This window comes from Equus quagga, chromosome 4 (genome assembly GCF_021613505.1).
Source record: "Equus quagga isolate Etosha38 chromosome 4, UCLA_HA_Equagga_1.0, whole genome shotgun sequence".
In the NCBI taxonomy this organism is placed as follows: domain Eukaryota; kingdom Metazoa; phylum Chordata; class Mammalia; order Perissodactyla; family Equidae; genus Equus; species Equus quagga.
In genome coordinates this window covers 16,129,298-16,201,386 of record NC_060270.1, presented here as the reverse complement: position 1 = coordinate 16,201,386, position 72,089 = coordinate 16,129,298, and the positions used below count along the sequence as shown (strand labels likewise).

General features: G+C 42.2%; 1 protein-coding gene across 1 annotated transcript; it reads left to right on the top strand.

Annotated features, from left to right (window-relative positions):
• The first annotated feature begins 31,725 nt into the window (after window positions 1-31,725).
• Window positions 31,726-65,578, top strand: DRD3 (dopamine receptor D3). The gene is given in 8 exon segments (XM_046659800.1): window positions 31,726-31,995; window positions 41,811-41,923; window positions 52,440-52,582; window positions 59,667-59,863; window positions 60,992-61,069; window positions 63,903-63,926; window positions 63,928-64,249; window positions 65,382-65,578. Coding segments are annotated over 8 exon segments (1,344 nt in total).
• Window positions 65,579-72,089: the final 6,511 nt, after the last annotated feature.

Below are 72,089 nucleotides of genomic sequence, written 5' to 3'. Positions count from 1 at the left end.
TAGGGAGAGAACAAAGATCAATGGGAGGAAGTCACAGAAAACAGAGAAGCTAAAAGTAAGAAAGATATTTCCAACAAAGCTTGTCTAACAATGGAATAGTCTCTTTCCAAGGGGTATAGAGATTCCTCAACACTGGAGAGTTTCAGAAAGACTGTATTAAGATAATACAGATGTTGGAATAGAGGTCTTCTTCATTCAATACCGATTGTGTATTATTCTGACACTAAAGAAGAGATTAGAATTTGCCAAAGAGTCTCTCCTTGGAATTCCCAGGTATCTTTCAGAGTAACTTGCCCTGAGAGAGAGAAGCAACAACACAGAAGAGTCTCACAATGGGCCAGTAGAGAGAGGGATTTAGACTCTACTGACTGGACCACAGGCCCCATTAGGAGGATATCCAGCCATTCCAGGTACAGCATCCTGAGAAGCTGTGGCTTCCTTCGTTCCCAAGGTGACCTGCTATCAGTATCCAAAAGGTCCAGTCTGATGATCTGAAAAATAACAACAGGAGGCTCTAGACAGCATTAAAGGTCCATTCCTGATCTGAGATTCAAGACAGGGACAGAATTACCAGGAGCCAGGAGTAGGCATGCTAATAAGAAAACCAAGCAATGATTCTTAACTGTTTCAGGATCCCATACCCCTTTGAAAATCTATAAAAGTTATGGTCCCTCTCTGCAGAAAAATATACATTTGCACAAACACACATATTACGCTTATAATTTCAAAGGTTTCTTTGAACCCCCTATAGTTTATTCAAGAACTACAGGCACTATCAGTAGTTGTTAATGATGTTGATGATGATGATGATGGATTGGCTTTCTTGTATGAATCAGTCCTCCCAAAGCCTGAACTCTGGTAAGTAAACATTGTGGTTGCAATCCAACAAGTTCTAAAGTAGGAAGAAATCCATAACGCAATTCTGCCTCTCCCTGGAACTTGTCTACCCAGTGGTAGAACAGAGAAAAGCCAGGCAAGCAAGTAAAGATAACTCAGAAGATAGCTCCCTCTCTTCTCCTAGGGGAGACTAGAGTGTAGGCTGAACCTGGACCATCCAAAGGTCAATAAACAAATATATTTTCAGAATGCTATTGACAACCACAGAAAGGCTGACTATTCCCACTCCCCAATTTAACTCTTCCTTTAGACTGACCCAGGCTGCTGTGCCTGAGCAGTTCCAGAGAGACTATTTGCTTCATTATCTTCTTTTAAAATATCTTTGCCAGGCATCCAAACCAATTTGAGGTTCTTACCAAAAGAGCAGGAAACACAGTGTGTTAGTTATAGGTTACTGTACTACAAATTATGCCAAAACTTAGCAGCTTAAAACATTAAACATTTATTATCTCACGATTTTTGTAGATCAAGAATCTGGGCACAGCTTAGCCAGAAGCCTATATCTCACGGTCTCTGATATGTCTACAGTCAAGGTGCTGGCTAGGCCTGCAGTCTCATCTGAGGGCTTCACTGAGGGAGGATCAAATTATAAGCTCCTCACATACTTTTGGCTGAATTCAGTTCCTCAGTCTTCCAGACTGAAGGCCTCACCTCCTCATTGGCTGTTGGCCAGAGGTCTCCTTCAGTTCCTTACCACATGAGTCCCTCCATAAGATAGGTCACAACATGGCAGCTAGCTTCTCTCAGAGCAAACAAAGAAGAGAATGAAACAGAGAAAGCAAGATGGAAGTCACATTTTTGCAACCTAATCTCAGAAGTGGCATCTCATCCTTTTGCTGCATTCTATTCATTATGGATGAGTTATTACCATCAGCTCACATTCAAGGGGAGAAGGCATTATACAAAGGCATGGATACCAGGAGCGGGGCATCATGGGGAGCCATCTTAGAGACTGCCTACCACTCATGGACTCAAATTATGGCTTTGCCATTTATTGTAGGACCTCAGGCAAGTCACTCAACCTCTTTCAGCCTTGGTTTTCTCTTCTATGAAGTTAGGGTAATGATGCCTAATTTTCAGGGTTGTGATGAAGATTAAAGATAATGAATGTAACTTCTACAGTTCTACAACAAAAAGACAACAACTCAATTTAAAAATGAGCAAAGCACTTAAATAGGCATTTCTCCAAAGAAGATATACAAATGGCCAATAAGCATATAAAGAGATGCTCAACATCATTAGTCACTAGGTAAACGCAAATCAAAACCAAAATGAGATACCATGTCATACCTACCAAAATGGTTATCATTAAAGAAAAAATGAAGGCCAGCCCCAGTGGCCTAGTGCTTAAGTTCAGCACACTCCACTTTGGCAGCCCAGGTTCAGTACCCAGGCATGGACTTATACCATTCATCTACCAGTGGCCATGCTGTGACAGTGGCTAACATACAAAATAGAGGAAGATTGGTAACAGATGCTTGCTCAGGGCAAATCAGCGAAAATCTTCCACAGAAAAGAGGAAGATTGACAGTGGATGTTAGTTAGCTCAGAGTGAATCTTCCTCAGCAAAAAAAAGGGAAATAAGTATTGGTAAGGAGGTAGAGAAATTGGAAACTTTGTACATTGCTGGTGGGGATGTAAATGGTACAGCAGCTGTGGAAGAGTTTGACTGCTCCTCAAAAAGTTAAACACAGAATTACCACATGATCCAGCAATTCTACTCCTAGGTATACTCCCAAAAGAATTCAAAACAGGGACTCAAACAAATACTTGTATGCCAATGTTCATAACAGCATTATTCACAACAGCCAAAGGTAGAAATAACCCAAGTATCTATCAGCAGATGAATAGATAAACACATTGTGGTATATCCATACAATGGAATAGTATTCAACCATAGAAAGGAATGAAGTTCTGGCGCACACTCCACGTTGGCAGCCAAGGGTTTTGCCAGTTCGGATCCTAGGCGTGGACATGGCACTGCCCATCAGGCCATGCTGAGGCAGCGTCCCACATAGAAGAACTAGAAGAATCTACAACTAGAATATACTACTATGTACTGGGGGGCTTCGAGAAGAATAAGAAGAAAGAAAAAAAGGAAGAAAAAGAAGATTTGTAACACATGCTAGCTCAGGTGCCAATCTTTAAAAGAAAAAAAAAATGAAGTTCTGAAATATGCTACAACATGGATGAACCTTGACAACATTATTGTAAGGGAAGTGATCCAGACACAAAGGGACAAATATTATATGATTCCATATGTATGAAATATCTAGAACAGAAAAATTCACAGAGACAGAAAATACATTAGAGTTTACCAGGGACTGCGGGAAGGGAGGAATGGTGAGTTATTGCTCAAGGGGTAAAGAGTTTCCATTTGGCATGATAAAAAGAGTTTAGAAACAGGTAGTAGTGATGGTTGCACAACATTATGAATGCAATTAACACCATTGAATTGTACACTTTAAAATGATTAAAATGGTGAACTTTATGTTACATATATTTTACCATAATTTTTTAAAACATAGTGAATATAGTATAGTATAGTACAGTAGCTTCTCAATAAATTGGAGAATTAAATACTTAACCATCAGCAGAGACCATGCAGGCAATAGTTTGAATGCCTTGGACTATGGTCCTGCCAGATCTGGGATGTGAAAGGGGTTGTGGGAGGTAGGGAAGAGTTCAGATTTGCTTCCACCAACAGCTACTTCCTTGCTTGCAATTTTTGAGACAACTGCATTTTCCACAAATTCTTAGCTCTAACAATCTGAGAAGGAATTAGGGGAGAGATTACTTTATTCCCCGTGATTGTTTGGGAGACAGACATATGCTCATGGTTTCAGGTAAAGCTTATACAAAGCAAAATTTGCCCTTGTTAGATCATCCTCTTTTCGCCTCAGTTCCCCTCAGAATTTGAAGTGGTTTCACAAAGTGTTCTAAAATTGCTTAACTGTCTTTCTATGATGGCTACTTTCTTATGGCAATCTATACCAGCAGTTAAGGCTCAGGCTTGAAGCCAGGTACTCTGAGGTTTGAGTGAGTGATCATGAGCTGGTTACCCAATCTAGCACTTCAGGTTCTTGCTCTGCGAAATGAGGATCCCAATGCCTAGCTCACAAGGTATTGTAAAGTATAAAAGAAATACCGCGTATAAATGATTTAGGAAGGGGCTGCCGCATATCGAAGTGCTCAATAAATGGCAACTAATATTAGTTTTAGAGCACTATTACTTTCCTACCAAAGCCTATAAACATCTCTCTGTGCAATTTTAAATGAGGCAAGAATTATTTAAGTTTAGTTTCCAGGTATCTGTTGAATAAAATAGACCATTCCTTTCTCCATTCAAATATTTAATGGACACTTACTATGTGAATGGTATTCTGTTGTACAATTATGCCATCTTGTTTCATTCAACTGATGAAATGGGGGAAGGGAAGGGAAGAGAGGTGTGAATTGGAAAATAGCCATGACTGGAGTCACTGTAAGAATCAGATAAATTTCTAGAGCAATTAAAATCTTCCATGTAGCTTCTAGTGTCCAGATCAACCTATGTTACAAATGTTTTTGAAAAGTCAATATGACTATACCAACATCTTTAAATAGAGCACACTGCTTCCTGGGTATGACTAATTGTGATGACCAAGTCTGTTCTAACCCTCCTTAGTAAGAAATAAAACTCATTTTGGTACTGTTAATGATGATTACTCAATAGCTGGACCAGAAGACAAAGGAACACCTGTTTCAGTGTTCAAGTTGTGTAACACTACAATGGACTGCTTTTCCTTTAAGGACATACAGAAATAGCAAGAGAAAGATGCAGAATTGAACATACAAAGCCTTCTAGGTTCTGAGGGCATGCCATGAGTCCTCCTATACTTGTTTAAATTTCTCCTACAAGGATTATTTCAAATTATCTTAAAACAGGTATTGTAGTAGCCAGTTTCATATGCTGATTGTTTCATATAACTGATTGTAATCAAATAATTGCTTTCCTTTAAAAATATTCCAATACCGTTCCGTGCTTCCTTACATCAAAATATTCTAAATCAAAGGCGTTAGACAATATTTACCCTAATTCTTCAATTCCTGCTCATAATAATGCAAAATGTACTTTCTCACACCACAGGGAAAACTCTCTTTTAATTTATCCATGTAATGAATTCAATAAATATTTGTGCAACCTTTAGTTATTGAGTGCCTACTCTGTGCCAGGGAGAAAACAGTAACATATTCTCCCACTGCCCCTCATAATAAGAGTAGAGGTAATAATATTACACTGTGAGTGATCATCAAGCTTCCACTTGAATGATTCCAGGGAGAGATAACTCACTATTTTTGAAGGATCAAACTCAGTATTAGCAAGCTTTAATTGTTAGAATGTTATTTCATATACTGAGCTGCGTATAGGTGAAGCTTAGTTCCAACATAACATCTGGCGTAGGTTTCCCTGCCAGGCAAAAATCAAGGACACTGCCAAGGCTATCCTGTACCTAATACAGAAGAGACATCTTTTGGCACAGTACAAAATTCCCTACAGAGTTTGCTTCCGGCTCCAGCTACTTCTCCACTCCCTTAAGCCTTCAGCATTTCTATGCTAGTAACACAGATTTATAAAATAAGTAAACTTTCATTTTATACTTTTTCCTTCATTTTGGACTTAGGTGTTGAGAAACTGACCACCTCAATCTCTTACAGAACCCATTCCAACTCTTATTTTACAGTAAGCTAATAATTGCCAAGCATAAGTTGACTTCCTAAAGAGAAGTAACAGGAAGAAAATTATGAGATCTTTATAAATGTTCTGTGATTCAAAAGAAAGGAATTTGGTCCCAATGCTGGTATGGCTAATTAAGGTCCAACCAGACTGATTCTCCTGCAGATAACAGCTATAAACTTTGGACAATATACAAAAAATAAACTATCTGAAAGTAGTGGAGAGCAAATAGAAGCAGGTAGATTCGGGAGGAGTGTTGAAACTTATAAAAAGGAATGAGCATATGGTGAGTTTCCCTTTTTTAATGGTGTTGAGCTTGTAGGTAGGCTGCAGTCAGTAGCTGCTCAAAGCAGCTAAAACTCCAATAGAAAATTATAACCTATCTGTTCTGAAGAACCAGAGGACGTGTTGGAGAACCAAAGCCACTGGAAATTGAGGGCTGAATCCCAGAAAAGTAGGCACCAGAGTGAGGGAACCCTAAATTCCGTGTATAAGTTCTGCCTAAATCCCTGACTGACTCCCGAACCACACATCTATGGAGCAAACTCCAACTAAAGACAAAAGAAATGAATTGAGATTTCAGCTGCCACCTAAAAGACAAAGTTTGCATTTTTATTACAATCAGGTCAATTGCTTAATAAAACAACACCAGCAAAATAAACCTTTAGAACAATAAGACAGAATCTACACTTACCATTCACAATGTCAAGGATAAAATGCCAAATTACTCAACATAGAGGGAACCAGGAAAATGTGACTTATTCTCAAGAGAAAATAAATTAATAAAGAATAACTCCAAGATGACCCAAATGTTGGATCAGCAGTTGTTATGACTATGCTTGATGAGTTAAAGAAAATTATGCTTGCAATGAATAAAATGATAGGAAATCTCAACAAAGAAGCAGAAACTATATTTTAAAAACCAAACGTAAATTAGAGAACTGAAAAATTAAACACTTTAAAAAATCACTGCATGAACTTAACAATGGAATGGAGATGACAAACAAAAGAATCAGTTAACTTGAAATGTCAATAGAAATTATCCAGTCTGAAGAAGTAAGAGAAAAAGAATTGGGATAAAAAAGAACAGAGCTTTCAGATATCCACGGCACAGTAGCAAGAGCTCAAACATACATATAATTAGAGTCTCTGAAGGAGAAAAGTGTCAAAAGGGGGTCATAAAAAATATTTGAAAAAATAATGGCCAAAATTTTCCCAATTTTGGTAAAAAAAAAATTTACAGACTCAACTTAAGGCAGATTGAACTCTAGGCAGAATGCATACAAAGAAAATTGTGTGCAATAGCATCACAGTCAAACTAGTGAACATCAAAGATGAAGAGAGAATCACTTTAAAGTCCTGAAAGAAAAATAGCTAATCCAGGATTCTATATTCAATAAAAATATTCCTTAAGAATGAAGGCAAAATAAAGAAACTTAAAGGAATTAATTGGCAGTAGACACACACTGTCAAAACGTAGACAGGAAGTTCTTCAGGTTAGAGGAAAATGGAACCAATGAAAATAAAATCTTCAGCAAAGAATGAAGAGCATCAGACATGGTTAATATCTGGTAAATATATAAGACTATTTATTCCTCTAATATCCTTAAAATACATAGAATTGTTTAAAGCGAAAACAGTAACATTAACTTGTTGGAGTTTATAGTGTATGTACCTGAAATACTTACAACTATAGCATAAAGGATATGAGTGGGAGTAAATGGACCTTTATGGTTGAAAGATTTCTATTGCATGTGAAGTGGGACAATATTAATTATAAGTAGACAATGAAAAGTTACAGATGTATATTATAAACCCTGTAGCAACCAATAAAACGTAATACAAATAGGTAGAGGTAAAAAGCAAATAAGCAAATTAAAATGTACTTCTAAAAAGTATATAAATAATCCCAAAGAAAAAGATGATAGAGAAAAAATGTCTCCTTTGAAGGAGAAATTTCCCCAAAATGTTCTTGTTTCTTTCAGAATTCTCAAGGAAGAATGTTTTATCCATGAAACCAAAACCAACAGTAAAGAGAAAGCAATATAAAAGAAGAAAAGATTTCATGGAGAATTAAAACAAGCAAACCATTATTATGAGAATTAGAAACCGTCGCCAAACAAATAAATAGATTGAATACTGCAGAAAATTGAAGGACAAAATTGGAAACATTGCAATTAGAGGAAACAGGAGTGATGGTGGCATTTTCGGGGGGAAGTATAAGAGGGCAGATCTAGGAGGTCCTATATAGGAATAATAATGATAATAATAATCCAGATCCTGTCTGAGAATCCTGGAAAGCAGGAGGGAGCAGAGGGACAACTTGAGCTACGATGCATCTCTGTGTCTGCTACTCAGAGAAAACTACCTGCAACACCTTATAACTAAAAGGATTGCTGTTCACTGTTTTAAAAAGTAATAATGCCAAATGTAATTCTTAAGTCAGAAAGATGATAAATAATCTAAAAGATAATGAGAAAAAATAATATGGATATAAAATCTCTGATTTTATTAATAAAATCTAGGATTTTGGAGAAGAGACAGGAAAGAATTAAATGGTTTTATCCAACACAGAGACTATCAATATATATTTTGTTTCTTTTTAAATAAAACCTGTGAGATACAATTTTATTTGAATATGACAGGAAGAACAAACTGAAAGGAAACATTAGCATCACTGAATTTTAGAAAATTATTTCTTTGAAACAGGAACTATTTCATCCAGAAATTTTTCTTTGAGGTAAAAAAAAAAGATTAAGAAAAAATATTACGAAAGTTAAGTGGTTGTGTGAGAGCTTTTGTTTCTTAAGGATCATAAGTTTAAGTTTCCAAGAAGTAATATTTCATTAGCTGTCTCTTACACATCTGAAGATCCCACTAAGGCTAAGCAGCAAGAACAAAAACGGGGTTTTTTGTCTTAAAAAAAGAACGAAGTTTGAAACTTTGGAGGAAATTAATAGGAATAGGCTGCACTGAAAAGAAAAATAGCCTATAAAAAAGACAAATTAGTTTCAGGAGACGAAAACTAAAGACACCACAGGAATATGATTAAATCTGGTAATTATGACTAGCCCAAAGAATCTACACATGAGTACAAAGCATCGGTTGGTCCTCTTCATCCTCCTGAAATATCTGAAATTTTGCTTCATTATTTCAGAAAGGGCTGCTCTTCCGTTTCCATTAATTGCTCAAATCATACAGTGCAATTTACTCCATTTTTATAACATGACATTCTCATATGCACTTAGTTTTCTCTGAATTTCTAATTGTCTCTGTTGTTGTGCTGCGGTTACTCTTCATTCATAGAGATACTTTACTGTCCCCCACCAATAGCATACTTCGTACTTCCAGGTCCTTCACGATCAATTCATAATATATATGCCTCTCTTTGAAGACATTTTCAGTGGATCTTCTGATTTTATATTATTATTTGGACTGTTTCATTTTAGGCCTGCTAATTAGGTGTTAAACCAGGAAATTTTTAAATCTCATTCAGGGATTAATTCCAATAGTTATTAACTCCCCATAATGGGGGGGGGGGGAGGAATCAGTCAAAAATGACCCAGAATTGATACAGATATTAAATTTGGCAGATAAGGACATTAAAATCATTATCACAACTGCATTCGTGACATTCAAAAAGTTAGGTAGAGGCATGCAAAAGCAAAAGGCATCCAAATTGAATTTCTAGACGTGAAACTACAATATGGGAGATGAAAACTGTTGGATGGGATTAATGGTAGGTTAGACATCACAGAAGAAAAAATTAGTGAGCTTGGCATAAAAACAAACTATCAAAAATGAAACAGAATAAGAATTTTTAAATGCATATACATATAGAGAGAAACAGAGACAGAGAGAGAAAGAGAGAAAGAAATAAAAATCAACCAGATTGGAAAGAAATAAAACTGTCATTATTTTCAAACAATGTGATCATCTATGTATAAAATCCAAAATCTACAAAAAAAAAGCTGTTAGAACTAGTAAGTGCAAATAAATATTAGAACTAGTAAGTGTAAGATTACAAGATACAGATCAATATATAAAAAGCAATTGCATTTGTCTATACTAGCAACAATCAGAAATTGAAATTGTAAAATAATATTACTTATAATAGCCTTAAGAATATGAAATACTTAGAGATACGTTTGACGAAAGAAGTCAAAGACCTATACACTAAACACTGCAAAATATTGCTGAGAAAAACTAAGGAAAACCAAAATAAATGAAGAGTTATACCTTTGTTCATCCATTGAAAGATTCACTATTGGTTTGTAGGGAAGACAGGAAGACCCTAAATTTATCTATAGAATAAAGGCAATCCCAATCAAAATCCCTGCAGACTTTTTGGTAGAAAGTAAAAGCTGATTTTAAAGTTTGTGTGGAAATACAAAGTACCTAGAATAGCCAAACAACTTTGAAAAAGAAGAGCAAATTTAGAGAGTTATGACCCTACCTGATTTCAAGATTATACAGCTCCAGTACTCAAGACTGTGGTGTTGGTGTCAAGATAAACAAATAGATCAATGGAATGAAAGCGAGAGTCCAGAAATACAGATATGTGTATGGACACTCATTTCTCACCAGGGTGCAAAGGCAATCAGTGGAGAAAGAACAGCCTTTTCAACAAATGGTGGGAGAAAAAAATGTATAACCTTATGCAAGAAAATGAACTTCAATCCATGTCTTGCACCACAAACAAAAATTAACTCAAAATATATCATAGAACTAAATGTAAAACCGAATACTACGAAATTTCTAGAAGAAAATCTTTGTTTCTCATATAAGTTTCTTATGTAAGATAGCAAAACAATTTGATAAATGGACTTCAATGAAATTTAAAACTTTTGCTCTTCAAAAGACACTCAAGAGAATGAAAAAACAGACACATACTGGAAAGAATATGTTTGCAAAGCATATATCAAATAGTGGACTTGTATCCAGAATGTATAATGAACTCTCTAAACTCAACAAGAAAACAAATGCCCAATATAAAATGGGGGATAGGATTTGAATAGACACTCCACCAACACAAAGATATGTAGATGAAGCATGTGAAAACATGCTCAACACCATTATTCATTATAGACACACAAGTTAAAACCACAATAAGATATTGCTTCATATCTATCAGTATGATTAAAATTAAAAAGTCTGGTCGTATGAGCATCATAAGGATGTGGGGGAGGTGGGACATTATGCACTGTTGGTGGGTATGTGTATGTACATAACTGCCTTATTTGTAACAACCAAAAACTGGAAATGGATAAACAATGGAATACTACTCAGCATTAAAAAGAAATGTGCTATGGATACACAAAACAACATGAATGAATACACGATAACCACACCAAGGGAAAGGCAAAAAGGAATCCATGCAGTATGACTCTGTTTAAATAAAATTCTTAACAATGCAAACTAATTCATAGTGACAGAAAGTAGAGCAGTGGCTGCCTGGCGACGGGGTTGGAGATAGAGAGGGATGGTTGGGAGGGGTTAGGAATGGGCACCAGGAAACTTTTGGGGGTGATGAATATGTTCACTATCTTCATCATAGTGATGTTTTCAAGGATGTCAAATTTATGTTAAAACTTAAATTGCATACTTTAAATATGTGCAGTTAGTCAATTATACTCCAATAAAAACAAAAAAATCCTAGGGGTGATTACGAAACATAGTTAGCGTGAGCACACTGCATTCGTCCTGCCTCATGGATACCAATCTCTCCACCACGAGGCCATCCTGCTCAAAATGTGCTCTTGCTCCACAGCAACATTCTGAAGGTTACCTGGACAGTCTGAAGCACAAAGGGAATATTCCCTCCCTGGTTTTGCAAGACTTTTGTTCAAACAGCCTAAGGTTGCACAGTTTTGAAGTTTTGTGGGCATCTCCTTTATTTTAATCAGGCTGCTAAATCTTCTCAAACTTATGATCCAACCAACCATTCCCCCTAAGCTTTAGTCCCATAAGTATATGGTCAAGTCAGTTCACCCCACACTCTGCTTAGATCAATGAGTATTTTATATATGACTAAGATATTTTATAATTTTTAACTGTTTTATAGTGTTATAAATATACATGCTATTTACCCCTTGTGAATTCTAATTCCACCATCCAACAAGCAATATACTAGTTATCCCTCCCCACTTTGAATTAACTTCAAACCTGAAAGCAAAACTATCTAGATTTTCAACCACAAGGGCAATAACTTTTCAAGGTCGCTTTATGTATTATTGTCTCTACTTGCCAGTCTCTGTTATCACATGAGTAATAAAGACTACTATAGAATTTAGTTACTTTGCTTAGCAGACCTGTGAACAATTGAAATATGTTCATGACATTATACATTTTATCGACTATGTGATTGCAGATGTTTCACATTGCCTCATTGTATTGGTCACACTTTGCGAGGGTGTCTCATCATCCTTGGACGTGCCTGGTGGGCCAGCACAATGTCAGCTTAGCATCATGTAACTAGACTAGGTCTGCACATTACTTGGCTTTCATTTTACAGAGATTTCTGAAAGCATCTTCCAGTTACTGCAAATAAGACAAAAATAAAATAAAAGTAACTTAAATGAAAGAATATTTTCCCCCTTAGAATTCAAGGAGTCTTCCTCTAGAAAAGATTTTCCTGGTATTTAGTAGCAGATTCATAAGCTCCTCCAACACCCCCCTTCCCTTCTCCCTGTTCCCCACAAGGCCTAAAGCACTTGACAGGCCTCCAGCTCAGCCTCAAGTGGTTCCTTTTGAAAGAAAAATCACTGATGAGTAGATTAGAGTGGATTGGAGATAGCTGCCTGGGGGAATTCCTCAGAACTGAGCACAGACAATCTTCCCCCAAGTCTTAGGAAAGTTGTTCCTCCCTCACTGGGGATGATTACCGAGAAGCAGATTTTGCTCTGAACGTTGATGATGAATGACTTGAAAGCAAGAAGAGACTTTGTTTTACTTGAATAATTTCAAAAGAAAAAAAAAATCTTTGCAATGTGCTCCAAGACTATGTCAGTCTTTCCTACGGAAGAAGGCAAGGTAGGAAATGACTTTCGTGAGGCAAGACAGCATGTCTGCCTTCAAAGGAACAGAGAAAAGCAGGTAGTAAGTCCAAGTTCATCACATGGAAACTCGATGACGGAGGGTACTATGGTTTTGTAAGATCAGAAATGCTGGCATTCCCGACATGTCTTTAGAGATGTGGAGGACAGAAAGTACATTGGATTCAGGATTCAGAGGGGACCTCCCAGGGCGTGCCTTCTGAAACACAACTAGACAGGGAAACCACCAGTTGGATGGAAACAGAAAGAGGAAACTGAGTCTAAAATACTGACTTGGATGAGGACAGTAATTACATTGGCTGTATCATTTGGGGATACCATTTAGGGCATGCTATCTTGGTCACCGAGGTGAACAGGGACAGAAACTGACTGACACCTTGACCATATTTTATTAATCAAAAATCAGAACACACGATCTGACAGATATGAATTTACTTATAGGACAGAATGTTTTAAATTAGAACTGACTAGGAGGCTCCAGAATGTACTGTGGCAAAGGAATAGGGTAAGAAGATAATGTCTTATCTACTCAGTGATCTCAACAAAAAAGCTAACTGAAACTGGTTCGCACATTCAAACTACGTGTGTATGTTCATTTATACACAGAAAAATTGAATATATGAAATTTAAGATGCTTAAGATTTCCTTTTCCAGTCTTTGATATTATGTCTCTCTATATTTTTAATGTATGAAGGACTCCAAGGTTTAGATCTGCATAAACCCCCAGAAGGGGAGGTGAGAGTGTTAGGGAAAAATTCCAGGAGCCAGCCCGTGGCCGAGTGGTTAAGTTCACGCCATCTGCTTCAGCGGCCCAGGGTTTCTCTGGTTCGGATCCTGGGTGCGGACATGGCACCACTCATCAGGCCATGTTGAGACAGCATCCCACGTGGCACAACCGGAGGGACTTACAACTAGAATATGCAACCATGTACTGGGGGGTTTTGGGGAGAAGGAAAGAAAAATAAGAAGATTGGCAACAGATGTTAGCTCAGGTGCCAATCTTAAAAAACGAAAAAAAAGAGAGAGAGAAAGAGAAAAATTCCAATAGGAAACAAGGAAGGTATGTTTCTCCTCTCCCCCTCCCCACCCCACTTCTGTCCACCAAGCCATAAGAGGCTGTCATATGCAGAAGCGATGCTCTGTGTAGGCAGAGCTTGAGAAAGAGAAGTCCAGTATAGGCCTAGTTGACTCAGAGACCAAGTAGGATTGACTAGAAGAGGTAGGGAGAGGGAGCCACTCAAGCTGGGGAGACAGCCCTTCTCCAGTCAGGTCAGTCACTGTCTCGGACCCCATAAGCGAGCATTAACTGTTTGCTTCCTCTTCATTCCTCTTCTCACTTCAGTTATTCTAGCCCCGGCCACCGTAAGGAATCTAGCACAGTACTTCTCGAACTATATGTTATGAAAGTCTGGGTATTTTTTTAAAATTTCCAATCCATACATTGGATTGATGAAATGAAAAAGAAAAGGCATATAAGCCTGAAATTTAAATATCAAGTTCAGCAGATATAAAATTACTTTGTCAAATTGCTATAAATGTTTCTGAATGCTTATCCTCAACTGCTGTATTTATCTTGTCCCAGAACAGTAACAAAGTTCACCTACCGGCACCTCTTGGTAAACCACACTTTGAACCCTAGAGAATGATCTTTTGACAAGTGGAATAGGTGGGCATAAAATGTCATTAGGCAACCCTGGGTCTTAGGATTGGAAGCTCAACTAACATCTGTTGTAAAATAGTCACCCAGGAGAAGTGAGAGCTATGTGAGCCACTGAAGGAAAGTCTGATCTCCAATGGAAAACTGCAGATGGAGCAGAGATAGAAACAGGGAACAATAAAGAGAAAGAGATGTATTGGAGTTTGTAGAAAGAAATATACAGAAATTTATGACCTGCTTTGAAAATAAAAACAAGTATTATCAAGACATTGAGAGACTGAATACACAACTGGACAATGGCCAGACGGTACATAAAGATAAAACTTTGTCCTAAACCTACAGCCACCTGCTCAGAAAACCAACCCTTCATTTACAATAAATGACCCAGGAAGCCAGCCTGCTGTAGGTCAGACTCGTGGAAGCCAGGCTGCCATCTCTAGTGACAACCCAGGAAGCTAAACGATAACTTATGCAACAATAGGCCAAAAATGGCTAGCACTTGATTAATAACTGACGGCTTCCCTAACTTATTCCCCACTTCCAATTTGGAACCAACCACAGAAAGCCAAATGTGCACCTTAGCCAATCACACAGGATGCCCTGCTTCTACTTATCCCACTTACGGCTTCCCACGACAACCACCTCCAATCGGGGCATCCCTGAAGCCTTGCCTCTTTTCACTATAAAGCTGCCTGCCTCTGAGTCCCTGCCAAAACATGAGGGATGGTGGCTGACTCCCGTGCTGTAGCAAGCTCTGAATAAATAGCCTTTGGTTTTCTCATTTGGTTGGTCTTTGTTTATTTCCACAATATGCTTACTTTTGTCTGGAGAACTCAATGCTGTGATCAGGCTTCTGTAGGCATTTTAGAGAGCCCAGCACATTCTTAATAACCGAGCCCAACTCTGTCACTATTTTGGCAACTCCATTTCCCTCATGCCCACATCCAAACTGTCGGTAAGTCATGTCAACTTTATATCCAAAATGTAACCCAAATGTATTCGCTTCCCCCGCATCCCCAGTACCTCCACAGGAGTCCAAGGACCGCCAATGCACTTCTGGAATGCCACACCGGCCTCTTCACTGACCATGGCTTCTTCTCTTGCTACTACGGTGATCCATTTTCATATAGCAGCCAGAGGGATCTGCATATCAAATATATTATTTCTCTACTTAAGCCTTCAAATGGCTTCCATCCCACTTAGAATAAAATCCTAACTCCTGTACCATCTGGGATATTCCCTCTCCAGCCTCACCTCGTTCCACCCCTCCCGTCATTCACTACACTCCAGTGACACTGGCCTTCTCAAATGTGCCAAACATGTTCCCATCTCAGGGCCTCGGCACCAGCTGTTCCCTCAGCCAGGAATGCACTTCCCCATGACCTTTGCATGGCTGGCTGCTTTTTGTCATTCATATCTGAGCTTAGCCATCACTTCTTCAGAGAAGCAAAGAGAGCACCTCCTCTATCATAGTCACCCATCACTATTACATCCCCTCGTTCGACCTCTCTGCATAATGCTCATTGCTACCTGAGGCTTTCCTTTGTTAGCTGGCTTTATTCCGTCTCCCTTATCAGAGCAGGGAACAGTCTGACATGATTATCCACTGTATCCTCACTCCTAAAACAGGCCTGGCAAAGAATTGATGCTCAGTAAGTACTTGTTGAACAAATGAATGAATGCATGCATGCATGAATGAATGAATGATTGAACTACCTGAGACTTTGGACTCTGGTAGGTGAAGCTATTCTCCCCTACCATTCCCTAGCTCAAACCTCATGCCTATGTACTTAACATCCAAGTCAAATCCCAGCTTCTCTGGAAAGTTTTCCTTTTCCACTCAGGTGATGTGATTGTCCTTCTTCCTCATGCACAGCTCAGTCTGAAGGGCTCATTTGGACTTGACCATATCCTGCCTTGAGGACTCTCCCTTGTAGCCTGCTGCCGAGTCCTGTTAAACTCTGCCCTTGCTTCTTAGCTTAGCACATGTTGCATGTTTACCCACCCAAACATACTTCTCTGAACCTCCCACAAAACAGTGCCGTGAACGTAGTGGAAACTCCGTAACTAATCCGTTGAATAAATTTTGAAAAATGCATATCAGGTAAAATTAGGATAACATGATGCTAAGTTGTGCAGGACCAAGCCAACAATGAACAAGATTAAAACAGAGGCCTCAAAGCACTTCCTCGGGGCCACATGAACTCCCTGTTGGTGTAAATGGCCCACGTTCTCAATGCCCATTCATTGGTTTGCTCTGTGCAAAGTCTATTTCATCTCTTTTTTCCTCTCTAGGATGCATTCTGTGCTCCAAAGGCGATGCTATGCATGGATTGGGATAACATTCACTGAGGACAGGCTTATAAGCCCAGTGGGCAACCAGCCAGGAATTGCAGCTTGAATGACATTTTTTTGCTTGGCAAAGAATGAGTTGCTTCACCACCCCAGAGCTCAAACATCAGTTCACCAGGTTGGTGAAGGCTTCTTGCTATTTTATTGAAATTATGCTCCTGAAAACTCATATAGTAGTTGCTCCCCTAGAGTCTAGTTTGTGATACTGGCTCTTTCTAAAGTATGTAAAAGAGCTAAAATAATGTTTTTAGGAGTGAATTTTCAAAAAGGATCAGCAATTCCACAGGTTACTCCGGCTTTTTTCCCCATCTGCTGTGACAGCAGGTGTGATTTCACAAGCCCACTCCCATCAATCATCCTCTCCAACCTGTCTCTGGTGCCTGACAAGGTGTTTATGTGCATAACGTGGAAACCATCACTAGATCTTGTGAACAAATAAGCCTGCCTTTCGACAATACTCCGAAGGAAGACTTCCATGGAAACCTAGGCGCTGGGTTCAGGGGAGCGATTCATGTAATTGCCACAGTCTCACCTTTTTCCAGGGGTTGCAAACTCAAAGTCCTTCCCGGGCTGCTCCAATGAAAGTATGAAGTATCCCAGCGTGAAACAACAGAGCGGAGAAAGGCGCAGCCTAAATGGACAGTGCACGCTCCATCTAAACAGCGTCTGCATTCACTTTACATAAAAATGTGCTGGCTAAATCCAGGCTTCCACAGGCATACTGTGGCCACCAGTTTGCAATCTCTGTGCCTCTATTAAATTGGTATTCTAGCCTCAGACCCAAACACTTATGCTTTTCAAAGGACCTTAGAATTCATAAAATTATGGACAACTGGAACCAGAAATAATCTTAGAAATTATTTATTCTAACTTCAACTTTTCTAAGTAAGGAAACTGAAGGCTGAAAGATTGATAAACCAGTCAAAAGGCACAGAGAAAGCATGTAGCAGAGAAGAGAAAACTCTAGCCTCCAACTCCAAGCCTGATGATCTTCCAGCTACTGGCCTTTGCTTTTCCTAATGTGTTGCTAACAACCTTACACTTCACGTTTGCTTAATATAAGTATTCCCTTTAAAGATTTATTGCACTAGTATTAATAAGAGTGAAGACTGAATAACAATAATTAACTAATTAATTAAATAAAAATGAATAATAGGGGCTGAATTAAAATGTTATATCAACTCAGTAAAAGAGAATTTAGTCATTAAAGATGATAAAAGTAATGTAAACTGTGTATTATTGGCAATTATTTTACATGGTAAACAGACTACAAAAATAAGATTTCAACTATGTAAAAGTATGTGCACATGTGGACAAAGACTAGAATGAAATTTGCAAAATAAAATTAATTAGAGTGGCATGATTGTTGTTACTCTTTTTGAAATCACTTTAATGCTGTTATAATATTCTTTAGAGCGTTTTAATGGTTCTCTTTAACATGGGGGTTCATTTTAATCTCAAGGGCAGCCGTTTGCCATTTTGTTGATAGCAAAACCCCATATTTTGTTCAGATATCCAGTCTCTTCCCTTGTGACTCAGGGGAATGTCCTGATAAATCTGTCAATAGCAGTGTTCCCATTCCTTTTGCTAGTGACTGGTTCAAGTATGGACACATGATGTAAATCTGGCAAATAAAACAGAAAGAGAATTTGCTGAAGGACTCCTGGGAAAGGGTTTCCTCAATCTTGAAAACAGGTCCCTTTCTCCACCTCTGGATGTTGTTGTGATAGTATGAAGACCTGGAGCTGCAGCAGCCCTCTTGTGACCAAGAGGCAAGGCAACCTGAGCAAGACCTATATGCTGAGATTAGCAGGGCAGAAAGATAGAAATCATCCCTAATGAATTGGTGCAAAGTCACCTATCCCTGGACTTCTCATGTGAGATAATCAACCTTATCATTTAATTCAGTTGAGAAGCAGATTTTCTGTTGTTTGCCAAAGCCACAGCCAAAATAGTAAACTTGATTCTCCCCCTTGTATTTTGGAAAGCACACTTGGATAACTTTATGGAGAAGGAAGTACACTCACATATTCTCTTCTCCTTTTCTCTTCCTAAGGCATAGGCAGCACGACTACATTGAAATTCTCTAGTGTCTTATTTCAGGGGTGTGGTCAGGATGGATATAAGCAGAATCCATTTCCACGAGCTACCAATTACGGTTCTACTAAGTACCCTAATATGACCAGAACCTGATGACCATCAGCACTTTTATCTGGCATCCTTAAAACATAAGAGAGTTGGAACCAGCTTGAGAGATAAATCCCCTCTTAAGAGAAAAGAAGACAGGAAAGAGGAGGAAATGGGCATTTCTAGGAACAGGGACGCCATCCCAATCAATCTGAATTTTTTAACTGCCCCAAGAGTTCTAGTGACACAAAAGGCCTTTTTTTGGATGGTTGTATTTGTCCTTTTCAAACCAGCTACTTTGTAATAATTTGTCATTTTTCTTTACTCTGGAAGTGACCATATTTCAATCACAGCAATACAGTAGGATATCTGGACATCAATGACAAGTTTGCCAAGGGGCTGTGGAGGGAACAAAATCTACCACTGAATGCAAGATTATTGTCATTAACATACATAGTCCTGCAAGCCCTGTCTGCTGGGGAGAAGCGACCTTTTGAGGATTAGAAAATATAACCTGTAGAGAACTGGCTGCAGATAGACTTTACACATGCTGAGGATCTTGAAAAACCAGGTATGAAGATAAAGGCACTCCTGTGTGCTCTAGGGCAGGGATCAAACCATTATAAAGGCACTTACCCAAGAGAAGCATGGTATGTGAGCACTCAAACCCCAACTTATGGCAACAATAATAATAGTCCACTTCTAATCATAGAGAACATTTCCTCCTGGGAAATCCTAAAAGGCTTTAAAACTTTGTGGGTTTTTTTGCAAAATGAATATATATATGTATATTTAGGCAATGCACAATCACAGCCTATTCTGTGATAGAATGTTGTCAACTATAAAAAAGTTGAAGTATCTCTCCTACCCTTCCATTTTATTCCCCCAGAATGTCCCTAGGCCCCTAGAGTAAAATAGTTGTAACATGCCCCCTACACTGGGTCTCTAGGCCTCCTCTGGGCTCCCAGATTCTTGCTCTCCCAGCCATTTCTACTTCTGTTGTAACACTTCTCCATCTCTCTCATCTTCCACCCCACACGTACAGCCTCCCGATTTCTAGGGGGGCAATAAAAGCAAATGGAAAATAAATAATAAGTTCTTTGTCTAGTGTCTATAACTGCATCTGTTTTACAGGCTTGTTCTTTACACCAGTGCTTCTCAAATTTTGATGAATAACCTGGGCATCTTTTAAGATGTAGATTTTCGATACAGTAAGTCTGGGGGAGTGGGGGCAAGATTCTTTTCTAACAAATTCCAAAATGAAGCTGATCCTGCTGGTCCTGGTTCATGATCCGTACTTTGATTAACTAGGTTTTATAAAATTTGCAAGATAGACAGGATCTGAGACTCAAACAAAACACACTATATAATTAAATGGCAGTTGCTTCAAAAGGTGATGGGATTTGATAGAATTTGAGATGTGCTCTTTCTGAACACTAAATATGATAAGTTCTGGAAAGATTAAGTCTCAATGTAATTATGTAGCAATAGCTACATAATAAAATTATTGGTTTAAGATAATATCAAACATTTATTTTGATCATGAATCTGAAATTTGAGCAGAACATTGTAGGATAGCTCACATGGCACCAACCAGTACAGCTCAGTTGGAGATTTGAGGAGTCACTTTCAAAAGGACTCACTCCTAAGGCTGGCAAGTTGATGCTGGTTTTCAGACAGAAGAGACAACTGTCTTAGTTCCTCTCCATGTGGGCCCCTCCAGGGACTGCTTGGGCTTTCTCATGGTGTGGTGACTGAGTTGCAAAAGCAAGTGTCTCAAGAGAACAAAATAGAAGTACATAACATCTTTATGGCCTGGTCTTAGGAATCACATAGAATCATTTCCCCCATACTCCATTGGTTGAGACAGTTACAAAGACCTACAAGTTTCATGAAGAGGGATATAAGACTCTACCTCCTGATGGTGGAGTGTCAGGGTTCTAGAGGAGCATGAGAAATAAGAGATATAATTGTGGTCATCTTTGGAAAATACAGTCTTCCATATTCATCAATCCAAAATCCTTTTTGAACAAATAATAAATTAATTAAGATACAAATTTCTATAATTCTAGCCCATCCCTATTTCCATTTATATGTATTTTGGGGAAGAAGAAATACAGAATAAATTGGAAGAAATTAAGGAAAAGGTACTAGAATAAGAGATTATTTGATGGAGGGTGGGAAAAATATATGTAGAAAAGTGAAGGGAGAAGAAAAGGGAAGTAAGATGCAAGCACACGGAAAAGTAGAGGTAAATGTGAAGATAAAACTCACTTATTTACTCCTTCCCTACTCTTCCTCTGCTACCTGTGAAAGAGTGGAGTGGGTACCAATCTGATTTGTTGAGAAGCCTCCTCTGTTATTTGCTGCCATTCTCTGATAGAAAAAAAGCAAGATTGGAGCCTACTATTGGACAATAACAAATGAACTGAGCTATTTTTCTCTTTCAATAAATTTATTACAGCAGCGAAGTGAATTCAAACATAAAACTTAGAGCTTTCTCAGACAGTTCTCATCTCTGGCAAGACAACAGTGTCATCGGAGAGGAATGAGGGCTGGGGTTGGGAAGAAGCAATCACACTGCCTGCTCCACTTACTGCATTTGCTAACTTACATTTGCACCTTATAACTGGAGATCTGATTCCAGTGACAAGCACACCAAGGGGCTATTCTTTGGACTAGATATGTATCCATGCAGTTTGAGATTATCATGATGATCAAATCTATTGATTCCCGGTGAGAAAGGCTGGTTATGGTGAGACGTAGAAACAAAATATCGCTCTGTTCATACAGAGCCCTGCAAATTGGCTCCCCACACTACCTCATTTGGTCTCCACATTGTCCTGCTGGGTGTGAGCTCTGTGGACGTTTAAAGTGGTGTGAGAAAGTCATGTTTCACTCAATGTTTGGTGCTGAAGGCAAGATTCCTGCGATGAAACCAAAGAATTGCTACCCTGGAGAAGCATTTCAAAGACTAGAAGGGAATATTTCCACCACAAACCTCTCATTAATTCCCTTTTTTTAAAAATTTGGTGAGGAAGATTGGCCCTGAGCTAACATCTCTGCCAATCTTCCTCTATTTTGTATGTGGGATGCCACCACAGCATAGCTTGATGAGTGGTGTGTAGGTCCACACCTGGGATGCAAACCTGTGAACCCTGGGCCGCTGAAGTGGAGCATGTGAACTTAAACATTGCACCAATGGGCTGGCCCCACATTACTTCCCTTTCAAACAAAACCACTGAGCATGCCTATGTATCAGAAACCAACCACCACCTAACTCTCGCTCTCACCCTCCCACCTTAGGTTCAAAGGATAAAGACTTCCCTGATGAAGCACCGTCAGCTTGTACACGAGAATGTTCAAGTCATGCTATTGAGACAGGTTCATGGAAGGAAGATAAGAAAAATGATCTGTATTCTTCTTGATTTCTGCCCAAGGATGTCTGTTCTGTAGGCGTCCTGGAGTTCTTCCCAGAAGGCAGATCTCAAAATCTTCGACGCCAATCATGAATAAGAGTTTCACTTACTCAAAAGAACAAAACTTGTTCAGTGTTGTAAGTATGAATGAAAAGTGCCAGATTAAAAGGAACAACTGCTGAGCTTCACCCCACTGATGTCCTGAGAGAAAGGACCACCTCATTTCCCACTCCACTTCCATTCTCTACACCAATCCCTCCCCATTTACCAAGGCAGTCAAGGAGTCTACGAGAGAGACAGCTGGGTCAAGACAGAGTTGACTGCCTAGATGTGTGACTTTGGGCATGTCAGTTAATTTCTCTATCTGTTGTTCCTATATAGAATGAAATAAGAGTGCTTGTCCCTCTTTGTCTTCATTGGAATTTTGCCAAAATAAAGGCATTACAAAAATGCTGAGAAAAATTCTACAAGCAACATTTATAGCTGCCCTGTGAGGATACATCATGTGATCTCAAGGCAAAAAGTCTAGAAATATGGCCTTTCCTGATACATTTATGCATTATCAGGGCACAATTATCATTAGACATGATATCTTCAAATGTCAAAAAAAATAAACATAGGATACTCAAAGTTGGAATCATGATGATGAAAATGAGCAATTAAGACCTTGAACTCCTTAATATGCCTCTACTTCATTCTACTCGCACACTCTCTGCTTTTACATGTCAGACATACCAACCCCTAACAGTGCATATTCTCTTGGTCCCCTAACCCAAGGGGTGAAGAGCCTGGGAGTTCACACTCAAGCTGAGAGTTCCAGTCTTAAGGCATGTTTGATGTAGTTATGTCACATAACCATACATTTACACCCTATAAGTTGTGAGCAAACTTGGATATGCCACCTAACCTCTCCAGGCTTCTGTATTAGTTTTCTAGGACATAACAAAATACCACAGATTGGTTGGCTTAAACAACATAAATTAATTTTATCACAGCTGGAGGATAGAAGTTCAAGGTCAACGTGTCGGCAGGTCTTGGCTTGCAGATGTCTGCCTTCTTGCTGTGTCCTCACATGGCCTTTTCTCTGTGTGTGTCTCCTTGATGTCTCTTTCTCTTCTTATAAGGACACCAGCCAGGCTGGGTTAGGGCCCACCATAATGGCCTCAGTTTAACTTAATCACTTGTTTAAAAACCTTATCTCCAAATATAGCCACATTCTGAGGTTAAGTCTTCAGTATATGAATTTGGGGGAATAATTCAATCCATAACAACCTCTGTAAACATGAGCATCATAAATATTTATGTAAGATGTAGACAAGAACATGAATTATAAAATGTTTTAGAAATTATAAGTCACCATACAAATGTATCTTTGATATCATCATTTTTGTCATTACAATTATTATTCTCTATGACATATTATCAGTCTCCAGGGAAATCTAAATTTTCCACCTTTGGAAGAATTACAGCATAGTGGTTAAGAGAACTTGCTCCAGAACTGATATGTCTAGATCCAAACCCTGGCTCCACTTGTAGCTGCGTGACCTTCAGAAATTATCTTAACTGCTCTAAGCTCAATTTCTCTATCAATAAATTAGGGATGTAAATATAGCATCTACCTTTTAGGGTTGTTGAAAGGATTGAAAGAGAGAATGCATTAAAATGACTGGCTAATAGTACATGCTCAATAAATGATGGTTGTTCTTATTAATAGCAGTATTTAGACCTTGTTGCTGCTGCTGCCTCTTTCTCAGCCAGCAGAGGTCTCCATCATAGTCAAACTAGGACTAGCTTCCCTATGACAGTCTGCACTGCAGCTGCCAAGCACATCCACTGTTGGCAGAGAAAGTAGTGAAAGAATTACCACCCTGTCTGAAGGAAGGAGAAGAAATAGAAAACAAGAGAACATGGAATAGTTAGATTTTATAGTAAAATGTTAAAGTAACAGGTGAGCATGAATTAAGATTGTCTAAGTTCTAGTGTTGCTTCAGAAACTGACTTTCACTGACAGTGCACTTAGTTGCATCTCACTTTAGCCAGTTCTCAAGTTGAGTTAAGAAAAATTATTCACATCTACCTCAGAGGAGCAGTAAGAATGAATCAGAAAATGTTTTTTTAAGTCCTCTGAAAACAAAGAGTTCTGTTAAATAAACATTTAACATTTCTCACATTATTAAGCTTATTTCATCTTTATCACCAGTTATACTCCATGCCTCAGTTTTGCTTCAACTGTAAAATATTTCCTTGAAGCTTCTTTTCCCAGACAGGCTTACACCTCCAACTTCAATTATTCTGTCAATTGTGCTTTAAATTGTACTGACTTATATTAACCACTTGTGGTATCAATTTGTTGATCTGTTCCTTCTTTTGAACCAATCATCTCTACACCCACCAAAAGCTGGAAAGACAATTAAACTGAGGAATGTGAGGGTTATTCAAGAGAAATTAAAGCATAAAAGTACATACAGTGGAAAAACTGGGATTAAAAAGAGTACTGAGGGAAAAATACACATGTACTAAAAAGCAAAGCACAGAGCAGATAGAGGCACAGAGGGAAAACAGGAGAGCAAGGTAGAAAACAGATCCTGCTTCTGCATGTTCGTTCTCTCTTTCAGCACCAAGGACAGAGCCTCTGAAGGGCTGACCCAAGCAACGTTCAGTATAGGGTTCCTCCCAAACCCTCTAGAGAAAAAGGATGCATTCAAAAGCAGCTATGAAACATGCAGTAAGGTCTAATAGGGAAGCTGGAAGAGCAGCACACAAGTGATTTCACCTTCGAGGCAAAAATGGGTGGTTTTCTTTCTGTTCATTTCCATAGTTTCTGCATCCTGGGAAAGGCAAAGTTTGCTTTGCTTGGGTATGTCTTCTGTCAGTAAATGGCCGCAGGAGCTGAGGTGCTAAACTCCACGGTCTCCAGAAATAAGAAGACATTTTCAGGGTAAGTAATTTTTCTTTTTATTTCTAATTTTATACGGTGTGTTTTCCTGGAAGGTATTTAATCAGTTTGGGGTTCTGTGGTTCTCTAAAAACATGCTTTAAAACTCCGTACCCACTCTTATTTAAAAACCTGAAACCCTGAGGAAACTGTTTTCACTTTTCCTCATTTTTTACACGGTAAAAACCTGTTCTCTGTCTCTTTTTTCCCCCAAAATTAGATCCTCATGGGCTCTAGAAGCTGTATCAAGGCAGAATTGAAAGATGGAAAATAAAAAGCTGTTACTATTCCTGGATTTGTATGGAAGTTGATTGTATTCCTCTTAAAGGTTTTGCTTAATTGTAAGGGTCTGTTATTTTAAACTCCCCAATTCAGCACCCTGGTAATCCAGGGCTGAGGGTTTGAAGAAGCACTGTTTTCAATGGTCTATTTAAAGTCAGGCTGTTTCCAAGTCAGAATCTAATTATTCCCAACAGATATGCCGTACTTGAGATGATGATTGTGTATGTTTTCTTTAATAATGGCATATGATTTTGAGGGTATTGTTGTTTTTTAATTGCAGGACTTTCCTTACTTACTGTAGGTTATTGGGTCAATGGAAGTTGCTGCAATTAGACATTTGTTCCAGTTCATGCATTTAGTTTAATCGAATACTATCAAAATGCACACACAAATGATAATGCAGCAATAACAAAGTGGAACTTGGGTTCTAAACTCATTCTGCATGCCTGTTTGCACTTTATAGGTGAAGCCCTTTGCTTACTGATACTAAAAGGTCAGTAAGATGTCGCTTCTTGTGTAAGAGGGAAAAATCACCATTTGACACAGCATCGGGATCTCTTGTAGCCAAACAGAAGCAGACACAATGTGAGAAGACTCTTACTCAGACATTTGTTTATTTATAGTTAAACATTCTCAAGAATCTGCATTGCTAGCAGTGAGCAGGGGTGTTGAGCAAAGAAAACACTGACAGTATCCAAACGAATGCATGGTATTAAAGCATCTATATGGAAGACTGCTTTTTATGGAACATGAATTAAAGCAAATAACAAATAGATTTCACTCAATATTAAATTCAATTTCTAATGCATTAAAGTTTGTCGTCGATTTACATTTGCTTATTGATTGACTGACTGATCCATTGAGTTTCTCATTTTATCTCTGACTAGAATGGTAGGATGCTTAGAGATTGTGATGGAAAGTGAGGGCGCTCTGCTTTACTGGGCAGGTTTAATTAGGGAAAAAGGTGCATTACCTTAGCTAGTGGATCTCAGTAACCAGCTACAGTTTTTCTCTGTACATTTGCCAACAATGTAAATGTGCCCAAATATATAAATATGGTATGTATTTCAATGCACTTGTGAGTCTTCACTAGGAAAATAAACCAGACAGCAATTTTCAAGAATAAAGTGCCATAGAAATGCTAAAGACTACCTCTAATAATAATGATAATGTAACACCCACTGTTTCTATGTGCAGTGTGCACCTGCATTGACTTCACTGAGCTTGGTCAGGTGATGTGCACAAGATACTTGGAAAAAGTGAGGTTTTAAAATTAGTCCCCACTTCAGGTTTGTCTTCCTCACCCCAATAGTGGAGTAGTTAAGAACATGAGCTCTGGAAACAGACAGATCTTGGGGTGAATCAGCTCCATCATTTAGTGATGTATGACCCCAGCAAGATACTTAACCTTTCTGTTACTTTCTTCATCTGAAAAAATGGGGATAATAGCAGCACCTACTTCCTTTATCAAGTTCTTGTGAGATTTAAATATGGTGATGCTTATAAATGTTAGCTATAATTATTCATTTTGGGGGGCAATATAGCAAGTCTGCATTGAAGCCCAAAATCAGAGGAGGTCTGGAAACTAGAGGTCAGGAACTGAGTGTTTAGAGACAGCACAAGACAGGGATCCATGATACAAGTGATTTGATCATGGAACGCTGCTACTAAGGTATTTTGTTCTGGGTTTAGGAAAAACCATTTCTACCTGAAATGACTGCTCACATCAACTTCTACCCCCAGCACAGACACATTAAATAAGCACAAGTTTTGGATTTAGGGAGACTGAGAATAAGCTGGGCTCAACACAGTCCCTTACACATTGTGTAATCTTCAGAAAGTTATTGAACCTCTGTCTCAGTTTTTCTAATCTATCAAAGGAGGATATCCATATCCCCCTTTGGGGATGCTATAAATATTAAAATGAGATAATATGTGTAAAGTACCAGTGCCTGGCATGCAGGAGTAGCTAGGAGTGGTCATGACTATTGTCTTCAGAAGGAGATTGAAAACTCAAGTTGCTTTTGTTTTTCTTGTATTTGTTTTGTTTTTTTTTTTTTTTTTTTTAATCAAAATCCTTATCCTTAAAGAAGAAGAAATTAAAATCCTGTAAATCTTAATGAGTGTCTTCCTAACAAACTCGACAGTAGCTTGGTATGGAACCAGGAGCCAAAGAGGCGGCCCACAAATGTTCCAGGCAGACTGTAGTTCAGCACCGAGGGACTGAATATCAGCAAAGTGGGACTCGTGTCTTAGCTGATGGGGTCTGCTTTTCAAAATAGATTTGTGCACTCACTCCAAGAGATGCTAGAATAAACTATAAAGACCAAGATCAGTCAATACTTTGCAGGAAATTCAAAGGCTCATTAAAATTTGTAAGCGGTGTTATACATACTGAATCTGAAAAGAGTAAGACCAGCATAATCTTCCAGTCCTTGCCTTCTCCACTTTCTCTTTTCCCATGCACTCTTAACTATGAACACTGTTTGCCGAGGTCACCAGTAATCTCCTAACTTCCGAGTCCGTTAGACACTTTGCAATTATAGCTTATTTGACCCCTTCACTGTTCCTACTTTCCCTTTAACAATAAAAGCCACAATATTTCAAGTTCTATGTGCCAGACATTACATGAGTTCCATGATTCTCAATAAGGAGAGCAATTTTGCCCCCCAAGGGACATTTGACAATGTCTGGAGGCGTTTTTGGTTGTCACAACTTGGGGGAAGAGGAGAGCTACTGGCACTGGTGTGTAGATGTCAGGGAAGCTGCTGAACATCCTAAAATGTACAGGACAACCTGTGACAACAAAGAATTATCAAGTCCAAATTGTCAATAGTGCCCAGCCTTTACATTTATACTTTTACTTGATCTTCACAATAACCCTATGGAGTGGGTACAATTATTTTCATTTTTCTGATGAAGAAACCAGGCTGTCATTATGAATTATTAGAGAGTGATTATTAAGTTAACGAATTCTCCACCAGGCTCTTTGCTTCTTCCTACCTGAGACCAGTTTACTGTCTGTTATCATGTCTATCAGAGGGAGAAAGAAAAGAGAAAGCCCAGCCCAGCTCTGTGTTATATAAGCAAAGCTGGTTAAAAAAAAAATCTAAGGAGGGAGGAAGTTGAAACAATTATCTGAGAGTAGGAGAGTAATCTAGCATCTCACTCATTTTCTGCTTTCACCTCCCACACCCACAGCTCACCAGGAACTCCCTGGACAAGCCAGGCCTACCCCCACCTGCTGCTATAAAGAATCTAAGACCAGAGACAGTTAGAATGCAAAAAAATAAAATAAAATAAATCAGAAATCCATGCAATTGTGAATCTAACATCAGGCTCAGAATTGATTTTCAGAGCTGAGAGTTTCCCTTCATATAATTAGTCATTGACACTGAGCTGTGCTATTTTTAAGTAGCTGTCAAACCTCAGCAGAGCAAAATGTCCAGCAAGATGGCAACAAATATCCCAAGGTTTTATGCTTCCCTCTTACCTGACAGGTGAGATGAGGCGAAGGCATCATTAGCAAACTGCAGACCCCAGGAAAGAGTGGTTTCTGGCCACTGCTTTCCAAGGTGGCCCAGTTGCAGAAGAAAGGCATTCTGGAAACATCCCTGAACAATCAGAAAGCATTGTATTTTTCCAAAAGCTCTTGGCAGCAGCAGTGCTATCTCCTGGGTAGCGGCTGCCCTTCTCCAAATAATGAGAAAATTATAATTATTATCAAAAATTATTATTATGTTTTAAAATATATTGAGTGCAAACAGTGTGCCAAGATAAAGAACAATTTTTTTAGACAATTCTGTGAATTCACTGCAAGTCGGTCGCCCCTTATAATCATTTGTTCATTTTAACACTTTCCCATTCCAGGCTGCAACATTTCAAAATGAGGCACAAAATGACAGCCAGGATGAGGCTAATCTCCTAATCGAAGGAGAGCTGCAGATACCAGTTTGAGAGCCAATCCTGGTCACCAAGCCGGCCTCTACTTCTGCCAGGGCCTGGAGCAAGAGTTCCTATGGAGGTCCCTATACTCCATATCAAATTATTTTAGTCATAACCAGAAAACTATTGAGTAAAATGTTTAATCCTCCTGACTTGACAAATATAACTTCACAACAATCTGGAAGGCCAAGTTGGAACTTAGGATTCCTGGGGCCTTAAGAGTTCCATACAAAATGTGAGAGGGCAAGAGAAGCTGTGCCCCACCCCCATCCTGTCCCAGGGACTCTGTCCTCTTCTCTCCTCACCTCCGGCTACACCCAAGCTATTCATCTGAGCTCCCCCAAAGAGCTACCACTTGAGCCCAGGGGCTCCACATGTTCACCCTCAGGGTGAGAGATCCAGAATGAGGCCTGTGCCACCCTGGAAACAGGATGCAAGCTGTTTGGGCTCAGAATTCTGTGATCTTGGGACCCAGAACACGGTCTAGGATGGGAGTGTGGACCCTTGGTGGACCTGTTCCTTGGCATTGCAGGAGGGTATGAGCTTACTGAGCTGTGGGAAATGGATGACTAGAGGGGCTCCAGAATGGGACCTTCTAAAGCACAGAGCCTAAGGTAGGAGTCAATCTTTCCCAGGTCTCAGAGCCACACTATAGGTGGCAAGCCTTGTATCTTCACCTGGTACATGGCTTTAATGCACTGCTACCCTTGGAACACAGGCATTTCCATCTTTTTCTTTAGCATGTGTGACTCTTGTCTTCCACAGACACACACAAACTGGGCTCTAAGAGCCCAGAGCCCCTCCTTCAGGGCTGGCCCCAAAGGGCTAGTGTCACAGGGGCAAGCTGATGGGCTCTGATGCCTTATGCACTCTAAGTCTGAAGTCCCCACAGTTTGAGGATTGGCTCTTCTCTGTGGGATAGTGACACGACAGTTGTTGTGGCTTTCAGGTGCCAAAAGAGAGCATTGGAAGGATTAGAAGGCCTGCGTGCTAGTTCTGCCACTAATAAGCTGTGCGAGTTGAGACATGTTACTCATCTCCCTGGGTTTTGACTTCCCTGTTTGAAAAGTGAGGGCATTGGATGAGGTCAGAGGTTGGAAACGGGAGGTGCACAGATCATTGGCCTATGGATGTGGGGCTTTTTCGGGGGAGAGGGGAGTTCATAGACTTCAAACATTTTTTTAATTGGTAACCAATCTTTAAAAATTAGGAGGTATCAAATAAAACTCCACACATGGATTTTCCCTAAATATAAAAACCACTGTACTGCCTCTAGACTCCATTACTCTTGAGACTTTCTCCCTCAACCCAGTCTCCCCAACCCACCAAGCCCAATGGAAGATATGGGAGAGAGAATGGGAGACCGAAGGAAGTGATGGGAGATGGGGAAGGGGGTGGGGGAGGAAAATAGGGGCAAGAGAACATGGAAAGGAGGAAACAGGAAAGGAGGATGAGAAGCTAAGAGGAAAAGACCAATAAGAGAAAAAGAGCTAACACTGTACAGCTTTCTAGGTGTCATGGCTGTCAGTGTCTTACATATGTAATATCTCATTTAATCCTCACAAAAACCCTATGGGATGGGTTCCATTATTTCCCCCTTTTACAGAGGAGGGAAATGAAGCTCAGAGAGGTGAAGTGACATGCCCAGGGCGTCAGACTTGTGAAATGGCAGAAAAGGGATTCTAATCCTGACAGCTTCCCACATCACTCAGAGCCCAGGGGTGGTGATGTCAATGGCCTTGCACAACCTCTCGACCTCATGCCCTTCCTCTGCCCCTGCCTCACTTGGCTTCAGCCATGCTGGCCTCCCTTCCACACACCAGCCTGCCCTACCTTTACATGTATTGTTTCTTCTGCTTGGACAACTTTTCTCCCAGACAGCCGCATGGTCTGCTTCCTCGGGTCCTCCAGGGCTTGACTCAATTGTCACCTTCTCCCTGAGGACCTCCTGATTTAACTCTAGTTAAAAATTGCACTCAGGCACCCTACTCACACACACCAATCCTCACCCTCTCCTTATGCCCTTGCCTGATTTTTTTCTCCAAAATACATATCATCATCAAATATATTACATCTTTTATTTATCTTGTTTATTACTGTCTTCTGCTCTAGAACGGAGGCTCCCTGAGGGCAGGGATTTCTACCCCTTTTGTTCATTGCTGTATTTTCAGTGCTTAGAACAGTGCCCAGTGTATAGGTGTTGCTCAATAAATATTTATTGAAGCAATAAATCAAAACAGATACCTAAGCAGCCCAGCTCCAAAGAGTCTGATTTTACTGACATTGTTTTCCGTCTCCTCCCAGGAAACCTCTTAGAGTCACACCTCTCCCTCTTGGCTATGGCATCTCTGAGCCAGCTGAGTGGCCACATCAACTCCTCCTGCTGGGCAGAGAACTCCACAGGTGACAGCAGGACCCACCCGCACTCCTACTATGCCCTGTCCTACTGCGTGCTCATCCTGGCCATCGTCTTCGGCAATGGCCTGGTGTGTGTGGCCGTGCTGAGGGAACGGGCCCTGCAGACCACCACCAACTACTTGGTAGTGAGCCTGGCCGTGGCAGACCTATTGGTGGCCACCCTGGTGATGCCCTGGGTGGTGTACCTGGAGGTGAGTGGGCCCCAGGTGCGGGCTGCCCATGTAGTAATTGTGCTTGTCTGTCTTCCCTGAGCTCCTGCCCTTCTGGGCTCAAAACACTCCCTGCCATGACCCAGGGACTGGGGAAGGAAGGACAGTTCCTATCGTGCTCCCTTTAAGGAGTAAATTAAAGCTCCTAAGGGGAGCTGCCATCCAGCATTACTTGCCCACAGCAGAACCTGGGAGGTGGGAATGATTCTGTTCCTGGGCTTCCAGCTTCCAGGTGACTGGGTGTAAGTGATGGTTTAGTCTCTGTGCCAGTCATGTCTCAAAGATGTGGGGGATTGAAGGAGGCAGTCCAATGGGCATCTTCATCAGTGTTTCAATGCATATGGGGGTGAGGGCGTGCAGAAAGGCTGCTGGGGTAGGGGTAGAGGGAATTATAGAAAAAAAATTTTAATGAATAAGAGGAAAAGAGAGAAATACATCTTGTTCAGTTGCCTCAGACTCGGCTCTTTCTTCCTGGGTACCAGTTCTTCACTGACTGCTACTGAAAGAAGAGACCAAACCTTTAAATGTATATTTTTGATGCCTCCATTAATAGTACAGAGCCCTCGCCACTCAGAAAATGCGGCAGACCCTGGAGAATTCTTCTGGAGAGAAACATTTCTTAAATTTGAAAGTATTTTCATTTGAAAATGCAAAACAGAGTCAGGAGGTGATCAAGACAAAACATCCATTTGCTAACAAGGAAATCGGGGTGCTTACACCTGCTCAAGAAAAGACATTCTTACTGGGAAAACATGCAATTACTGAAGAGGTTTTTTTAAAAACACCTTATATACTATTAATATTTCTCCTCTGCACTGCGTATCATTCTAAAGAGGTGTCCAATGAATGATCGAAATGATTCTATGATTAAGAGAAATTAAAATTCATCAAATTAATATCTCAGTTAATATTAATAGTGAAGATGACAGTTAATTAAGTATGACACATCACAGGAGAGCAAAAATCTCGAGCATAGGCTGCCTAGGCTGGTACCCGTATTAAAGAATGACTAGGAACTAAAATTAGATTCATGATCTCAACACGGAGAGAAAGGAGAGAAATCAAGAAAATACAAAAGAAATGGAAAGGAAGAAAAACAACGAGGCTGATTGGAATGTATTTAAAGGCTAAGGGAATATTCGGAGAAAAAAATATGCATACATTCTTCCCGGTTACGACAATCCTGATGGCAAAGGCTCTTGTAATTATCTTGACTTTTCTGTCAACGCAATTAGGCTGAGACATCGGAGGTTACGTCTTTGTTCTTTTTGTCCTGTAGTCCAAATACACTACCTGATATATAATATGTGCTAAATAAATATTTGATATATGAATGATTAAATGAATCTGTTCTGCAACATATGCATTAGATGGGCAATTCCTGCATATATCATCTGATGTATATCTATTGTGACAATGAACTAATTTTTTGACAACCAATAATAATGAGATTGAAAAGGAGTTAGAAGCATGTGATATTTCTGTTCAAGAGTGAGGCAGACTTTAAATGCTACAAACCAGTGTGGATTAGTCAGTGATTCATACCACCACCATCCCCAAACTCCCTCCATCCTGATGCATTACAAGGATTCTTAAGTCTTCCAGAAGGATGAATGTCAGGAAGAAACACAGGAAGAAGAACTTTACTCTAACAGGCATTTTAGTTGCTTCTGAAATAAAAGCAGGCTTTTGGTGTCTGTATCAAAGCCACTCAGGGGCACGCTTTGGCTGTCCGTTTGTGACTGCTTCCAGGACTCTGGATGGACCATATTGGAAAACCTCTATAGATACTGGTATAGGAGATGGACATTGTGACTTTTCCACGCTATACACCCATGGCAGCCCCTTCTAGCCACACTGCCCATATAGATGATGCCTCCATTCTACTGATGAGCATAGAAGAGCAACCGAGCCCTCAGAGAGCCGGCATGAAATCTTGCCAAAGGCTTAATGGACTCTGCAACTTGGATCTATGGGTTTCCCCCATGAGAAGAGTTCTGGTGGAGCTCTTAGTTTCCCCTCATAAAAACCAACACGCCCTCTGTCGAACAGGTTATTCGGTGCAGGTGTTCAGTAACCATAGGCGTGGTCAAATAAGTCTACAATCACATGAAGAAGATTTGGGGGAGTAGGAAATGGGTGTTGGGGCCTCCTTTTGGTCCTACCCGCTTGCTTCAAGGCTTTAGTTAATGCAACTTAGTATCTCTGTATCGCTTTCCCCAACAGTTAGCCAAGGGTCTATCTCAGTAAAAGATAGATATGACTTAAAGTAGGCATCATTAACAGATGACCAGTTAAGATATAAGAAAGTTCTAGTCCAAAGGACCGGTCCCCCTATCCTATCCCAGTCTATACTTTTCTTTGCCTTAAATACCTGGCTGTTTGCGTGGATCTCAGAAGGAGATGCGGTACCTTGGTGAGAGAAAATAACACTTTGAGGCCTTAAAGGGACTGTGAATATATAAACCCACGTGTTTCAGGAAGAACAAAGTGTTCCTCTCACTAACTTGTCCTAATGATGGCGCAGTTTGAGTAGCTAGTCTAGTAATTACATGATTACACTTAAGAGCTCCTTTGAAAAGAGGAAAGGATGCAGTGTTGACCACAGAGTCTGCTATACGATGAGGGCTCCCAGGAGGAGCAGACAGACAGGAGAAGAACACCATGTGTGGGCCAAATTAGCCGCCACATTCAGAGCTTCCTGTGCTCTGATGTGAATACATCCGTCTTCTGCGAAGGGAATATTGGCTCACACTGGCCAGACATCTTCCTTCAAAGGAAAAACTGGCTCATTTTGCCAGACACCAATATATATGAGTTAGGAATGTTTTGGCTGTAAGAATGGAAAATTTGACTAGCTATGGCTTAAACAAACAGGAGTTACTTTTATCATAGAATTCTGAAGGCAGGCAATTGTTGATTAGGTGGCCCCACGGTGTCATCAAGGACCAGGTGTCATCCATCTTTCCTGCTCACCATCCTTGGCAAGCTGGCTTACTTTCTCATGTTACTCACAAGATGGCTGCCATAGCCCCCAGCATCAAAAATATTCAAAAATAAGATGAGTGGGGACAGCAGAGAAAAAAGGGGAAAAATACAAAAGCTCTTTCCCTGGAGTGGCTCAAGGCATCTCCCTGAGGGACTTCACTTAAGTCTAATCGTCCAGAGCTGGAACACAAGGCCACCTCTAGCTGCAAGGGAAGACAGAAAAGAAAGAGTGAAAACGTGGGTTTTATTAAAAAGAAGATGTGGGGGTGAAGAATTGCTGTGGGGTAGGCAGTAAAATGTCACGTAACACTGTGTCTTTGCCGGAATTCACTGAGAAGAATGTCATTCCAACACAGGGTTGTGCTATGAGAAAGACTCAGAAGACAAAAATGGAGGTGACAGCTATACATTCGCTGCCTCATAGGATTGATGTTAGGTTCAATTATCATCAACTAGAAAGTGCATTGAAAACTAAAAAGTGTGATCTATAAATATCTCAGTTAAGACACTTTCAGTTATAAGTAAAAGCAAGATTAACTCCAACCAATGTGAACAATAAATAGAATGCATTGTCTCTCACAATAGGGGCTCTAAAAGTCCTGTGGTAGGGTGGACTGCAGGCACAGTTTGAACAGGGTTCCAGCTCCATTTCTCTACAATTCTCTCAGCTCTGCCTTCTTCCACATATTGGCCTTATCCACAGGCAAAGGGTAAGCTATAGGCTTCAGATATGCACACCATTCACAGCAAGAGAAATGCCATGTCCCAGAATTTCTAGTACAGGATGTAAGTGTCAGGATGTACTTTGACTGGACTGACTTACGGCACACGACTTTCTCTGAACTAATGACTGGATAGAAGAGTTGGTTTAGCATAGGTTATGTGTTCCTTTCATGGAATGCATCAAAGGCCTGCTCAGGAATCTCATGGATTCCCAGCGGAATCCAAGGACGGTTGGAAAGAGAGAAGAGGAGAGTCAGCAAGTGTGCGGCATAGTGGTTTTCACTAGTACCGTTCTCATCACCAGGGCACACAGGAGCCTGGTCTTGGGCCATATATACAAGGGAACCAGCAGGGGCCAGTCACTGACCCTCTTCACTTTTCTCTATCCTCAGGCCTAGCAGCAAAGTTCAGGATATAAACCATGCAGGTGACCTCAGAGCAGATTGTATTCCAGAGGACCCCGGCCTGGCGGTCCCTTCAATTCAGTTTGCAGCATTTTCTCAAAAACTCTTTTCTGTGTCATACCAAATAGTTCTATCTCAGATTCCCTCTCGAGTTTTTAATTTCCTGCTCTAGAAGCTGCAGGCTGTTTGGAGTTCCCTCTCCAAGCACAAACATCTCATTTTGTTCCACTTGGTTAAGCACCTTTTGTGATGTTTAATGTGCTTATATCAGGGCAGAAAGGCAGCGTGAGCAGCCAGGGGAACATTTGGAAGAAATACTGAACTCTGAGTACTTGGGTCTCTGTATGGACAGGAGAAAAGACTCGAGGATTAAGTAACGCAGACAAGCAAACGAGAGCAGAGGGCGTAGGCAGGGAAACTCCCACCAAGAGAGGGATCGAGGTCAGGAAAGAGCATCAGTTTGGGGAGAGAGAAGCCTCTGGCCTTGGAATGATATTGATTTTTAAAAATAAAGAAGAGTCTGCATTTTAAATGGGCTCCTCCATGATCTTACATAACTAAACTTTGAGCAGTTCTGTGCTAAACTTTCATTACAGGGAGTTGCTTGATCAAAATACAGATTGTGAGTCTACCCCAGATCTACCAGACCTGACTTTCAGGGGTGGGGGGGGACCCTGGAAGTCCATAGTAATTGCCACCAGCCCCCAGCTCCAGCCCCATGTCAAGCGACGTATACCATCAGCTAGCCATGTGCTGCCAACTGACATTTAGGAACCACTAATCTGTAAGACTCCCCTTCCACAGATGAAAAAGTTGGGATTCAGAGAAGTGAATCCCCTACCTTGCCCAACAGCAATCCTCTCTTACAAAAAAAAAAAAGTCCCAAATGTGGCAAACAAAAATGGAATGAAGAGGCTAATTAGAGAAGTAATTCCATCTTTGCCCCTTGGCTATCTCCCAAAATAACTAAAAATCCATTCCTTAGAGCAGGAGTTTTTAATCTGGACAGCCCATCAACTTGAATGTAAATAAAATTGCTTCTTTATTTTTCATGAAGCTAAAATTCAGCACTCCTTCAATTATGAACATAGGCATCAACCCACAGCAGAAGAAATCCTTAGTGTCACCAGGAGAGAACACAGATATTTACATTTTCGAGTAGCATTACAGCTGTTGCAGACACCTTGAAATACCATTTACACTCATTGGCACTTTGAAATCACAGGAATTTTGGACCTGCCGCTAGGTCTTATCATTTAATGCATTATTAAAGAAGTATATATATCTAAAATACTTTGGTGACTATATTTCAATATAATTGGTATCCTTTGTGATTCACTGTATTTTATTTTAGGCACTTAAAAATATTCTTCTGAGAAGGGGACCATGAGGTCAAAGAGATCCGTGGGACAAAGTATCCTTACGAAGCCCTGCTTTAGGGACGACCATTTCTGAAGATTACGTCATGCCCCCTGCACCCGCAAGACGAGTGTTTCCCAAACCTCCCAGGCAGTAAGCATCACTGGACAGACTTATTATTCTGAGTGGGGCCTGAGAATCATTTTGTTTAACAAGAGCCTTGGGTGATTTGGGAAATGCTGCCTTATAATCAGTAAATTTGGGAAATGCTGCCTTAGGCTGTGTCTGTTGAAAATCAATAGCCAACTTCAGTACCTGAAGACACTCTCTTGCTTACTCCCACCTTCTGTATTGCCAAAGGGAGTTCGGTACATTCATTAGCAAGTGAGAGTAACACCACCTGGCTGCTGTATAATTCTGAAGTGAGTTGTTCATTAGAATTTAGGAGAAAGGTAGACTCATGTCTCTAAAGAGCCTTAAATCAACCAGTTTTGTTTTTTATTTTTTGCTTTTTTTTCTGCTTTAATTTCAAAAATCACTTTACCCTTCAGGTTCTCCCAACACTTTGTACTTGTCTCACTGTCAGCACTTATCACATTGAATCAAAGTTATTTTCTTAGTGTCTCTCTCCTGGGCTCTCGAAGCACCCACACCCATTCACACATTACTCCCCCTTACACGTGCACACTATGTTCTGAGGCCCTGGGGACAAAAACAGGTCTAATTCATTTCAGAACACCCACATGGGCAGAGTATCAGACACATAACTGGCATTCAGTAAATACTGGATATATGGATGGATAGATGGATGGACAAAGGCCAACTCTCCTTCCTCCTGTGATATTAGAACAGAGTTCCATGGTACACTTCCTGGAAGTGGTGTGTCAAGGTGCTGACCTTTGAGAGGCAAAATAGAGTAATCGTTAATATTAACGGTTTGAAATTCCAGTCCCTTTTCCTAGCTATGTGTCCTTAGGCAAACTACTCAATCCTTCTCAGTCACCATTTCTTTATCTAAAATTGGAAATAATACTTACCTCCTCAGGTTGCTATGACATAATGTGTGAGAGTAACTTAGCACGTTCCTGGCCCTCACTGCTCTTTATTGATCACTTACTATTATTTACTTGGTGTTGAGGACTCCATTAAAAAAATGTATTTCCATTACACATCCCGCCAATTAGAGACTCATTTTAATGAGTAAACTCCAGGGAAGGCTGAGTGATGGCACCTTAGTGGGAATTACTTTAATCAGCTAATCAGATTGTTTTCTTCTTGACATTTAGCTGAGATCAGGGAGAGAATGGGAATTTTCACAGCAGAATTGGAGACAGGAAGATGGGATAGGCCGAATGGGGTGGCAAAGTGGGGACCTTGGAGTCAGAGGACAGCTTGAGGGCTTTGGCCATTAGAGGCTAGAGAAACCTGCCAAGTGTGTCCTGTCACAAGGCCCCAAAGTCAGCAGAGCAGCAACCACTGTGTTGCACTGGTTTTTTGCAGCCCAGGACAGAGGCAATCAGAAGGGAGATGACACAGTCTGTCACATAACCTTGAGGAGCACCTGGTTTTCTCCTTTCCCCTTGTGTCCAACCATTTCCATCCCTTTCTAATGTCTGCCTTCTCCACGCTTGACACTTCACTAGAGCAGGGCATGTAACAACTCACATTCCAATGTCCTGGCTGCCTCTATTTGCTGTGCCACCTTGGGCGAGGTGCCGAAGCCCCCGAAGCTTTAGTCTCTTTCTCTGTGATGAAGATCAGAGTCCTCTCTCAAGGACTATAATCGGCAATAGAGGCCATGTATGTAAAGGGCTTTGCAGAACATCAAGACTCAGAAAGCATTTGACAAATGTTAGCTATTAGTATTAATACAGATTATGCCAGAGACCATTCATTCTTCCAGAATATACTTGCATCCCGGGTCCTGCTCTAGGACCCAGAGATGCCGCAGCAAAGATGTAAATGTCCCTGCTCCTATGGAGTTTATTTAGTAACGGTCATTTAGTCTCCTATCAAGTGAGTGTAGAATTTGTCCTCAAAAAGCTTTAAGAGCACATACAGTAAAAGACAAATTCAGTTTTCAGAATATGAAGTTTCAAAGTTATAAAAATTCCTGGAATGGGTCATGTGGGTCAGTGACCCACGTAGAGGAAGTTCTCAATAAATGTTAGTTTGTATTAAAAGTATTAACATCTCATGATGATCGCTAGTTATTTTATTGAAGAATGCTTTGCTTCTCCAGTTATAAGTTCTTCAAGGACAGGGCCTGAAGTACATTTGTTAAAAACCTCTTAAAACACATAACATACCCTCTTTCTATGAACCGAGTATTAGGGGCTTCACAAGTACTTGGTTTACGAATGAATGAATGAACGAACGAACAAATGAACACCGAGCAAGCGCTGGAGTTTGCTCCAGCTATCCTGTCTCACCTACCCTACCCTTCCAACACACACATACAGACAGGCGCTCACAATTTTGCAAAAAAAAAGTGGTTTTCCCCCAATTTAAGACATAAATTGCATAGTCGACCTATGTTAAAATGAGATTTAGTATGCAAAACTCAATTCTTGCAAGAAGCTTTTACTGCAGACAACTGTCCTGTGTACTGAGCAAAACCATCTTTTATTCTCCTGGCTCCCTTAAATCATTGTGTTACTATGACTATATATCTTCCTTTTAAAAAGTTTTCATTCTCAGAATTCCTATAAATTCATATTAGGCCTTTATTTATAGAGAGAGCCAAATGGTGGAACTAAAAGAGAGAGAGTAGATCCACAACCAAACGAACAAAAATGATGACTTCATCGCTAGTTTGAACTTTTCATTGTTACTTTTAAACAAAATATCTTCGGTCAGAGTTTCTCAAAATAGAGTCTGGAGATGACCAAATATAGGCGTAAGTTCGGATGCTGAAAAGGAAAATAATCCCAGGGTAAAAAAGTGACTAGGGAAGGGGAAGGGGAGAGAGCCTTTCTGGGCCTGGCTTTAGTGTTAAGGACAAATGTCAGGAACGGAGAGTAACGTGGCCCGATCATGCTGCAAGAATCTTGGATGAGAACAGCTAAACAAGGAGCGGCACCATTTTGCACACTATTATTTAGCCAATATCAGTTTTTTCCCTTGAGAAGCTACTTCAGAAGCTGCTGTACCTCCGTTTTACTCCCCTTCCTCTTAAACAGCCACTGGGCCTGCTCAGCACAGAGATCTCGGGAACACTCAGCCACAGCCCAGGGCACAGAGCTTCACAGGCTGCTCCTTGAGAACTGCAGTCCCCAAGAACGGAGCCCCGGGGGCCAGGAAGCTGGCAATGCACAAAAACCTGGGGGGCCCAAGAAGGGCGTTTGTGGACATTCTGAAAGTGACAGTCTCCCTGACACCTCTCTCGGGTTCAATTAGGTAATGTAAAAATTTTAAAATAAAACAGAAATGTGCTAGAATGTGAATTAAATGATCTAAATTCCTGACTTTTTATAAATGTTACTTGGAGGACGTTACAGAGCTCGGAACACACGTGTAAGTACGTGAGGTCAGAAGCATCCTCACTGATTCAGTGAGTGGTAGAGAGGATCCAGTCCTTTGCTGGACCCAGCCTTTCTCCCCACCTCTTGTTGATTGGCACTGGTGTGTTGCAGGCAGGCACATGGCCACAGTCTTATTTTACATAGGTTCTTATAGATGTTGTTCCAGGATGCTTCCAAGCTTTAAAAACAGAGCAGATAGATTTTCACTTCAGAGTTAAGTTTTATGAAAAATGTGCTCTCCGCTTATTTCCTGGGTACGTGGTGAGCTCGCCACTGGGTGGAGGGCTTCAGAGAGGCAGTTCTGATGCAGTGCGCACTTCTGACAACCACCCAGGCTCTCTTATTACCAGCTGGGCATCTCTGGGCATATCACTTACCCACTTTACTCACCTCCTGAGTCTGAACTAAATCACTGATTCTCAAATGTTGGTGTAATGGGGAGTTTTTACTTAAAAATAAAGATTCATAGGCCCCAAATCCAGAGATTTTCATTCAGTAGGTCTAGGGAAGGGTTCAAAAATCCACCACACTTTGAGAAACACTGGACCAAATGATTTGGAAGATCCCTCTCAGCACTAACGTTCTAACGTTCTGTGAATTTGTATTTGTCCTTTCCTGGGCGGCCAATCTTAGGCAGCTTGGCACCCCCTCGATGTCTGTCTGCCCTTGGTAACGATGATGTATCCAATAGGGAAGGTGTGCCAGCGTCCGTATGGGGAGCCTAGGGAAGACAGTAGAATTGATTGGGTTATTGTCCCTTTGCTGGGGGAAACACTAACAGTTTGTCTCTGATGCCCAGGTGACAGGCGGCGTCTGGAATTTCAGCCGCGTCTGCTGCGATGTTTTCGTCACCCTGGATGTCATGATGTGTACAGCCAGCATCCTGAACCTCTGTGCCATCAGCATCGACAGGTAGGGCTGGGCTTCCCCTTCCAGGCTTAGCAGAGAGGCAGCCTAGACCTGGTCGTGAGGGAAAGCAGCCTGGGGCAGCTGCCTCTGCCATATCCGAGAAACAGGCTTTGCATTTGAGGACACTCGGGTCACTGCCAAGTAGAACTTGTCACTGAGACATTTTCCTTCCTCTCTTTCTTCTAAACTATGGTTTGCAGATGAGAAGAAACCCCTGTGATGGGAGAGAAATCATTGTCCTATAGCCTTTCCTTTCCCTCAGGTCCCTAAAGAGGATTCTAGTTTTGCTTTTCCACCATCCCTTGGGGCCTCTGTGATTCCTAACTGGGAGAAGGGGGAGGGGGACATTGAGGAAAGGTGAGCTGACAAGGTTGGGCGGAAAAGTTCCTGCTATTATTTTGCTTGTTTTTGGTAAAGGGACGGAGGAGGGGGAAATGGGGGAGAAGAAAGAGGAGACAGAAAAGCTTGGGAGAATTTGGGAGGAGGGAGAGAAGAGAGAAGTGGATGGGGTAGGAGGGCAATTTTAGGAAGTATGGCTGCGATCTAGTTATTTACTTCCTTTAAAGAGTTTAAGGGAAACAAGTAAAGAAAGGTATTTTTTTAGAATTGCTTTTTGGTTGCTAGAATGGATTCCTGCGATTTTGACTCAACTCTGTGCATGTTCCACTTGAGTAACATCGCTTTTTACCCCTGAGACTGCACTGCCCAGGCTCCAGGTCCCCCTGCTCCTCACTTCCCCTCTTTTTGTTTTCTCTCCTCTTTCTCTTTCCCCTGCCTGAGGCTTAGATTGGCCATGGCTCCCACGGGCATCACCAGGGCCACTGAGAGCCCTGGGGAAAAGAGGTCGCTTTTGAGCCGATGGCCTCTGTTGCGGGTCAAGAGCCTCCAATCTCCCCTCTTGAGTCCTCTTCCACCTCTACTCTTCCTAGCCTCTTTCTCCAGGTAACATCATCCATCCACTCCATAGCTCTACCGGGTGACCCCAAATAAGATCTGCCATTTATTGAGAATTTACCACATTGGGCTAAGGCTTTGACATGCATTGACTCATTTCATCTTCACAACAGCTCAGGTACTATTACTATCTTCATTTCCAGCTTCCTAGAGTAATTAAGGAACTTGCCTGAAGTCACACAGCTGGTATGGGGCAGTGCCAGGACTGGAATTCATGTCTTTCTCACTCCAAGTTAATAATCTTCGGCTTTGTGCTAAGCCTCCTCAAATCTCCAGCTACACCCCTAATTTCCCCCCTGAGTTCCAGACCACATTACCGCATGGATATCCCCTTGGCTCCTACAAGGCAAAATGTTAAAAACCAAACCATCGAACCATCAAAGCACCAAATCATCTTGACATGATGATCTCTCACTGGCAGCGTCACTCTCCTGGAATGCTGGGCTGTGTTTGACGCCTCTCTCTTCTACGCCTCCTACATCTAAGCAGTCAATGCTTACAGACTCTATTTTTGAATTTTTTTCCAAATTTGTCCCTCTCTTGCCTTTCTTACTGGGCCTGCTTATTTTAGGCTCCTAAGACCTCTTGCCTGGACTTCAGCCATAGCCTCCTTCCTGGCCCTTCACACCACTCTCAGAATTATTCCCCCGGAAGTAAAGCCTGAATGTCCATCACCATACTCGAAACCCTTCAGTGTTTCCTTGGCCCATGAAGTAATGACTAAAATTACCTTCACAGCCTAGGATTCAAAGTTTTCCACAATATCGCCTCCATCTACCTCTTCAGTCTCATCTCTTTCTGGGTTGCCCTATATTCCTCTCTTGCTCCGAGGCCTATCACACCTGTCCCTTCTCCACGAAGCCTTTCCAAATGTCTGCAGTTTGATTCAGTTACCCCTGAACTCTCATAGTGCTTTCTCTGAAACCAGGTCGCCACATCTCCAGCTGCCTGTGCTACAGGTCTTAATGGTGGTCCTCCCCAGGCCCTGCATTGATGTCCACAGAGCCCAGGGCTGTGCCCTCCAGATCAGCAGCCCTAAACTTCCTTTCATGTGCTGAAATGAGAATTTTGAACAATAATCAAAGAATGCACATGAATACCCTATCCTATAGTGATACTGCAAACCAACCTGTCAACTGGACAGTCTTTTGAATTTTATCACTTGACAGGCTATCCAACTGAGAAGGAAAACTAAAGAACATGTCCAAAATGCTGGAACTGATACCATTAAAGAATGTGTTTAAACATAAAGGGATATGGTTATATAACTTTGTAAATATACAAAAAAAATATTGACTTGTACACTTTAAATGGATGAATTGTGTGGTATGTGGATTATAGGTTGATAAAGCTGTTAAAAAGCGAAGGGATAGGTAACAGTTTCATAATATATTTAGCTCTCTGGGAACAGAAATCCTCTTACAACATCGAACTCTTTTGTGTGATTTCTGGACATTTAGTACGCGTTTGGGGGAACATATTTACAGAAGTGACGTGCGGCATCCGGTTTGCAATATCATCACCTCCACCCCCCCAACTCTTACAGGAGTCCTGTGAATCTCCCTGCTGTGCCGATTACAGAGACTTGAGCAAAGAATATTAAAATGAATTCAGTGGTCCCTGCCTGAAATGTAGCCAGTGATTACACCACAAATATGCACCTCCAGAAAGGATATGAGCCAGTGGGAGTTCAGCCTTGGAGGAGGGAGGGAAGACTCCCTTAGAAGCATAAAGAGAGCTTCTAGGAGAGGCTCTGGGACAGCCCCCTCCCAGCTTCCCACTTCCCCACACTACTCTCTACCCTCTTTGAGAGTGCGCCTATACACTCTGCCCACACATTACACACATGGGGCTGGCGGTGAGGCCATGCAGGTCGTGCCCTGCCTCCACTGGGGTGTGGGCACCAAATCCAGCCAGTCCTTCATTTGTCAAGCCTTGAGTCGACCAGGAGAGGGTGCCTTTTTCTAATTTGCACAGAAGCACCGCTTTGTACACGCTTCTACTTGCACCACTTAAGACAGAACTGACAAGAATAAACCTTGAATGGCTTCTGTCCCATACAGGAAAACTCCCAGAATGCATAGCACTCACCTACCTGAAATCGGAGGGACAAGCCATGCCCTGGCCCCCAACGGAGAAGGATGCTCCTTTCTTGGCTCGTATGTCTATATGAATCGGTCCTCACCAAACCTCAAAATGGAGCCTCCTCCCTATTCTAGGAATGAAAATTGGCCTTGGAAAAGCTGTCTCCATTATCCTTCACAGCAGTTTGCAGTACACAGCATTAAATTCTGTTCATGTGATGCCAAATAGCTGGTCAATCCATTAAAAATTCAGTCCATCATGCAGACCTTTGGTCTTCACACAATGCTAGTCACCAGTCTGACAAACCTGACCAAATGGATTCAGCATTTTTTGGTCATGAAGCCCTGGTCTGTAATAACAGGGGAGTGAGATAGGAAAGAAAAGGAAATGATAAAAAGGGTTTTTGAAAGCAAGTAATACTATTGTCATTAGATTCTTAGGCATAGCTCTGGATGCTTGGATTAATGCCGCCTTTTCTTTTCTAAAAAGCAGAGTGGGTGAGCACAAGCTCCCACCACCCCCTTGGCTCCTTGCCTCCCCAGCCGGCCAGCCCCCTCCCTGCACAGCCAGGGTCAGAACTAACTTGGGGAGAGGGCTGAAAAAGCGTCAGAAGAGGAGGACACGATCCGGAGGGGTGAGAATGAGAGTCCTCTGCGAGGAACCCGGGCATAATGCAACCAAATTCATTCACCAGGGAGTTCTTTAAGTGGCTCTCAAATGGCACCCATCACACAGGCAAGCCTCCGCGTCTTTGCAGCGAGCACAATAGGTACCAGATGAGTCACAGGCACCTTGGATTTTTAGTTTGCATCTAAATAAGCACTTTATATTTGCAACAGGCTTTCCAGTCATTTGCAAAAAGCATTCTCCTTCAACAATTCCACAAGGGGAGTCCACAGAACTAAAGATTTATTGAGCCCCCTGTCTGACCAAATAAAAGGTGGTGAAAAGCAGCCCTCACAGAGCTCTGGGGCTCATTAAACCCAGGCGGGGGGTTAGACTCGGGCCCTCCCACCCAGCCCAGCCTCTTTCCTCCCCCATGGTCAGCTCCCTCAAGAGGCACCCTCATCAGTTCCCCCCAGACCCCTCCCACCCTGGGAAAGCGCTCCAGGCAGAGGTCATATTCTTCAAGGGTCCTGAGACCTTCAGTAGAGTGACAAGCCCACAAACCCCAGTCACAGAATTGGGAGTCAGAAGGGGCATCATAGTAGAACTCATTTGGGGAGAAATGTTAGATGCTTGCACAGGGTCCTGCAGCCTCTTCAACAGACATGGGACTAGGATGTGAGTCTCCTGACTCCCCGCGGGTCTGTTCCCGTGAGTGGCTGCTTCGTTGGTGAAGGTGGGGATGGAGCACCCAAGGAAGGATCTCTGGCCACGTCCGCAGCACACCTCTCTAGGTCTAGGTCTTGGAGTAAAGCAGATATGTTTCCTTTGTCTTCAATACCCTCCATGCTAACCCTAACTTGCCTGAGTCTAAAAGCAACAACAATAAAAATGGTGACCATTCATGTAGTATGTACCACGTGCTAGGCACTGAGCGCTTTTCATTATTGCTCACCCTCACAACACCCCAGCACAGCGGCATATTATCCCCATTTGGGAGAGATTCTGAGGTTAGACATGTAGGTGAGCGTGCCAACATCACATGGCTGGCAGGTGCAGGAGTAGAGATTCTGCCAGCCTCTTCTACCCCAGTACCTTGCCTTACACAGAGGTGCCTAGCCACACTGTGGGCCCCAAAGCTGGGAGCCACACTGCCTGGCTGCAAATCCTGGCTGCACCACTTCATAGCAATGTGACCTTGGGCAAGTCAATTAACGTCTCTGGACCTCAGTTCCCTTATCTGTTTAGTGGAAATATAATAGCAAAAGAGTTGTTACGAAGACTAAATGAGTTAACATTTGTAAAGCTCTTCAAACAGTTGCCTGGCACATAGAAAGTGCCATCTACTTATTTGTTTGATAAATGGCTAAACTTGATCTTCCTGAAAATCAGGAATAAGGAGCAGACATCAATAAAGTCATTGATATGAACAATCAAGGTGCCTTTGGCTAGCACGTAATAATAATACTATTTTTTGGAAGTTTAATAGATACCAGGCACTGTGCTAACAAACTTCAGTATTCCTAACAGCTCTATCAGGAGGAATCATTATCTCCATCGTACAGAGGAGGAAACTGAGCCTCAGAGAAGTCAAACCTCCAGGGCCACACAGTTAAGTGCGCTCATCAGACTGTTTCGACCACGCACGGATTTAACCGTGTTGTACACTGCCAGCGTGGCAGCCGCGCCAGAAACGGGCCAGAGAGCTAGGAGCTCAAACACAAGGGGAGGGGACCTGGCGAGGGGGCGACAGGGGCGGCGCGCACAGTGTCCGCGGAAGACCCCGGTAAGCGTAGTGGCATTCAGGGGTGGCCCTGGGGCAGCCTCGCGCTCGCGCCTACGCCCAGCCCTGCCCCCACCTGCGGCCGGTCGTCTGCCATCGATGCGAGAGGAGCCCAGAGGCTGAGCAGCCTGCCTGCTCGGGAATTCGGGGTCCCCGCGGGGCTCCACGAACCAGGCGGCAGAGTTTTCCCCCCCGCTGCCTGCGCGCGGGGCCTGCAGAGCCCCCAGGTGAGCGGTGAACTTGGCGCCCCGGCCGGGCTGGCAGCGCTCTTGCTGCATTATGGTGCCCTCCGATGGCTGATTCCGGAACAGCCTCTGTGTCTCAGCTCCTATGGCAAGCTTGCTAGGGGAAAAACCCTGGGGCCAAATTTGGGAACTTTATTTATTCTAAAAGTTCGATCACGTTTAAAAAATAATAAGAAAAAAATGTAATGTAACAGTAGTAATTGGGAGTCTTATCTCTCACTTCTCAGCTAAGTTAAGAAGAATTTTTGACACAGCAATTTTCCCTAACCTTAACCTTGTCTCATCACGAGGCACTTTGTTAAAAATACACCTTTCTAGGGCCAGCCCGTGGTATAGTGGTTGAGTTCACCCGCTCTGTTGTGGTAGGCCCAGTTCGCTGTTCAGACCAGGTGCACACATACACACCACTCATCAAGCCATGCTGTGGCAGTTTCCCACTTGCAAAATAGAGGAAGACTGACATAGACGTTAGCTCGGTGACAAACTTCCTCAAGCAAAAGCAGGAAGATTGTGGCAACAGATGCTAGCTCAGGGCCAGTCTTCCTCACCAAAAAAAATAAACAAATAAAAAATACACATTTCTGTGTTCCACTACAAGGTACTTAATCAAAATATCCAAGGGTGTGGCCTGAGGAATCTGTATTTTAACAGGACCCTCCAGGCAATTAACAGAATCAAGCTAATTGCGGAAACTCAGCTCTGGGCAATCACAGTGCTCTCAAAGAGCAAACCACCCTCAAAGTCACCTTTCTTGAGGAATCCCTTGTCGCCACAAGGCCTCAGAGACTTGTCAATGCCCTTGAGAGGGAGTGGGGCACCCAGCAGAGACACTGGCCTCACAGGTGGGAGACCCGGCTCTGCCGTGACCAGCTATGGGACCCCGGGTCATCATGTCACTTCTCTCCATCTCTGATTCCTCCTTTAGAAAGTGGAACCAGTGTTCCCTACATTCGCTGCCTCAGTAAATTAATGGGAGCCTCCAAGGAATTGCTGAACATTAAAATGTATTTAGGAAAGTATCCACTCTCGGCGGCGGGCTTAGAGCCAGCTTGTAATGGCAGCGAGAGCTGATTGGCAAAGTTTTAGGAATTTTTTTGAGCAAGTTAATAAACCATTGGTGTAGTTCAAAATGGACAATGGTAGAAGTATTTATCCCATGGAAATTGAGAAATGGTAAAAATTAGGGTTTTTTTCACCTGGCGAGCCAGTTGTTAGTCATTTAGCAGCACACCACTAAATGTGTGGGCTGGTCAGGCTCCTTTACTTCCAAGGACATTACGGCCTTGGAAAGCCTGGGCCCAACTGCAAGTCTGGACAGGAGGAGCTGGGTCATACCTTCCCTCCTGCACCCGAAACAGCTCTTTGGCCACAACAGCTGCAGGGCTCAAGGCTCAGCCTCTCTCCCAAGGTCCCTCAGGGGTCACTGCTAAGGGCCAGGCCCTGGGAGACACATTTGACTTGAAGCCCCAGCCTACTGCCCCAGCAGAGTCTAAAGTTTGAGGACAGTGACAGGCCTGGAGGAATGCCAGGGGCTATGTGCCCTGCTCCTTCGTCACCAAGTCAGGGATTCAAGGGAAGATTTATAACATACGTGCATCAGGAGAAGGGCACCGGGGTGGGTCGTCATGAGCCTCCTTTGAGGTTGGTGTAGGATATTAATTTTGACCTTATTAATTAGACCTCTATGTCTTCTCTTGAGAAAGAAGCCACCTCTGTCACACATTATGCTTCCAAGGCCAAGTTCTGCAGAGTCTGCCTCCGTCTCAGCCCTCAGAGCTGACTCTCAAGCTGCCCTTTGGGGAATACAAATGTTAATACATGAACTCTAAGGCCAGATAACCGAGAGACAGCTGAGTCACGCAGGCTGTCACATACAGAAGGAGCATCGGGAGCGCCTCCCCAACCGCTGCAGCCCAGAGTCTGTCCTTCCCTTCCTCAGCCCAAAGCCTTGGGGTGCACAAGAGGAGCTAAGGAGGCTCCTGCTCTGAATCTGGCCTCCAGGTACGCTTCCACTGAGAAGACAAGGAAGAATTGAGCTTATGTAGACCCAGCTATACAGGTTAAATCTCTTGAGCCGGGCTAGGATTAGAATTGTCCTCTTGGGGGGAAGGAGGTCTTCAGGATCCACAAGGCAATCAATCAACAGCTTCTTCCGACTTGCTTTGTGCAAGGACCTATGGGGAATACCAAAGCTCTAAGATGATTTGAGCCATCAAGTGACTTAAATCATATGGGGGCTGTTCCTCTCCAGCCATGAGGCAAGTTCAATAATGAGGCAAGACAACTGCATGCAGAAGAGCAATGTGATTGATTGGCATGGGAGTGTTATGCGTCCAGAGTTAGAGGTCTCTGTCAGATGGAGAGGACAGAGAAGGTTGTTGGAAAGCTGGTCTGGGATTAAGGGAGGGCAAGATCGAGCTCCTCAGGGAAGGATAAGGGAAAACGAATTGAATGAAGACACCGGTCTCTGGCTGTTAAAGAGACCCACCACCAGGCCTGTTTGGCTGGAGTTATAAGTAAGAGTCAGTTATAAGGACTGTCAGGTTGGCAAGGCAAGTCGGAGTCATGCTGAGGAAGGCTGAGTATTGACAGTGTATTTGTTTTCTTTTGCTGTGTAACAAATTATCACAAATTTAGTGGCTTAAACTATACTCATTTTTTATTTCACAGTTTCTGAGATCAGAAGTCTGTGCACAGTGCAGGCGGGTTCTCTGGTCAGGGCTGGAACCAAGGCGTAGGCTGGGTTGTGTTCTCTTCTAGAACTTGGAGTCCTCTTCCAAACTCATTCAGGTGGTTGGTAAAACTCAGTTCCTTGCAGTTGTGGGCCTGAGGTCCCTACCTTCTTGGTGGCTGTCAACCAGGGGCTCTTCTCAGCTCTGTAGGCCTTTTGCTGTTCCCTGACACACAACCTTTTCAAAAACACAGCAGTTTTCTCATTCAAGGCCAGCAGGAAATTTTTTCATACTTTGAATCTCTCTGAATTCAAGAAAGGCCTAGTCTCTTTTAAGGGCTTACCAGATTAGATCAGGCCCATTTAGGACTATCTTCCTTTTCATTAACTCAAAATCAATTGATAGGAGTAATATTACATCATATTCACAGATTCGGCCTGTATTCAATGGGATGGGATCCTACAGGGCAGAAATCTTGGGGGACATCTTAGAATTCTGCCTATCTCAGGGATAGGGTGAGGGGGTGACGTGATGAAATCTATTTTTGGAACCTGGCGGTAAGGGACCAGCTGGGATACTGTGGTCATCACACAGAGCAGGTAGTAGGAAATAGATGTGTGGATAAATGGGGAGGACATCATAATGGGCAAATTACAGGACCTGATGTCCATCTGTCTAAAATGTCCTTCCCATACCTTACCTCATGGCTGGCTCCCTCTTACCCCATTCATTTGTCTGCCCATTCTATATTGGTTTGCCCCTTCTTTACCACGTCCATTATCCTCAAACATGTCACCCAGCTTACTTCTTTCATGATACTCTTCTTTTTATGTTAACTTCTTTTTTTGTCCATCCACTCCACTCAGCTCCAAGCTCAATAAGGACAAGGACAGTGTCCCAGTTGCACGTCTCTATATTTCCAGAATAGAGGCTGGCACATGGGAGGGACTCAATAAATATTGAATGAATGCAAGATTAAATGAATGAATGAGTAAATGATGCAGAAGGGTCAAGAGGGAGTCAAAAGGCCTGAGTATTGGATCTGGATGTCTTGAAAAAAACAGGAAGTAGAACCAGATTAAGGGATGTAAGGAGGTAGGGAGATCTATTTCAGATAACTTGCGTTTGAGACAACCATGGAACAATTGTCCAGGTAAGTCCCACAAGCAGCTGGAAATGTGTGTGAGGAGTTGCCACAGAAAAGACAACAATGTCCAACAAAAATAAGGAACTATGCTTTGACCATGTAAAAACATGTGCCGTAGACTGAATGTTTGTGTCCCCCCAGAATTTGTATGTTGAAATCCTAGGCCCCAAAGTAATGGTATCAAGTGGTGGGAACTTTGGGTGATGACTAGGTCATGAGGGTGGAGCCTTCATGAATGAGATTAGTGCCCTTAAAAAGAAACCCTAGAAAGCTCCCTTGCCCCTTCCGCCATGCGAGGACACAATGAGAAGATAGCTGTCTGTGAGCTTGGAAGTGGGCCCTCACCAGACACTGAATCTGCTGGCACCTTGATCTTCGACTTCCTAGCCTTATGAACTGTGAAAAATAAATGTTTGTTGTTTAAGCCACCCAGTCTATGATGCTTTTGATCTAGTAGCCTGAACATACTAAGACAGCTGAAAACTGGATGTTAAAATAAGCCTTCATTGGCTATTACTTATCTCTATTTTCAAAGTCTCTGCTGCTTGGTATGGCTGTCACTATGAGGGTTGGAATTTATTTTAGGATACAAGCAGGGGTCACCATCCTCTTTGGGCGCAATTCTACCATTATCTCAAAACTGTGGGAGAAATCAAGGGCACACAGACCAGCGTGGAGAGTCAGGGTTAAGGGTATGTGAATATAAGGCTTGGATATGCTGGCCCATCAATCAGCTCTGGTAACGAAGTTCTCCAGCAACAACGCAGTGTTGTCGTAGGAACTTTTTTATTCCTTCTTCCTCTCTCTGCTCGGCCCCCTCAATAAGTTCTTCATGTATCTTATCTCAGCCTTTCTACTGTATTCACTCAAAAAGCCTTTTCTGTTTAACTTTCTCCAACCAGATTATTTTTCTCATGCCACATGTATTGACCTGATTATGTCTCTAGTGACCTCTTTCAACTTGTCTTTTGAAGAGTTCTCCCATCCTTTCCTGTCATGTCTCTCCTCTCTCCCCTTCCTTTTGCAGGTACACTGCAGTGGTCATGCCGGTTCACTACCAACATGGCACTGGACAGAGCTCCTGTCGGCGTGTGGCCCTCATGATTACAGCCGTCTGGGTACTGTCCTTTGCTGTGTCTTGCCCTCTCCTCTTTGGCTTCAACACCACAGGTATCAATGACGGCCCCACTTCCAACTCCCTTGTGATTCACAGCACACCTGAGTCGCTGTGAGTGGTGCTCAGCCCCGAAATTTCTGACCCATGGTCAGTGCACTCTGTAATCCAATGAGGATGCCATAGACTGCACAGCTTTGGCCTTTGTTGATTATAAATAAAACATAAAGCAAAACCTCATCAATTATTGGCATGAGAGTAAAGTTCTGCCCCAATTAGTGAAAAGTCTGGCTTATCTCTATTTTGAAAGAAATGTCATTGTATTCATTTGAAGAAATGTGCCAGATAAAAAACTAAACTGTATTAATAATTCAGGTGAGGTTTGCTAATGAAAAGATGACAGTTCATAAAGGACTTACAATGCAAAAAACATATCATAAAAGCCTTCGAGTAGGATATAGGTTTCTAACTTTTTACTCAATAAGAATCATCTGGAATTTGGAAATAAGTATGGATTCCCAAATTATTGGAAGATGTATTTCTTGTATTTTAGTATACAGAAATTCTGACCATGATGGTTGGTCCATGGTACATCGTCTATTGGCTGGATGGATGGACTGATGGATGGTTGGATGGATGGATGGATGGACAGATGGGTGAACAGTGTGTATGTCTGAGATGTTTGGGATTTTAGACATAAGACACTAACTAAATTTACACCTCATGTGGATCAGGGCCTTCTATGTCTGTTCCATGTCTGTCTTTCAGTCTCAGGAATTTCATGTGTTGAATGAAAACTATTAGCACACATAGAAAAGTTATGAGTATTGACAATAAACACTGAGTGTTTGCTAAAAGAGAACTGATTGACTCATGTTCTAGTGTTCCTCTGGATTGGTTCATTCAATTCCCACTGTGTCGCGGGTTTGTGAATTTCTGGTATATATGTATAAGTCACATAGCTGTGTGTTTGTATGTGTGCAGACATTATATGTAACATATATAAATACAGGCAAATCCTAACTTATAAATAGTCTTCAAAGAGTCATTTGCTGGACAATGATTTAGAGGTCAAAACTGCCTAAATTTAGGAAGACAGAGGCTCTCTGGTCAGAAAAACCTATATTCAAACTCCAGTACTATTACTTACCAGCTGTGTCTCCTTGAACACATTTTTTGACTTTTCTGAATTAAGTTTCCTCATTGACAAATTTGAGATAATACAGTGGAGCATACACTTGAGCAAATTCAAATATATGGACTCAGGTTATGTATTTAGTTAGGAAGTTTTCAGTATTTATTTATACATATGGCCCCTTGCAAATAAGCCCAGCAACTTTATCTCTAAAGTCACAGGTTGCATTTGAATTCTTTATAATATATGACATGTTACTGCATGTATCATACATGTTTGCTTATTACTTTTCAGGGCTGTAGTAAAACCACGTATATCTTTATATGTGATTCAGGGGATTTTTCACAGCAAATTTCAACTCTATACAATTTTCACTTTACTGATTGACTTTAGACTAACCCTACCAATGATATAACTCCACTCTACCTCCTTCATAGAGCTTTTTTACTATTAAGTGAGGACTAAATTGGGATAACGTACATTGACATGCCAAGCACACACCACCTGCTCAAGGTCAGGCTTGTTTCTCTGCCATATTGAAGGTTAAGTAGCCAAGTTATCCACCAAATATTTGCCTGGTTAACTCAGGGTTTCCTAAAATATGATGTAGTCATCGTCTTTGCATTACTCTTTACTCTTAGTTACTTTATTATTTTAACTGAATGACATTTTCTACACGCAGGCATGTGCTCACACACACATGCCAGAGCAACTTTCCCTAACACGACTATAGAGGCTCACTCTGGGGCTAAAATACCATTTTTGATGAGTGTTAAATGTGCTTTTTGGGTTAGTGTGAAACCTAAGCCACCTTCTACATCCTAGTTTCTGTATAAAAAGGCATTCTACGTCAGAACGTGTGGTAGGGGGCACTCCTACCACTGCTAGACCGGGGAACTGCTTACCCCCAGGCCAGCAGCAGATCCCCACCAATGTGTTCTGGGCCGAGTGGTTCCTCTTCCTCACTCCTGGAGGCTGGCAGGGGTGGTGCTACTCACTCACACACACAGACACGCGCACACCCCGGGCACAGTTAAAACAGTCTCCAAATCTGACGTGAGACAGACTTCCCAGTTACTGTCAACATCTAAAGTCGAGAAGAATGATGAGCTAATTGCAGTGGTGTTGCCACCGGTGACATCACTATTATTCCAGAAACAAAACTCAGAAAAATCTTTCCAAAAGGGTTTTCAAATATAGAATTGAGAAGGCAAAAATGGTCCATGACTTAGCATGTGCACGCTCACTTCTCTCTCATCTTTCTCATTCCTCTCCTACTTTTAACTTTATTAATAAGATTATATAGTAAGCCCTCCACTTATTTATATATTGTGTCCAAGTGCCAGGTCCATTGTAAGAGGCCGATAGATATTAACTAGTGTTATTGTTATTATTATTATTATTATTATTATTAGGTATTAGAAAAGATCTCTGTGCATCAAAATTGACTACGCATCTGCTCCAAGGAAAATCTGAACACTGGTAGCTCTGCTAGTGGTCAAAGGGACCAGTCACCTCATCCGGGAACACAGTTCAGGGAATTAGTGAGCAGAACTCAAGGCGGGCAAGCCCAGCCATCCTTCTCTGCCTCAGTCTGACCTTCACAGTGCAGCTTCATTATCTTGATAGATGTGGGTTCCTCCAGAACCTCTTCCGTCTATATGGAAGTTCCCAAGTTCATTTGAAAGCTCAATATAAATGACTTCTCTCTGCCATTTTTTTCTGATCCCTCTGTGGAAAGCAGAGGAGAAATGGCAGGATACTACCAATGATACCTGATCTTGGAAGCGGCTGGACGTTCACTAAGAAGTGCAACACGACAAAGAACTTTCTGGCAGAGCTCTTCTTTTAGTGAAATGGGCTGCCACATGGGATTGTGAATTGTCGGAGAACATAAGGTAGAGAAAGTTTAAACTTCAGTTTCTTCCAACTTGGAGTTGCTCCTATTGTCTAGGAAAAGGTCAACATGCATTTCTGGGTGTGCACATAATGCAGGGTCTTGGGTCACAGAGAGTTCCAAGGCTGTGGGGCCTGGCTGACCAGTGTTGCCCCAGTGCCCAGCAGAGGCCCAGCAGTCTGGACAAATATACAGCAGCAGCAGCCCCTGACAGCAGTGGAGAATGCAACGTTAGTGCTAAAGGAAACCCTGAAGATTCCCGAATGAGCAGCCCCATGCCTTCATTTCACAGATAAGAAAACTAGCTAATAGTTAAATTTCTGCTAAATCAGATAGCTATTGTGTTATAAAAAAAATTCTACAATGAATACGCAATAGCTGATGACAAGGGTTTTAAAAACCTTCAAGAGAGGAAAATCTTAAGGTTAAGAAAATCCTATCAGCTGTCTTAACTTCCCTTTGAAACAAGGCAATGGAGGAGGGCTATTTAGATTTGAGCAATAGAATGCCTCCCCTGGCTTTCAGGACTCTGGAGCTGGTGGGAGTTTGGTTGAGAAGCACAAAATTAAACAGATAATAGGCTCATCCTAAAATCAGATTCACCAGGATCTTCTATCTTTGGAAACAAGTTAAGGGCAAATCTTCAGTGAGTTTGGAGTGCACTAATCTCTCCAGTCAACTGCTTTTGGCCTTGCTGTTCACATCACTGTGGGACTCAAGTTCCCAGGCTAGCCCACAAAAGTCTCCTTGATCCCTTAGTAGAGCTATTTAGTGTTTTTGTCACCCAGCACAGTGCATTGAACAGAGTAGGTCCTCCATAAACTTGTGTTAAATGAGTAAGTGGATGAGTCCTCATCCTCATTGCTTTGTCCTAAAATGTTGAGATTAGTCGGGATAAACATCCTCACTCTCAGAGAATGAAGAGTAACCCCCCGGCCTTCCCCATTATCCTCCAGCCAGTGACTGCCTGTGTGCTTGCATAAATGTTCATTTGTTCACTCTGCTCGTTTATTCATCGTTCAGGTATTCATTCAATAACTGTTGTGCTGATGGCAAAGTACTGTTTTGGGTAAATAATCAGGACAAGCCACCTCATCTCTTGGGGAAGCCTCAGCTCCTGGGCCTCACTGCCCTCACCACCTCCTCAGGACTCAGCAGAGAGAAGTTTCTGGAGTGGCTGGTGTGTGGTGCTTTGCTCTGTCTTGCTGAGAGGATGCATACCCAGGCCAGCCCTGGCAGAGGCTTGGGCAGGGCCCACTCACTGGCCACCCACCTGCAGCATTGATCTGCCTGTTGACAGGCCTCACGGGACTGCATAGCATGGGAAATCCTGGGCGGGGCTGCAAAGCCCAACCTCAGGGCCACAACAGTTCACTGAGACACAGGAGGCAGGAAGGGATGACAGCACAGGCTCAGCAATGGATGGTGTCTGAGGGCCTTCATGGACCAGGGATCCTGAAAGAGCTACGGGCTCCCTCTTCACTCTCTCTCATACATATGCTTTCAATGGTTTTAATGGAAAAATAAATACTTGCACATGATTAAACATAAGCTGTAAGGAGATACACACACACACTTATATGTAGGTGTCCCTTCTCCCCTAGATTGCTAATTCCCCATCTCCCCCACTAGAAGCAAACACTCATATTCTTGAAAGATAATGCTTGAAACAAGCATTATCGTCTGTGTGTGTATATATGTATGTATATATACAAATGTATTGTGTATTTTTACACACATAGAAGCATGTTGTACCCATTTTTGCTCCTGGTTCTTTAAAAGTAGTAGTTAATATATAAAATTTAGATGTCAGCCTCCCAGAATCCAGAGGAGGGTAGAGAAGAGTCAAAGGTGTATCTGGAAGGACAGATGGGGAATAGCCAGCACACCAATGATGGCAGCAAGATGAGTCGTGGCAGAGTAACCCTGCCACCCCTCTGGGCCCCTTCTCACTAGCAAAACACGCTGAGGCACATCCTCTTTATAGGAGGAGTTGGCGTCGCGGTGAGATGCTGACAACAGGGGAACTGATGTCAGGGGAGGGGCTGATCGCCTCCAGCATGGCTCCATATTGATTCAGAAAGACCACCAGCTGCCCCCCATCCCTACCTCCAGCCCCATCCCCGCCAGGGCAACAGAAGATGCCAATTTGGGGCCCACTGCTCAAAACTTTGTGAGCTGTTTCCTATACGATGCTGACACAGGCTTTGGTGAGATGACATTAACTTTACTTGAGTTTTTCCCCCTCCCCAAGAGAGTCAGAGAATTTGGGAGTAACTTGTAAAGATTCTGGTGGCAGTGCTATCATTAAAATGCCTCCCCGAGCGCTGAGCACACTCTTCTTTTCATTTTAATTTTTAGCTGTTGCTCCCTTCCCTCCCCTGCAAATATTGTTCCTTATAAGAATGTCTCCACATTTCCATGCCAAATGATACCTTCCTTTGTAAATTCAAAAAGCTCAGAGGAGGTAAATAATAAATACTAATAGTAAAGAATAAATAACAATAATAATAGTTACAATTAACTCTCATTAATTCTCACAACCACTGTCGGAGACAATATTTTTATCCTCCTTCAACAGATAATGAAACTGAGGCTTGGCATAGTTTAGTAACGTGCCCAAGATCACACAGTTAATAGATGGCATATGTGGGTCTCACACCTTGGGCTGCCCGGCCTCTGCTACCTCAGGAGACCAAGAGCAGAATGAGGGGTCCATGTGGCCGCTGCCCTCTTCCCACAACTTCACACTGAAGCTGCTTCTCCTGAGGCCAGATTTTGAGTTGGAGAATCCCCAACCCTTTTTGAAGATTGGCCAAGTGTCCCAACCGTTTTGCTGTTAATGGTGGACAGAGCACAAATGTGCCATGGTTCAATGGTAGAGGGGGATGGAGAGTCAAAAATCACATAAAAAACCTTGGTTTTGGGGTCAGATTGGCTGGAGGAACATATCCAGGCCCTGTACCTTTCAGGCTGTGCAACACTGGGTCAGTTACTGAACCTCTCTGAGCCTTAGTCTACTCATCTGAGAATAGAGACAGTAATGGCACCTGTCTCACATAGTGATTAGTGATTAGGTAAGCCTTAGTGATTGGGTAAGATAATGTGTATAGCCTCTGGAAAATGTTAGTTTTCTTCCTTTTCTCTTCCAAGGTGGGGCAAGTTCCAGGCCCTAGCCTGGGCAGTGGAGGAGTCTCAATATCGGCTAGTGAAGAAGGCAAGGCTACAGGGACCTCCTAAGGAGGAGTGGCGGGAGCATTTCAGGACACAAAGCAGGGACAAGGACACTCCTCAGGTCACATTGTCTATGGTGACAATATCCTTACTCGCCATCTGCCCATCTCACTCCCGACCAGTGCTAGGATTCCCTGAAAAATCAAATGCCTGTCTCATATTCAGCCACCACCTGCCTCACATCCTGGATTCAAAATTGGAGACGTGGCATTCTCAGCAGAGAAGCCTCCCTCCCTTCATTGTGTCCAACAATCCTTTAATGCCTCCACACAGCAGGCCGTTTTCTGGGGGAGCCTCTGCCTGTAGCTCTGTGACAGTCTCCCCAGCCTCCCAGACCACATTCCTCTGTGACATTTAGAGCAGCATATGGAAGGGATCATCTGTCTGTCTAGACTGTGAGCTCCTCGAAGGGCGGACACCGAGTCTTAGGCATCCTTACAGCCCAAGTGTAGAGCAGCATCTGGCATGGAATCATTGGTAAATTTTCTTCTTCAGTGAACTGTGAGTGACACAAAGATGAATTAGACCTACCCTCAGGGAGCTGACAACGTAGGTGTCAGAGACTGTCCCACCTTCACAACTTAACACTCAAGACTTGTGTGCTAACCACACAAAAGAGGCAAAACTTAAGGGCTATGGGGCACAAAAGAAGTCAGAGTCGCTTCTGCCTGAGCAACTCAAGGAAGCCTCTATGGATGAGGCAGCATGTGACCTGGGACATGCGGTAGGTGGGACCAGCATCTCCTGTTTCTCAAAGCTCCGTGTGGCTTAGACGGTAGCAATAGCACATGTGATATGGGACCATATTGTATGCTCCCCACTGAGGTCTCATACTTTGCAAACAGCTCTGCTTTCTCCCTTCTCTCACTCACAGGGGACCCCAGCGTCTGCTCCATCTCCAACCCTGATTTTGTCATCTACTCTTCAGTAGTGTCCTTCTACCTGCCCTTTGGAGTGACTGTCCTCGTCTATGCCAGGATCTATGTGGTATTGAGACAGAGGAGACGGAAACGGATCCTCACTCGACAGAACAGCCAGTGCATCAGTGTCAGACCCGGCTTCCCTCAACAAGTAAGCACCCTGGAGGGGCAGAGAGAGACCATACTCAACCCCATGGCCTCCCAGTCTTGTGTCCAGCAGTGCATGCTTTTGTCTGTGCTGCCCATGCCACATTGATGACACCCATCTGACGCCCACCTTTTAATCTACTAGTATTGGCTATGCTTTAGAGATAGGAAATCCAATCTCAAAGTGCTTTGATCCTCTTCCCTACAGCACACTGCACTTGGCAAGATGATAGGAAAGTTTCTGGGCTTGTTCTGCTTCTGTTCAAAGTCTTTCATCACGCCCAAATGGCCAGCAGTTCAGACGCCACCTAGGGTTTGAAGTTTTAGTGTAGCAGCTGTACCATGCACTGCTGGTAGGTTCCCAGGACTGACTTTTGGGCCGGACCACTCATTCCAAGAATCATCATTTGGGGTCCATCAAAACCTCTTTTCTTTACTAGATCTGCCCCTGTGTCAAGGCACTGACCTTGGTGGAAGGGGATGCTGATGCTGCATTTTATTGAGTCTTCCTAGGCTCTGAAAAGGAAGGTCATTGCCTCAGCACTGACCTTTCAGTTGCTTGGGCTGTAAATTCTGCCGATCTCAGTACCTGGAGTATGGTTCTAGATGTACTTAAAGCATGAATGGATGAATACCAATCACTTACAATCTGCTAGGGAAGGGAGAGCAGGAATATTATCCAGCTTCCGCCTTTGTGGAACTTAGAATATAGACAAGATAACAAAGCACACCTCCACCCAAAGTTATGAACGGCCCCAAACTGAACGGATGTTTGCGAAATGTGAGATGAAGACAACAAGCCCCTAAATAGTTAAGTGCTGTGGAGGTTATGAGAAGAAAGAGGTCAATATGCTCAGGAAAGGGCCTCAAGGATGGAATATGAACTGAATTTGATCTTGAAGGCAGGTCCAATTTGAATGTCGAGATCAACCTATAGTGACCTGAGTGATCATCAGACTGTTGAAGTCCAAGTCCCAAGGCTTAGATAGAACAAGAATATTGGCACCCATGAAGTAAGAAGCCAAGATCCAAGGTTGAGGATATAAACATATTGTATTCAAAGCATTGGCATCTATATGGCTCAACTATGTAGAACGCAACCCACAACTGTTTCTCCTTCAACCCACCCTAGTCTTCCTGTCTAAGGCTGCACCCCATTCGGCAGTTTTCATTAAGGGCCAGATTTCCATCAGATGCCACAGGGAAAATGGTAAGTAAGCCATGTCTTTGATTGTAGGAAAAGAATAAGAGACCTTTTCTCAAGATGCTAGCCTGACTTGATTCCACTGCCATCCCAAAATGGAATCTAGCCCCCATCCCGCACTGTATCTATAATATATGACAGATCTGAGATCCTGCCTGATTTGAGCTTCAGAATTGGAATCATCAAACGATATTCAGAAAGCATGTGACTGTTGGACTAAATATCAAGGACTCTTGGATGTGGTGTGAAGATGCCATCTAGAGCCCCCTGTATTAGAGGGAAAAGGGCATCGATGAAACATACATGGGTGGGGCCAAGGAAAGCAGAGAAAGAAAACTAATGTGAGACTTTCAAGTGTTGTATTTGCCATTGAATTTGGGAAAAGCCAAGACAATTTCATGGTCACCCTAATCCATCTCCTTCCAATTCAAGCCAGCTCTGCCTTCCCAAGCAAGCCAAGTGCAGAGTGGAGCTTGAAAGTGTTAAATATGAGACCAGTACTCTTCTGCCTGAACCCCACAACCATGTAAATATTAGGAATAAAACTTCAAAGACCCATAATGATGAAGATCTGAGCATTGTTCGATTTCTGTATAGTTAAATAACCACTTTTTACACAGGCCTGGTCTGGGAGTTAGAGATTCTTGCTGTAAATGATTTTTAAAAAATAGATAAGAGGTGTAAGTTTGCCTATATCAAATCTAAGGTCTGAGGAGGTTCCAAGCCCACAAGGAGGTAAAGTGGCGACCACTAAGGAGAGACTGGAGAAGCAAGAGGCTGGCAGTGCCAGGAGTGTGGAAAAATGGGTTCTGTCCTGCCATCTGGGAGTGGAGGGCTCTGCCAGCAAGAGGAAATCCAGTGTTTCCTCGTGTCAGTCACAGAGGTGGTATAAGGATTTGCAGAGAGAGCTGAAAAATACACTCACCGATACACACTCTTGGAAGACTCACTCTCCTTCCATAGGGCTGAATTCCCACCTCTGTAAAATGGAGGCAAGGTGAACTAGCTCCATGTTCTCAAAGCTGAGATTTCATACACGCTCTTAAAAATTTGTCCCCATCCCTTAGATTAAGAAATCACGCATTAGAAGTTAAATATTGTCACTTTTAGAGATCACTAGATGCCAGCACCATCATAAACGTAATCTTGCTTATAAATGATCATTCAGATAAAACACCATATGTTTATATAATTATCAGAAAACCTCCTCAAAATAAAAACCCCCAAATTTTTAAATATATGATACTAGAATCCCTATGAATAAGTCTGTGGAGCACATTTTTAAAAATACTGTATCATCTTGAAGGCCTCTTGCATTCCTGCATTCAGAAATGTTTCTGGGTGTGCACAGTGTCCTAGCATCATATATCTGGAAGACTGTGATTCCTTGAACTAAGGAGAGAGTAGTGAGGGTTCTTGGTTGCTGACACTGACTAACTTATATGGAAAAAGAAATTTATTGGAAGGAAATCAAGTAGCTCAGACTCAAGGAGAAGGCTGAAGAACAGCTTCAGAAGATACTATTCACGCCTAAGGAGGAATCTAGCTAGAAGACCTAGGACACTGGACATTAACTGTCACCACTGCCAGATGAATTCCGAAGTCTCCCTGCTTCACTGGCTCTAATTCAAGGTCTTAGGTGCAAATCTCCAACTGGCTAGGCTTGGTTCTTGTGCCAGAGTTCTAGCTGCCCGGCGGCAGAGTTGAGGAGAATGAATATCCGGCTTTTAGGATTTCAGTAATGAGAGTTGAATGGTCCTGCTGCTACTCAAGATTGACACAGTCTGATTCTTCAAACATGGAAAGAAGTTCATACGCTAAGCACACACGCCTCCCCGCAAAGTACCAGAAACCTCCACATATTTTCAGTTTTCTACTCTCGGAGTCTACTCGTCCCAAACCTATTTTTCCCAATTTATTTTGTTTTGCAAATGTGACTCTGAGACATTTAATTAACTTGCCCAAGGATGCATCTACTATGTAGGAAAGCTGAGATGAAAATCCTGCGTTTTCTTTTGTTTTTTAACTTTTGTTATGGAAAATTTCAAAAGTAAAAGAGTAGAAAGACAAATATAACAAATCTTTCAGTAGCCATCAGCCAGCTTCAGCATTTATCAGCTCATGGCCAATCTTATTTCATCTCCACTCCTACCTACATTCACACCCCTCCACCCCACTGGATGTTATGATGCAAATCCCAAACATCCTGGCATTTCAACCAAAAGTATTCTGTAAGACTCTCTAAAGGATACAGACTCTCTTTTTTTCCTGAGGAAGATTAGCCCTGAGCTAACATCTGTGCCAATCTTCCTCCACTTTATATGTGGGTCACCACCACAGCGTGGCTGACGAGTATTGTGGGTCTACACCCAGGATCCACACCCGCTAACCTGGGCTACTGGAGCAGAGTGTGCCAAACTTAACCACTGCACTGTGGGGCCAGCCCTGATTCAGACTCTTTTATAAAACACATAACTACAATACATCACACTAAACAAATTTATAATTCCCTGATATCAGTAAATATCCAACCAATGTTCAAATTTCCCCAAGTGTCTTGTAAACTTTTTATAGTTAGTTTATTTGAATTAAAATTCAAATAAGATCCATACTTTGTAAACAGTAATTGTTGTTGTTGTTGATCCTATGCTACTCTCCTTAAGGGATTATTGTGGTTCTCAAATGTTCTATATCTGGTAAGTGCTTTTATGTTGCAAAGTCAGAAGCAGATTTCATTTACCTTAACTTTCCATGGTCCCACTACTCTCGGATGTGCCCTCGGTAGGTTTCACACAATGACGGTTTCCTCTTCCTTCTTGGCATTCTCTTTCCTTTTCAGGAACATTCAGAAAATAAACAATATTCCCCAGAAATGTCAGGACCCTCTCTTGTCGCACCTGCAGCCCCTGTCCCCTGGCCGGGCACACATGGAGCTGAAGCGCTACTATAGCATCTGCCAAGATACTGCCTTGGGGAGACCAGGCTTTCAAGAAGGAGGAGGAGAGCTGAAAAAGGAGGGGAGGACTCGGAACTCCCTCAGCCCCACCATGGCCCCCAAGCTCAGCTTAGAGGTTCGAAAACTCAGTAACGGCAGGTTATCGACATCCCTGAAGCTGGGGCCACTGCAACCTAGGGGAGTGCCCCTTCGGGAGAAGAAGGCAACCCAGATGCTGGTCATTGTGCTTGGTGAGTCTGGATGGGTCGAGCTGGGCTGGGTTGGATTAAGTTGGGTTAGGTGGAATTTGGTAGAGCTGGCGATGGGTACTAAGTTAACCACATTTAGCAGAAATTGGAAATCCATTGACTGTAATATTTATAAATGTTTATAATACAGTTGAAAAGTATTTATGTGTATGTTAACTCTAGTGGAAATTCAAAAGACCTAGAGTGAAATTTATGAAATATGAAACTGAACAAGTGACCTAATTGAGCTGTGTTTATCCATTGTGTTTGTTGTCTATCAAGTGGAGTTATAATGGGTAAATCAAATAATAAGTAAGATGATTCAATGAAATATCTGGCACATATTGGATAATTAGTAAATGCTTACTTATTCTAAAATATTAAGTGAAAAAATAGAGATGCAAAAAATACTGTCATGTGGTATGATAACATCTAGGTTATTTTAAATACAGAGGAAAAAACCTGAAAATTAATTCACCAAGATGTCAAAAGTAATTGTCTTTGAGTGGTGGGTGGTTATTTTTCTTCCTTCTACTTTTCTGTATTTATCACATTTTTCATAATGTACAAAACCAGGGCTAGTTTTCTAGTACAAAAGTAAAAAATTTATTGAAAGAAAGAAAGAAAAATGGATAAGTCACAGATATCATACAGAGTTAGTGACGGCAGTTCATGTTGTTCACTGTCACTGAAAAGCCTCAGTTTCTCAGATCTTAGAGACTATGAGAACCGCTAGACGTAATCTCCTCAATAGCAGGAACTGTGTCAATCGCATCTTTAAGGTCTTCTTCCCTAACAGTGCCTAGGATCAAGTCCTGCATGGCTAGACATTAAGTAAATATTTGAATTGAATTGAGAGGTAGAAAAGACTAGTAAAGAACTACCTAATGATCAAACTAGAAAACTGATTTTAAAAACAAAGGCCTGAGATGAATCAAAGACGTTAACATGTAGTTTTCTCATCCAAAACAAAAAGTGGCTAATCACACCTACTCATAGGCCTGGTATAAACATGAAATGTGTACGTAAAACTTCCAGCATAGTGGGTGGCGAGAACAGCCATGAGTCATTTTCATTTATAATGAAAGGAGTAAGTAAACCCCTTACCCAGTTTCTCTGTTTCTTTGCAACCTAGGGACCTTCATTGTCTGCTGGCTGCCATTCTTCTTGACCCACGTTCTCAATACCCACTGCGAAGCATGCCACGTGTCCCCAAGGCTTTACAGTGCCACAACATGGCTGGGGTACATGAATAGCGCCCTCAACCCTGTGATCTATACCACCTTCAATGTCGAGTTCCGCAAAGCCTTCCTCAAGATCCTGTCTTGCTGAAGGAGAAAAGAGAACATCCCCTGTGCCCACCTTTAGCTATCAGGCCATTGGGCCACTGGCCAGAGCCCGCTCAGCAAGACTGGATATCCTCTGGCATGTGGTAGGAAGAAGATTCCTGGAGCCAGGACACCCTGAGTGGCAGGTTGTCACCAACTGCTTCCTCCAAATCAGAACGTTCTACCTCCCCAGCTAAAATCTGACTTCATCCTGGCAATCTTCAAGTGGTGGGAGGCCCCTGAGTGATAAGCAATAATTCAGAAAGAAGCTGATAAAACATGACTTTACACATAAAAAAAATTGTCATCAGAGGCATGAGTCATTACCATGAAGGAAAAATGAACAGATCTCATAATTCTCAACTTGCCAGGGGTCCTTGAAATCTCAGCCAGTAAAGCATCTTGCAGAACAGCCAGTCTCTCTTCCTTCAAACCTCTAATTAACTGTCAGGCTAACCTTGTACTTTGGTGGGCCCGCTCTCTTTGGTCATTCTTTTCATTCATTATATCCTGAAATATAATGGCGAGGCCAGTGCTTCTGCCTCTCAGCAGAATCTGATTGGCTACATTTGGTGAGGGAAATTCCTCATGCTGAGGGGACATTGTCCCACATTGGGACCTGGACTTCATTTCAGACCTTGCTACCCTTGTATTTTAGCTCTAGCTAAGAAGGCCCTTTGATTCCATTTCCTTACTTTCAGAGTCTCAACTCCAGAGTAATTCAAGATGGGGATGTTAAGTAAAAAAGGAATGACAGTTCCTCCTGTGGTTTCACTGGTGAAACTTGTGGTTTAGAACATGGCTTAGATGCTATTCATAAGTCTATGAGGTTTTTCTACCCAGTCATCTCCAACTCCTGCTTAACAGAAACCCAATACTTCCAGACCCTGAAACCCACTAAGTATTAAGTGTATACAAAGTGCCAGTCACCTGCCAGGTTCTGGGTAAAAGACAATGAATAAGACAGCTCCTGCCCTCAAGGAGCCCACAACCTACTCCTGTGTTTGCCCATTTACTAAAAGGTAGTAGGGACTCATCTGGACTGCCAGAGGACCTCAGAAATGAGGGCACCAGGCAGAGTACCTGTCTGAAGCCATCACACAGACAGTCTTTGCAAAGTCCTAGCGCAGAACCTAAACATCACCACTCCAACAACTGAGATTAAAGGCATAATAAAAATGATGTGTCAATGTCATTCAAAATTGCGTTTAGAGAGAACTTGAATATTCTTTTACCTTTTCACCTACAGAAGCTATTTTTTATTGATTACAGAAATCAAGATACAACTTATGGATAATTTATAAAATGTTATCATCCTGAACTTCAATAAATTTACTGTTCAGAACTGTTAGGTCATAGGCATGACAGAAACCTGCTGCAAGGCTGTTAAAATTTTAAAGTGGACAAGACCTTTACAAGGAGTCCAAGACTTTCTTGACCCCGTCTTTATTCCTCTCACCCTTAAGTGTGTAAGAAGAAAACATATACCCCCAGTGAGCCAGTTACCTGTTACTCCTGCATGCTTTCAATGTGAGCATTTTTTTTAAAGGTATGTTTTTCGGTGAGGAAGATTGGCCCTGAGCTAACATCTGTTGCCAGTCATCCTCTCTTTTTTTCCTCCCCAAAGCCCCACTACATAGTTGTATATCCTAGTTGTAGGTCATTCTAGTTCTTCTATGTGGGACGCCGCCACAGCATGGCTTGATGAGCCATGTGTAGGTCCAGCCCAGGATCCAAACCAGTGAACCCCGGGCTGCCAAAGCAGAGTGCACAAACTTAACCACTTGGGCACGGGCCCCAATGCCAGCATTTTTTAAACGTTATCGTCTATAACAATGTTTTTGTTGTAACTCGGTGTGAAAATTCTGTGTTCCCACTAGTTCTTGGACCTTATGCCATCTACCTCAGTAGGTTTGTGATGCAAGCAGAACTAGGGACTGAGACAATTAAATATTTGAGAATTCAAAGTACACAATTCCTAGGTTTTCCAAACAAACAGCAAACAGGAGTGACAATGGGGTAAAAGATCATAGAATTCCATATCAAAATCAGAGTTCTAAAGACAGAATGGTAAACAGCATCAGTATTAATATGTGTGTGAGAAATGTTAGCAAATAGTTTGTATCCTTTCTTTACATCAAGTCATTAAATCCTTATGATAACCTCAGGAAGATAAATTCCATTTTGTAGATGAGGAAACTAAGGCAGAGGGACATTAAGAAATTTGCCCCAGGTCACACCCTGTCAGAAAGTGGCAGAGCTGGGATTCAAATGTACCTCTATCTGATTCCCAAGCCCATGCAGTTAACCATGGCACTCTGCCTCCCACCAGAGAGGTAAAGGGGTAGGGAGAAAAAATGGGGAGAACAAGATGGAACAAAGATCCCTGGCAGGGCCTCACCCTACCCCACCCACCACCCCTAGACTTTCCTAAGAACCCAATCCAAGGCATTACTCACTCTCCTGCCACGTTCAGTTTCTGAAACAGTCGCATGAGAAATCCATAATCTATTTCTATAGAATCGTGGAACAGTCCTTAGAGAGTATTTGGTTCTACCCTCTCCTTTATTTATAGAAACTGAGGCCCAGAACTGTTGTCACATAGTTGGTCAATGACAGGCAAACACTCAAGTGTGCTGAATCCTAGTTCAGTGCTCTTTCTATTCTACTGCATACCCCAAGAGCCCTATAAAACTATAGACTCTACACAGACACAAGGAGAAAGCCCTATCGTCACCTCCACCATTAAACTGAGAGGTGCTTTTTTCCCTAGGCAATGCCTATTAGGGGACAATGTCTCCTTCCCAGAATTTTCTCATGATCCAGGAAGCGCCTCCTAGGGGAATCCCAATCACATCTCCCAAGGACTCGCTTTAGCTTCTTCATCCTGGGCTTCGTCATCCTAACTCCTCCACCTCGACACTGCCCACCATGAACCAGCACAGTTAACCTCAGGGCTCCCACTTTCAGAGCCAGCATGGCCGAAACTCCCAGGAGACATTTTGGCCTGAATGAAGCAGAGCAGAGTTCTTGCAGCAAACCAGTTATAGAGCCCAAAGAAGCCTCATAGCTGCCCATAGTAATTGGGTGGAATGCAAATAGTATGGAAATCCAAATAGACTACAACCAATGTTCAACTCTAGACTTTAAGTAAGTATTTCCTTCTTCCAGGACACCATCCTTCAAAAATCCACTGATTACTCACTTACTAAATCAACCACTTATTCAGTAAATGTTGATTGTTCACCTTGTATGAGCCAGGCACTGTGCTTGGTGCTGGGAAACATGATCAAAGAAGACTTGGTCCTTGCCCCCAGAAGCTTGTAGTCCAGTAGGGAGGTAGAATTTATGTGTATGGCGATGATCTGCTTGTTGTCTATAGTAAAGGGAATTCATGGTGTTTGGAAGTCCCATATTCAGCCTTTAGAAGGCTTCCCAGAAAGTATTGTCAGGGTGGAAACATAATTAAAAAGGAGGACGGATGTTCCAGGCAGAGAAAACTTCTGAAGAGCTAAAGATAAGAACAAGCAAGGAATCTCAAATAATTACATCTGGCTGTAGAGAAGAGACCCTAGGGATAGGACTGGAAAGGGAAGGGCCTCATTGCAGAGCTCCTCCAGCTCTGCTCAGGTGAGCTCTGCTCACCTTTCACAGAAGACCTCTAGATCTTGCCTCCGCTTCCCTCCATGTGGGCAACACACATCACAGAACATCCATCGCTGACTTACATAATTACTTCTCTCTGAGCTACAGTGAATTTCGACAAATGCAGAATTCTATTTGAATTCTTTGCTCTTTTCTTTACAAGAGGGGGAATGGCCAGTTGAATGGATGTAGAGTCAGAGATGGTTAAAATTAAGGCAGTTCAGAGGGTTTGGATCAGAAATTGAGGGAAGTTGGGCAAATAGATTTGTTTTCCTGAATGCTTGGGTCAGAGGTAAACAGAGAGGCAGAAAGGTTAAGGGATTTGCTCAGAACTGGCTGTTTCCTGGAGGTCCTGACTCCCAGGCCTGTGCTCCGATCATTTGGTATCTGCTAACATCAGAAAACTGAAAAAGCTTAATCTGAATCAACACACAGAGAGCCGAGAGGGGATGACAGGCAATTAACTTGATTCCACCTTTCTACCTAATTCTCTCACCAGCTCAGGAAGGGAGTGAGTTTCCATGACTACCTTCTGACACAGAGACTCCGCTGAGGGTGATGCAGTGACAGCTCGGCTCCATGGCACACACTGGCAGAGGCGGAGTCCGGGCGTTCGTGCCAAGCACAAGACCTGAAGCCTCTTGCTCCACACACTCTCTCCTCAATGAATCACCAGTCTCCATCATTGTACATTGAGTCTCTGCTTTCTGCAGTCTGCTGGGTACTGGGAGGAGAGGCAAGGTGGCCATAGGCCTTTGAGAATGGATGTGCCCCAGAGGGGGAGCTGGGCTGAACACAAGGTGGCTCTGACCACCTTATGGGAAAAACAATGCACAGAAATGAGTCACGGGAGTGCCAGCATGGACAAGTGTTTTACCTCTGTGAGCCTCGACTTCCTCATTAATAAAATGGGGGACCTGAAAGCCTGGCCTTCCTCACTAAACCATTGAAAGGTTAGATAACATCATGTGTTAAAAGTGCTTTGTCAACTATAAAGCTCTGACAAATGTAAGAGATGATGATTATCATTGATTTTATTATTATTTTCCCCGTAAACAGCTGTTTCTATCACACCTATCTGGTTCACAGCCCCCTTTTCTTTCTCTTTGCTGATTCTCTAATTGTCTGAAGTGTTTAGGCATAGACTGTCCGCCTCCCACGTGAAATCTGAGTTTTCTCCTGTCTTTTATTCCTTAAATGTGCCCAGGATACTTGACTGAATTTGTGGTCAAACTTTTAGGCAAATGGATAGCCTCTAACAGGATGCCTTTTCCCTGTTCACACAGCCAAGTGCCCCAGTATGGCTGACCTAACACCAGGCTAATGGCAGATACTTGCTTGCTAAAGATTATCTTGGGTCCTCTATTGCTCTCCTGGCCAGGGAAGGAGGAGCAGAACACATCTATTCCTCAAGGCTTTCCACCTTTGCTCTCATGATGTCTGAGCCTAACACTTTCCTCTCTTCCTTCCTGAGAGAAGAGTGTTGGATATAGTGCATTAGTTTCTGAGGATTGCTGTAACAAATTAGCACAAATTGGGTGGATTAAAACAGCAGAAGCTTATTCCTTCACAGTTCTGGAAGCTAGAAGTCCAAGATCAAGGTGTTAGCAGGGCCGCACTCTCTCTGACTGCTGTAGGGGAAGATTGTTCTTTGCCTTTCCCTAGTTTCTGGTGGTTGCCCGCAATCCTCAGCGTTTCTTAGCTTGTGGCAACATCATTCCAACTCCTGCCTCTATCTTCGTATGCTGTTCTCCCCTGTGTGTCTGTGTCCAAATTTCCCTCCTCTTATAAATCATTGGATTAGTTCCCACCCTAATTAATATGACCCCATCTTAACTTGATACATCTACAAAGACTGTATTTCAAAATAAGGTCTCATTTACAGGTGCTGGGGGTTAGGACTTGAACAGATCTTTTGAGGGGACGTAAATCAATCCATAAAAATGGTGAAAGTGATCTGAAAGGCAAGAGGACTTGGAACTTGGATGACTTGGGGAAATGCACAAAATCTATGTCTTTCAGAATATAAGAGGTCAGATTCCAGCCTTGGCATGGAGTCCCTTTAGTGGCCTGAGGCAAGTCTGCAAACTTCCTGGAGCTCAACTTTCTTATCAGTGTAACTGATAAGTATGGATTCCTAAGCTATGATAAGACAAGCTAAAAATAATTCTAGAAAGATATAAATTATCTTCTAAGCCCTAAAAACCTACAGACATGCTGACTAATTAAAGTCAAAATTGCTCAAAGATAATCCTTAGTTGCTTCTCTGCATTTAAAAAATAAAAATAAAAAAGGAATTCAACAGCAAAATCATTGGGCTGAGGAAAGCTTAGGGACTGTCATGGAGCTCTACCACTCCAGGCTGACTAAGGCGGAGGAGGGTGTTTGTGCCTTTGAGAAAAGCTGATATAATTGAGTCTTGCATTATGGTTTGAGCAGATCCCATAAGACTCCATATTAAAGACTCTTTAAAAGCTTGTAATTCATCACAACCTATAATTATGGGATTTGAGAGTTGGAGGGGACTTTAGCCCAGTTCCCTAGTTATTACAGAAATTTTCTCTAACGTCTCTGACCCACGATCAACCAGCTGTATTAAGGAGCTGGCTCACTTCTTCCCAAGACATGTGACAAGTTGTCCTTAAGAAAATTCTTCCTTCCTTTAAGGCAAAATCTGCCTTCTTATAAAATCCACCTTTTGGTCCTTATTCTCTCCTCTAGCACAGAAACCTCGATTCCATCTTCCCAATGACAGCCTTTGAGGGATTAAGACAGTTCTCCAAAGTTTCAATCCCTCTGTCTCTACATCTTCAAGTTACGTTTTCTCACACTCTCCATCTTGGTTGCTTTCCTCTGGATGTAGTCATGTT